Consider the following 64,419-nt stretch of genomic DNA (forward strand, 5'->3'; position numbering starts at 1 on the left):
TCTAGATGCGTAATACGGTGACATGAAGAAAAAGAAGCGTTCAGCAGTTAATGGCTGAGTACATTAGACCCATTTGTTCCTATCATACCATACCATACCATACCCATGCTTTTTTGGCGTTCACGAGTCTCTGTTTCTTTGTTCAATAAAATGCTCTAACCTAATCCTCGTATTCAATTGAGATTCTTCGAATCTTCGATCAGTTAGTCAAAGCAACATGAGGTCTTTCTGCAGAGACCAAATATATCTGTCTACAGGGTAGAAGAATAACAAAACCAATCCACCTCAGCTAAAGACCACTTGTACAACTGTAGAGATTTCATCATCTGAGTCCTGCACCATGAACGCAAGGTTACCTCCCTACCATACCAAGTACTAACAAAGCGACAAGAAGCAACCCACAGATAGGTAGTACTGAAGTACTGCAAGTTACTTCAATTCTCTTTCCTTTCCTTGCTTCAAACTTTCTCCTCACCTACTTTCTAGCTAGTACAAGATATTCTTATCTTCACCGCAGTCTCCAGCCCCCCTAGAGTACATTTAAGATTCATGTGAATAGGGTACTATTGTTGTTAGTACTCGTATCGTCCAGAGAGATATAAGCTGTCTCTAACTATGCTAGTTAGCTAGTCAGAACTATTATCATGATTTCATGAATAGAGACGACACTGGAAATTTCAATGCAGCTCTCTTATGTTACTACATTTCATGGTGGTGAATAGTGTAATACCTTATTACTACTAGTAAGTAGTTGTAGACTTCAATGAAGCGAGGGAGGTTGTGATCATGATGCTGAAGTTACACTGCAGAAAGGGAATGAATAAAAACATAACTTGAAAGCGGGAATTAATATCATTCGAATATACTCCGAACAAGACCCCGTTGGTATGGAGACTACTACTACTACTACTACTACTACTACTACTACTACTACTACTACTACTACTACTACTACTACTAACCCTCAACAAAAAGAAAGAAAAAAAAATGTCTACTTGTTTTGATTTTACCCTGTTGGGGTGGGGGTTGCTTTTGGCCTTGCGTTGATTCTCCTACTAATGTACGTACTTCGTACACTGTTAGGGATGCATGCAGTTGCCATGGTAGTTCTGGTTCTTTAAGATTGCCCTTGCGTTTGATGCGGTGAGGAATGTGGAGGGGTAGGTAAATACTAAATACTCCGTAGATAGACAGAGAAAGATGGGAAGGTGAAATCGAAGTATGTGCATATTTTGGTATTATATTTGTTTGGTTGTTTCTATATCATAACCTAAGTACTTGGAAAAGGTGAGAGGTAGCGGGGATATGGTAGATGAGGATGTTGTCATGAAACACGTTGCAAACCCAATCGTAAAATCATTCGACGGATAGAAATAAAAGAAAAAGTAGTATAACTTCGAGGCTCTTTCAGTTGCTTTAGTGGACCATCAACTCGGGCTGTTGTTGATGAGCCGCGGGGTTGTTGTTGCTGGCGCCCCCGGCCGATTCATCCTTCTGTTCGGAATCGTCACCCATCTCGACGTCCTCATCACCATCGTCACCCTCTTCCTCATCGAGCTCCTCTTCATCTTCGTCACTCTCATCTTCAATGTCCTCAGACTCGGCATCCGAGATGTCTTCCTCCTCTTCCTCCTTGGCGGCAGGGCCCTCGGTTCCCTCCATCTCTTGATCTTCGGTCTTGGGCTCCAGATCTCGGAGCTCCTTGAAGAGAGCTGCTTCCAGCTCTGCTTCCTCTGCACCGTAGGCAGCACTGTCATCTCCCTCCTGGTCGGCTTCGGGCTGGTCTGGTGGGTATTCAGCGGGGGCAGATTCCTCCGAATCCCTAAGCGGTATCCATTAGTATCGTATGATAAGGAACGTAAATAGGGGCTACCCACCATTTGATGGCGAAGCGGGTTACTCTGGGCTTTTCAGCGAGAATGTTCCGACGAATGCGTTCGATGATCGGCCGAGCCGGCGGCTGCTCCATGAGCTCCTCGGAATCGTATTCGTTGTTCACATAGTATCCCACACGGACGAACTCTCTGCCGTCGTAGCTGCAAGTGAGGAGAATCACGGTAACTCCCAGGATTTCGGAAGTAGGGATGCGCTTGAGGTCTGGGGGGTCGGCCTCGAAGATGAACTTGTTGACTCCGACGGGGATCGGTCCCACCAACAGGGAGTCGAGTTCCTGGTCATACTCGGAGCTAGAGAAGCAGATCATTAACAGATAGGTCGGAGTGTTGTCTAGCTTCAGGTACAACTTACGATGTTGCCGAACCGACGTACGTGAGCTTCCACTCCAGATCTGAATCTCGTTAGCGGCAGCCATTTCATGGGAGCGGGGTTCCCAGCGGACCTTTCTGCAGCTGTTCAAGACATTCGAAAGTGATCTCAAACTGATAGGGATCGAGGAAAGAGGCAGGGTTATTGACGATTTTTACCCCGAGGAGAGACACGACCGACATAATGGAGGAGGGGTGGTAGTGGAGCGAGCTACTTGATTGAGTAATATGGAGAGGGGGGTGTTCGAAAAGGTGGTGTGGTGGACCAAAAGTATTGGACGAGAAGAAGTATGATGAAGAGAAGAGTGAAAGGAAGAGGTTGTGGAGATATATAAGAGGTATGAAAAGGGAGGAGGGAGGAGCGCAGAGAGAAGAGAAGAGCAGACGATCTCTTTGGCGACTGAATGGGGATGCAGCAGCCAGCAGTAATTAAACATGCGGCAGGAAGATCGACGACGCGCCGCGTGTTTCTGCGCCCAAGTTCGCGCCCACCGCCTAGGTCACGTGGGGAACACCGGTCGGGCAACGCAAAGAAAGAAAGAAGCTCTCGAACGGATGAACTCCATCTTGTCGTCAGTGTCGCTGATCCACCAGCGACCTCTCGTGTCTATCGCCCGCTCCTATCTCGAACGCAGATTCTGTCTCTCCCCTGAACCTTCCCCTCCCTCCTCCTTCAACTCCGGCACCTTACCGCCCGCTTCTTCTCCCATTGTCGTGGGTCCTTCCCCCTCCCAGGAGTGAATGAATGATTCATCGCTCATTCTGGTGTCTCCCCATTGAAGACCTCAAATCAGCTAATCAAACTCAATCAGGTTCCTCCGTTGCTCACCCCCCCCTCAACTACTACCAACACCCCTTCCCCTCTTCACATATAACCCATAATATCTCTGTCGCATCAATCACACCCCGTCGGTCATGGCTGAAGAGGATGCTGAACAGGCCTTTTTCCAGGCTCAGGCTATGAATGCGGACTCTGGAGACTATAAGACCGTGGAAGAGCAGGGTGCAGATAGTTCAGATTCAGATGACTATGATCCTTCCAAATCACTGCCAGATCAGTATTCTGTTTCCTTGACAGACTCCAAACAACCGGACAATGTTCCTGATCATGATGTTACTCCTTCCAATTCCAACCCCCACGAGCAAACTACTATTACTACTACCACATCTACTCCCCTGCCTGCCCCCCCTGAATCAGACCCTAGTCAGCCAGCTGGCAATGCCTACCCTTCTGAGACACCTTCACGAGCTGAGTCCCAGACATCAGCATCGGGCCTCGCTACTGGGGCTCCGGTTCCGCCCAAGACCAGGACAATTGGGGGCTTTGTGGTCGAGGATGAGGATGAGGATGATGCGGGTGAGGCAGATTATGAGCCACCAGCTGTACTAGGTGTCGAAGACATGAATACTATACCTTCGCAACCCATTTCAGGAAATGCAAATGAAGCTACTTCTACCCCTGATGTATCATTGGATGAAGCTGCGCAGGTGTCTGCCAGCACGAAGAATGTCCCTAATAGTTCTTTCCCTGCTGCTTCTAAAAATGATGTGTCGGTGGTTTCGGGCCAGGAGTTGTACAGCGCAAGTGTTGCCCCGTCGGAACAGGCGCAGGATGGGACCTCTGTGACCCCCGAGTCGCCCTCGACCGCCAGGGGCCGCTTGCCTCACGACCGGGTTGGCATCCTGGAAGATCGCATCCAAGAAGACCCCCGTGGTGACATTCCCGCCTGGCTGGAATTGATTAACGAACACAGGAGTCGCAATAGAATTGATAACGCACGCGACGTGTATGAGCGCTTTCTGAAGGTCTTCCCTTTTTCTGTAAGTGGTATCTTTAGAAAACCTTGGGAGGCGACCAAATCGACTTACGGTTTTAGGCTGAGCAATGGGTGGCTTACGCGACAATGGAGTCCGAACTGAATGAACTCTTCCGCCTGGAGCAAATATTCAACCGGACTCTCTTGACGATTGCGGACGTGCAACTCTGGACGGTATATCTAGACTACGTTCGCCGCCGAAACCCCCTCACCACCGACACAAATGGACAAGCGAGACGGATCATTTCATCGGCCTATGAATTGGCGCTCCAGCACATCGGTATCGACAAGGATTCAGGGTCTATCTGGTCCGACTACGTCCAGTTCATCCGTTCCGGCCCAGGAAATGTGGGAGGCTCTGGTTGGCAGGACCAACAAAAGATGGACCTGCTCCGGAAAGCCTATCAACGCGCCATTGCGGTACCCACCCAGGCTGTCAATACTCTCTGGAAAGAGTATGATCAGTTCGAGATGGGCCTGAACAAGCTGACAGTAAGAATCTAACAATGCGCCTCCTGAAGTTGCTACTCTAACCATATTCTTTACTTCAAATAGGGCCGTAAGTTCCTACAGGAGCAGTCTCCGGCTTACATGACTGCGCGCAGCTCCTTCACTGAATTGCAGAACATCACCAGGGACCTCAATCGGACAACGCTGCCAAGACTACCTCCCGTTCCGGGTTCGGATGGTGATATCGAGTTCCTGCAACAGGTCGAGATCTGGAAGCGCTGGATCAGTTGGGAGAAGGGTGACCCGCTTGTCTTGAAGGAGGAAGACATGAGCGTTTTCCGGACGCGTGTGGTTTATGTCTATAAGCAAGCACTTATGGCGCTTAGGTTCCTGCCTGAGCTGTGGTTTGAAGCTGCTGAGTTCTGTTTCCACAACGACATGGAGACCGAGGGCAATGAGTTCTTGAAGCACGGAATCGACGGCAACCCTGAAAGCTGCTTGCTTGCGTTTAAGCGTGCAGACTGGCTGGAAATTAACTCTGATTCCGAGCAGGATCCCGTCAAGCGCGGCGCTAAAGTCAGGGAACCCTACGACCGACTCCTGGATTCACTCTACGAGCTGATCGCCAAAGCCCGGACTCGGGAGCAGCAAGATGTTGCTCATCTCGAAGAGACTTTCGCAAAGATGAATCCCGAGAAGCAACCAATGAAGAATGAGGACGATGATGACGACCAGAGTGAGGCGAAGGCGAGGGAGTCCGTCAAGAATGCACAGATTGATGCGGTCCGACAAGCACACGCAATTCAGATTGGCATCCTTTCCAAGACGATATCCTTTGCCTGGATTGCTCTTATGCGTGCCATGCGCCGCATCCAGGGTAAGGGCAAGCCTGGGGAGATGCCTGGCTCGAGACAGATCTTTGCGGATGCGCGCAAGCGGGGTCGCATTACTAGTGATGTCTATATTGCCAGTGCTCTCATTGAGTATCATTGCTACAAGGACCCTGCCGCGACGAAGATCTTCGAGCGTGGAGCTAAGCTGTTCCCTGAAGATGAAAACTTTGCGCTTGAATACTTGAAGCATCTCATCGACATCAACGATGTTATCAGTAGGTTTATGTTGATGGCTAGGATTTTACAGACTACCATACTGACAGACTCCAGATGCACGAGCTGTGTTCGAGATGACGGTCAGAAAGCTCGCTTCCAATCCCGAGAGCGTGCAGAAGACGAAGCCGATCTTTGCCTTCCTCCACGAGTACGAGTCGCGGTATGGTGACCTTGTGCAAGTGATCAATCTCGAAAACCGCATGCGCGAGCTGTTCCCAGAGGACCCTACTCTAGAGCAATTCGCACACCGATACTCGACCCCTGGCTTCGATCCTACCGCTGTGCGACCCATCATCTCTCCCTCTCAGACACGGCCCAAGATGGCATACCCAGCCGAGCAAGCCGCCGTGTCCCGTCATGCCACGCCTACTTCGCGGTACCAGGACGCGTCTGCGACTGACTCGCCTAAACGCCAGCTGGATGACTTCGATGACGACATGGCTCGGCCGCGCAAGTTTGTGCGTGCCGAGTCGCCCCTCAAGACGACGCAGCGACGCCAGCTGGACCAGAAGCGCACGCAGCAAACCATGGGTGGGCCATCCGGAGGCCAGTTCCGGTCGCAAGGATCACCGGCACCTCTGCCGCGCGACATTGTCTACCTTCTCAGCATTATCCCTTCCGCTTCAGCATACAACGCGGGGAAGTTCTCTCCGGAAAGGATGGTCGATCTGATTCGGAGGATCGATATGCCCAGCTCAATCTCCCAGATCCCGCTTCCCCGGGGACTGGGAGCTGGGCAGACGCCACAGTCATTTCCAGGTAGGTACACCAAAGCTACATGGTAGTTGGGTAGTGTGACTGATCATAGAGCAGGCATTTACCGTTCATGATCTGTCAATGATATAGACCCTCCGTCATGCAGCTCTCTTAAGCGCAAATAGTCATGTTTCACCTGGCGCTGTATCTGTTATTATTTGTTTTTTCTTCGCCGGTTTCGACCGCCGGTACCACCGCGGCGTGGTACTGCAGTGTATAGTTGTTGGATGTCGCTTGCATTTGATGAATCGGCGTTTTACCTTGGGTTATAGTCACGGATGAGTTTGGGCAGCTGGGCCTTGAGTGAACCATCATTATTCGAGTTTGGGAGGAATTTGTACAGGTTTAATGCCGTTCTCGCATGGCATAAGAGTTGCAGTCGACAGTTGCTTTGACGTATAATTCCCGCAGGATGAATGCATCATTATATCAACCATCAGCCTTAGTCCTCCTACAACCAAGTGAACATGAAGTAAATAACGTTGTAGTTGAAACATCCTGATTGGTCCGATCTCAGTCCCAGTCTATTCCCCATAAAGTTAGCGTAAGTCCCTCACCGCTCGGCGCGGACTTCTTTTTCTGCCGCGAAATTTAGAAGAAAATCGAAGCGCATCAGAACTTCACCAAATTTCCACCCCAATCATGGCGCCCTCCAGCTCCCCAGAACCCATCATGGACAAATCCCACGAGTCCTCCGACTCGGAGGTCGAGCAGACCGAGCTGCAATCCCGCACCCCCAAGGGAAGACGTCTCTCGGAGTCTTCCACCGACTCCTACGTTGCTCCGGCGCCGCTCCCCACTCTCTCCCGTATCAAGAAGAAGGGCGCAGATGAAGAGAAGAAGCCCGCCACATCGGAGAAAGACGAGCCTGTTCTGATCAAGGATGCTCTGGAGATTGGTCTGAATGATGCGCAGAACTCATTCGCCTCTCTCAATGTGGCGCCGTGGTTGATCGGCTCCCTCACCACCATGGCTGTTCGCAAACCAACCGCTATTCAAAAAGCATGTATTCCTGAGATTCTGAGCGGCCGGGACTGCATTGGTGGAAGCCGGACTGGTTCCGGTAAGACCATTGCCTTTTCAGTGCCTATGCTGCAGAAATGGGCGGAGGATCCCTTTGGTATCTTCGGCCTCGTCCTCACTCCAACTCGGTAAGCTACCTACCTCCAAACCCCCCAATTGCAATGCCCATCATTCAGTGTCTAACGCACTGGTTTCTAGTGAACTCGCCCTCCAAATCTACGAACAAATCAAAGCCATCTCCGCCCCTCAATGCATGAAACCCCTCCTCATCACCGGCGGCACCGACATGCGCCCACAAGCCCTGGCCCTCGCGCAACGCCCACACGTCGTGATCGCCACCCCCGGCCGTCTCGCCGACCACATCAACACCTCCGGCTCCGACACCATCCGCGGCCTGAAGCGCGTCCGCATGGTCGTTCTCGATGAAGCAGACCGTCTCCTCTCCCCGGGACACGGCAGCATGCTTCCCGACGTCGAAACCTGCCTCTCGGCCCTTCCCCCCTCCAGCGAGCGCCAAACCCTTCTCTTCACAGCAACTCTCACACCAGAAGTGCGCGCCCTGAAATCCATGCCCCGCCCATCCACAAAACCCCCAATCTTCGTCACCGAAATCTCCACCGAAAACAACGCCTCCATCCCCCCGACCCTCAAACAAACCTACCTCAAAGTCCCCATGACCCACCGCGAAGCCTTCCTCCACGTTCTCCTCTCCACGGAAGCAAACTCCTCCAAACCAGCCATCATCTTCTGCAACCACACCAAGACCGCCGACCTGCTGGAGCGCATGCTCCGCAGGCTGTCTCACCGCGTCACGTCTCTGCATAGTCTGCTGCCGCAGTCGGAGCGAAATGCCAATCTGGCGCGGTTTAGAGCGTCCGCGGCGCGGTTGCTCGTCGCGACGGATGTGGCGTCCCGTGGTTTGGATATCCCGTCGGTGAGTTTGGTTGTCAACTTCGATGTGCCGAGGAATCCGGATGATTATGTGCATCGGGTTGGTCGAACGGCGCGTGCGGGGAGACAGGGTGAGTCGGTGACGCTGGTGGGGCAGAGGGATGTGAGTCTTGTGTTGGCGATTGAGGAACGGGTGGGGAGGCAGATGGAGGAGTGGAGTGAGGAGGGCGTGAGTGTTGAGGGTAGGGTTGTTAGGACGGGTGTGTTGAAGGAGGTTGGTGAGGCCAAGAGAGAGGCTGCTGGGGAGATTGAGGAGGGGAGAGATGTGTTGGGGAGGAAGAGGAATAAGTTGAAGAAGGTGCGGTAGTTATCTGCATACTACTAGTTATACTACCTTTTTCTACCATGTATATAGTGTCGTTTGTTTACTAGCAATGGCATGTAGATTTTGACTTCGATTTTGATGTTCATATCATCTCATTGACTTTCACTTGAACCATTGACATCAGCTATGGATGAATGGTATCCAAATAGTCACGTATGTCTATCTGTCTGTATGTATGTTTTCCACCATCCACCCATCTACAACATACATGCAATGCACCCCACAATCCCATACTAATACACGCTTCTGCAAACCAAAGACACGAAGGCCACCAAGCAAGCACAAACTCCACACCGAATCCAATTTTGACGAGCGAACCCAACTCCAACTCCAAGAACCATCTAGAACCAAATGTCCAACCATAAATAAACAAACAAACAAACAGCACCACTCACGCGACCCCGGTTCCAGTCCCACTAACAACGCCCTCCCCGGTCCCCATCAGCTTCAGTAACCCATCCACCGCATCCCCCTTTTGCGATAACCGGCGCTGTCTTTCTTGCGGCCCTCCTTCTTCATCAGCTTCAGCGATTCCCATATCCTTGCCGGTCTCTGTACTTCTACGCCGCGATACCGTCGCCGGAGGACTACTCAATTGCATAGGGGAGCCGAGAGTATTTGTTCTGCGATGAGTGTGGCTGTGGTGTGTTGTTGACTTCTGGGTGGGTGTTTTCATGGGGTCGTTGTCGTCATCATATTCATCTCTGTCTCTTTGTGTAGATGTTTGTGTTTCTTGTCCCTGTTCCTTCTGTGTTGCGATGGTTCCGGTCGATAGGGGCGGGGAGGAGAGGCCAGACGCGTTTTGGGTCTCGGTTTCGTGGAGGGGGAGTTGTGTGGTGGGTTGGTAAGGGCGCGGGGTGGTCTGGTTTTGGTTTTGGAGGGAAGAGGATGTAGAGGAAGTCGGCGTAGTCATGATTCGCTGTTCTTGGGGGAGAGATAGACGAGGGTATTTGCGACTGTGGGCTTCTAGGTCGGAGAGGCGGCGATCGAGTTGGGGGTCGTGAATATGACGCATGGCGGTTTGGAGGCGCGTGCGGAGGAGGGTTGCTTTCTGGGGGGTTGTTAGTTTCTTGGGCAGTGGGGATAGAGGCATCAGGTGCGTACCTCTTGGATAAAGCGTTTACGAGTTGCTGGGTCTTCGGGGATGAGGGGTGTTGACGTTGTTGTTGATGTTTGGTCGGGGCGGGTATCTTGTTGTGGTTGGTGGTGTTGTTGTTGTTTGTTTGATTCTAGAAGCTGTGTTGGAGTCTCTGGCGTCGCGTGTGGCTGAATTGGCTTTTGTTAGTGTCAATGGACGGATTGACGCATTTTGTCGGCATAGGGTGTGTCTGGAATTATGGTGGTACATAGGTACATACCTGAGGGTCCTGCTGAACGTCATGCTGCACGTTCGGAGATGCTTCTGGCCGCGACTGGGGCTGCGCGCTGACATGGCTGATCTGGGGTTCGCTGGTGCTGTCCACCTGGTCGATAGAACGCTTCTGACCAGCAAAGAGAGGCGAAGGAAGGAGCTTCTTAGGAGAGGAGGAGGTCTCGAGGAGAGGGCGTTGTTTGAGGGGGGAGACCGAAGCGTGCCGATGGTGGGCGGGTGACAGGCACGCGTTGGCGTGCTTTTCGCCGAGGACTCGCCTACCGTCTTTGACGGGGCTGGGGTGTGATACGGACATGGTAGAGTGCATTTGAGGGTATAATATGCTCCGTAGAATAGGAGCTTTAGAGAAGTGTGGTGTCGTGGTGTAGGTAAAGTAAGAGAGAGTGTTTTGGGGGGGGAAGTTTAAGGTGAGGGTCCAGTAGAAATGGTGGTAAAGTACTAGTAGTACCAAGTCACGATGCCCACACACGCGCGCACACGTCTTCCGGGGTGGAGATCACGAGCTGGTGCAATTGGGTCCGAAAGGTTAAGAGGAAGAAAGCAAGGGAGAGAGCCAAAGTCACGGTCTGGGTCAGAAGACTCAATGGCAACAAGTTGGGGAGAAAGATGGGGGAGGACGAGGCGCGTGGTCATCCGCGTCGAGGGTTCGGTGGTTCCCCTTGCGGTGAAACTAAGTAACGTCCAGCCTCATAGCGTGTCTTCCCTTCCACGCGTCGGCCGCTTTCAACATCCACTTTTACGGCGTGGTAGTTTCTCCGGGAAAGAAGAAATGGGAACACATCTTGCATTGATTGCTATTGAGAGGTTTTTGACAATTCGGGATATTGGTGTTGCTAAAAGCTATTTCTCTACACGTGCAATCCAGGTGTTTCTGTCACTCTCGGGTTGGTTCCACTTCATCGCGATCTAGAAGAGATACAAGCAGACAGCACCCACATTCCTGAAGCCGTGCAAATGACTGGCTGCTGCACTGGGCTCCATTACTTGTTCTCCAGCAATAGCAGCTGGCTCTAATATGACCTATCGGTAGGACGATTGTTTGCCTCAGGTTTCACTGACATGCTGCGGGGATGGTTGCTGCCATTTTAGCATTGTACCACGATGGTCTTCGTCTCAGAAGACTCACTAGTCGACCATAAGCGATATTAGCAGAGCTACACTAAACGGTCAGGGAGTCATAAATTCAAAGCTTATGATCCGTGCGCCTCGTGGTCAGGGACAATGCTAGAATTGATCTAAAAGCTGTGACGCGTGCGCGATGAAGGCGAATGTCTGTGCCCCTTATAGTTAGGCTCCTGGACACTAGTTAGAAGAAGAAGACTAGACAAAGACAGTTTTAAATGATCAAAGTATTGGTGATTCTAGAAAGAAAATGTCACGCATGTTCTGTGTAGAAGCCATGCATCCATCATGCCTCATCGGAGACATATTTGGCGACGGTGCTGCTCGCGAGTGAGTATGATCACGGCTCAACGAAACTCTACCCGACCCCGATGTAAAAGTAGCTACTAGGGAAGCTGCAGTAAGACCACTAACTATGTAGACTTGTGCAATATCTTTGTATTTGTAAAATTATTAGAGCATCGTGCTCATCTCTGAGCACAACGTTTCCAGAATGTATCGATTACCGTGTTTGGTTAATGGCATGCATTTGCGGGGTAGCTGATCCGCATAAGGCTAGACCTTTACCGTATTTGGGCAGTTCTAACCAAAGTGGGACAGAAATGCAGTACACGACAGTCGTTGATTGGCTGGTAATATGCATCCTCGATTCAGCACAGGCACATTTGGGCTGGCTTTGTGATACAATGGAGAAATGTGGTTGTGCAACGCTAGCTTTCTATTATCTATCTTATCTCATTGCAGATGGGCTCTAGTACACAGCCCAACCTAAGATAACCCGTCATCGCAATCCGGTGAGTGAAGGAGAGCGGACTGTAATTGTAAACTCCGGTTCCAGTTTCCTACACATCACGTTCGAGTCAACACCATAGTCAAAGAGTCTACAAAAGCCATTGACAGAGTTCACCTAGTACTAGTAGCAGGTATACTTTGCCGGCACTCAGCTAGTTACTTAAACAGCTCATGGATACTGTCGGCATGTCCACCGAGCCAGGGCGTCAGCGCGTCTACATGTGTATCGGAAGTCTATCTGTGACATGAGTATTCGGTACCATGCCTCTTCAATGATACGAAAGAGGACTTGGTACATTTGTACATAGCTCTAGGCGTCAAGCAAATCGGAAGACAGACCCGGCTTGTAATGAAGTCATGTTGGCCAGCTGATAGTATACTAGTAACACTATCAGTTGGAAAACTGCCTTTAGTATATGAGAGAGCATACCTAATACCACTATCAATACAGCCATGTTGGACACCCTCGTCTGTGTGTTTGATATTTCAACTCTTCTACTAACCTTCCAGTATTATTTATGGTAATTTTGATAATGTGGTAGTTGTATTGTAGGATAGCAAAATTCTAAGTTAACATTCCATAAGGATGTTGAGACGTCTATTATCCCAGAATAACACTTGATATCTTTGCCTGAAAGATTTGAAATACCAGTAACAGCCTGACTTTTGTATATGCGGATCATCAATAAAGGTAAAGGGATCACAGTGTATCGAGTTGTGCTCATGGTCTTTATCTGCAACGTGGTGATCCCAAGACAAAAGATACCGCGGCTACCATTATGAAGAACCTCTGTAAGCCAACATTTGAGCCACTGAGACTACAATAACAGCAGACCATGCAACTATTAATATCTTCTACTGATGTGGTGCCTGGCAGATTAGCTTATCGTGCCGATGCGGGAATCCCCAGCTTTCCCCGCATTTTGGCTCTCGGAGACTCTGCCTTTGCTATTGAGTCCCTATGCGTTGTACAAACAACTTTAGTTCATTACTATTCTCTTGAGCCATTCTCTAAAAAGCCTGATAGTGGTCTGGGCAGTGCAATTTCACTCGCTGCCCCGACCGTGTCGATCGTTGCCCTGTCATGGAGTGATTGCATCATCAGATGCTTACTGTTCAGCTCCCCGACCTCCACCTCCGCTCCCTTTCCACTCCATCCATCACTGCTGCTTGATGGACAGCTTCCCCCATCCTATCCATCATACCCTATCCTTTGTCTGATATTCTTATCCATTACCTGTCGGTTGACTGCTCTGAACCAACCGCAATGCGCCCATCCCTTGCGGTGCTGACAGCCGCCCTTCAGGCGACCGTCGGCATTGCTTCCACCTTGACGCCGCCAGTTCTGCCTCTGATCGTGCGGAATCCCTATCTGAGCACCTGGCTCGGAAATGCCAGAGATGAACCTTGGACCAAATGGCCCATGTTCTACACTGGCGAGGAGGTGGGCCTCTCTCTGATGGCTCATGTTCCGAGCACAGGCATCGTGTACCCATTGTTGGGGAAGCCTCAGGAATCCCTGTCTGGGTAGGCATACTTGCGCAGCATCATCCCCATCCACCGTCATCCCAACTGACAGACACTGTTAGGTCGTCACAGGTAGATTTTCCGACCTACCTTGGTGCTCACTACGACGCATCTACCACCAATTTGACCTACCGCATTGATCCATCCACCTCTGCTTCCCACCCCCTGGAGATCACCGTCTCTTTCTTGTCTCCCATCACCCCTACATCGACTCTGCGGCAGTCGATCCCTGCATCATATGTCACAATCCATGTCCACGGTGAAGTAAGCGTGAATGTCTATATGGACATCAATGGAGGCTGGGTGAGCGGTGACACACGGAGTCATATCTCTTGGCAGTATGACGCGTTCGATGCGGAAGACAGTAAACCAGCTTTGCGGAGATGGCAATTCCAGAGACAGTCGGAGCTGCTTTTCTCGGAAATCCGCGATCGCGCCGAATGGGGCACCCTTCACTTCACCGCGCCCGCCGTATGTAAACCTGTCGGTAGTGTCACTCTGCTCGTTCGCTGACCCGAGCATCTAGGATGTCCAATTTCAATCTGGCGAGGCGTCGACTGTGAGGCAAACGTTCTTGACTCAAGGAGTCCTGGACAATGTCAACGATGAGGTCTTCCGTGCTATTGGAGACCGAGAGCCGGTCTTTGCATTCTCCAAGTCCTTCGTCCTCAACCGGAAAGCTGGGCCGACCAGCGCCAGCGTAACCTTTAGCATTGCCTTGATTCAAGATCCTGTCGTACAATATGCCTCTGCGCGTGGGTTGACTCTGATGCGACCTCTGTGGGAGTCGTGGTTCCCTAGCGTTGACTCGCTCCTGAACTTCCATTACCACGATTTCTCCCAAGCGAGTGCGTTGGCCTCCAACTACTCGGAGCAGTTAGCCAAGGATGCCTATCAGTCGGGAGCGCACGACTATGTTGACATTGTCGCGCTCTCTGCCCGACAGGTCATGGGAGCAACTACCTTCTCTGGAACACCTGAAGATCCTATCTTGTTTCTGAAAGAGATCTCATCCAATGGAAACTTCCAGACGATTGATGTCATCTTCCCTGCATTCCCGTTTTTCTTGTATACTAATCCGCGGTGGTTGGCCTACCTTCTGGAGCCGTTGATCGAGCACATGCTGAGTGGGCAATATCCAAACACTTACGCCATGCATGACTTGGGAACCCACTTCCCGAATGCCACTGGACACCCGGATGGGAACGATGAGTACATGCCGGTGGAGGAATGTGGTAACATCCTCATCATGGGTTTGGCTATCGTGAACTCGCTGCGTTATTCAGAAGATACGGCCGCATCATCCATCTGGTCGACACAAGGCGAGACTCCCGTACTCTCCGACGATCATCCAGGGTACTTTCCTCTGGTAAACCTTCAGGCACATGGAGGTATCGATAAGCAGGACGGAAGATGGGGTGGTGGCATACAAGGCCAACGTGAGGCAGAGAGATGGCTCCAACGCAGCTACCGTCTCTGGAAACAGTGGACTGGCTACTTGGTGGAGTTCTCTCTGGAGCCTGAGAATCAACGTAAGGTGTCACCTGAGATGATCTCGTGGCAATAGCTAACTGTCAGATAGTTTCGACGGACGATTTCGCCGGTTGGCTTGCGCTTCAAACGAACTTGGCGCTCAAAGGTATCGTCGGCATCAATGCCATGAGCAAGCTAGCTGAGGCACTTGGCAATGATGAAGACGCCTCATACTACAAGGTTAGTTGTGCAGTCAGACACACACAGAGCATTTCTCACCATCCATAATAGGACATCGCAGATACCTACATCGCCAAGTGGGAGGAGTTGGGCATGTCACGAGACCAAACACACGCGAAGCTCGCCTACGACTGGTACGGATCGTGGACCACCATCTATAACCTGTACGCCGATGCACTGCTGTGCTTCCATTTAGAGGGCACCGATACCTCTCCACACGCCTCTTTCGGCAAACAGAGACCGCTCCATCCCCACCCTCCTCACACGCACAAGACTGGCTTCGTGCCCCGGCATATCTACCAGAGACAGTCTATTTGGTACCACAATGTGCGTCAGAAGTACGGTCTTCCGCTTGACAGCCGGCACTTGTATACCAAGACCGATTGGGAGTTCTTCTCCATGGCCGTCGCCAGTGAGAACGTTCGCAGTGAGGTTCTGGAATCAGTCGCCAAATGGGTCAATGAGACGGTCACCGACCTTCCGTTCACCGATCTCCACAATACGGAGGGCCAGGGCGAGTTCCCCGGCCCGAACTTCTACGCTCGACCGGTGATCGGCGGCCACTTCGCCTTCCTGGCCCTTCAGCGCGCGTGTGGGGGCCGAGCGATGGAGGGGCTAGCCTATCTAGACGAGGGGAACAACGTGTTCTCGACCAGCACGCTGACGGACTGGAAGAAGGCCGCAGCTAAAGCTGTTGAAGAATTCCAGTCTTCGTCGGAGCCAGAGGAATCGACTGGTAAAGAGTTTGGCTATGGATCTGAGAGTCTGGAACTCTGAACGTGAACTATATATAACAATCTTCTCTCCTGAGCAGCACGTACCTCAAGGAATGGCAAGCTAGTGATTCAACTATCTAGTCTTTTGGCTAAAGACATGATACTATTCGGTGTGACAACTGACATTGGAAATATTCTCTCTCCCAAATTACCTCGTATCATCAATTGTGGATAGTAAGACCTTGTCAATCTGCAGTAATGCTAGTAACCTAGTACTACAATAGTAATCAATTAGTAGGTAAGAATCCTATTAAACTAAGCAAAACAGAGGCTTAATACCGGTTACCAAGAAATTTCTCGAGTGTGCACCTACTCCGCAGTCCACTGGAGTAGTCTAATCAATCACTGAACCCATGACTACTGCTTACTACTAGAAGTACTAGTATACCGTGTTGCTCCACCGTCCTACTACATAGTACTTCAGTTGTATCGTGTCATCCACTCCAATCTTCTCACTGGCAATAAATCAATCAAGACTTTCAGCTGATTTCATGAAATAAACCCTTACGATTGGCATCATATTAAGATACTAGTACTCTGTAACTCGGTCTGTAGTAGATTAGTCCCAGGGTTCAAGCAGCATCATTTACCTACTAGTACTAACTACGTACTTAGTATATACCAGCTAGATTATTTACTGCTTACTATATACTACTAGTGCTACACAAAAGGTGGTGTGTTTGTGTCACGGCAGAGCAGAGCCGAGCAGGATGAAGCTTCGAGTCAACTAGCTAGCTAGCTAGCTCACTCTCCTAGTATATCCTTGAACATAGTAGATAAAAGCAGAAAAAAAATACATTGGGGGTGTGTTGTGTGTTCTGCCATCCATATATTCTCGAGAGTAGTTTAGACAATGGGGAAACAGAATAGGATAAAGGGGAGAAAGGGAAGTGGAAAAATAGAATTATTATTTCATCATTCCATACAAAAAGACAGACAACTGTACGAGGGAGAAAAAAAAAGAAAACTGGAATGCTTGGAAAGAAAAAAGGGGCCCATAGTAGCCTAGCCATAGATAAGAGGCATATTGCACAGAACCTTTGGATTTTTTTGGTGTCTTTTCTCTTTCTCTTCTTCTCTGTTCCCTTTGCTTTGCTTATGTTCTTTTTTAACTTCTCTCGGTTTTCAACCCTTTCCCTTTTGTCTTGTCTGTCCCCTTTTTTGGTTTCACATTCAAGTTCAATTCATACACACATGCAGGCACACACACACACAGACATACACACACAGACGCACTCTTCTCTCTTTCTCTCTCTCTCATGCACACACAAAACTTTCATTTTCGTTCTCATCTCATTTGGATCCCTGGATTTCGACTACCTAATTTGCTAGCGAGAAAGGAAAAAAGGGGTGTGGGAGGGAAGGGTTTATGGTAGTGAGGATCGTGCGTAGAAAGAAAAGAAAAAAAAAGGTGTGATTTCATGCATGCATGTATGCATGGGTGCTAGCTATAAATGCATGTTCCTAAGGAAACTGCATTTATTTGCCACCAAGGCTGGGGAAGTTCTTCTCGTCAACAGAGACAGTAGGACCAGCAGCAGCGGCAGGGCGCTCGGAACGGGGACCGTTGCCACGGCCGCCACGGGCACCGCGACCACCACGGCCACCACGGCCACCACGGGGACCAGGGCCACCAGTGCGGGGAGCCTCAACGAAGCGCATGTCGACCTCGAGGATGTTCTTCTCCTTGCGCTGCTTCTCGCGCTTGGCCTTGTCCTCCTTGCCCTTGATGTAGGCGTCCTCCTCCTCGGAACGCTTGAGCTCCTTAGCGGCGGCCCACTTCTTGTCGAGCTTGGTGCCCTCGTTGGCAGCACGGACAGGCTTGGCGCTCAGGTCACCCTGGGCGGCCTTCTCGGCAAGGTAGTCGGCGTAGGACTTGGACTTGTCGGCGGGCTCCTCGGCCTTCTCCTCGCCGGGGGTCTGGGGCTCGTTCTCATCGGTCTGAGCAATGTTCTCACCGGCCTTCTCGTCGTCCCAGGTCTTCTCGCCGCTCTGGTTACCCCAGCCCTGGTTCACCTGCTTGCGGGTGTCGCTATCAAGTGAATCATGTCAGTTTCGATTGGGTTCAATGACTTGTTGTTCCCATCTCGAAAGATGGACAAGACGGAAAAGAAAAGGCTTACGTCTGGCCGGTGCGGGACTGGCGGTCGTGGCGGACACGCTCACCACGGTCCTCACGGGCGCGGAATCCGCGCCGTTGGGCGTCCTTCTCATCGGTGGGCTTCTCACGGTTGTTGTTTCTGCCGGCGTTGCGGTCACGGAAAGCTGAACATCGAAATCAGTCGGGAATGGACTTTGCCAAGAGTCGGAACCCAATGTAGGCGAAGATACATACCGGCCTCGTTGCCAGTGGCACGGCCACCACGGCGAGAGTTGTTGTTCTCACGGGGCTGGCTGGGGGCCTCCTTGGGAGCGTCCCGCTTGCCAACACGAGGAGCCGGCCTGTCTACGGCTTTCGTAGGGGGCTCGGGGGCTCTGTTGGGGTCGAGTTCAGGGTCATTGCCTGTAGTTGCGCAGCGCGTGCAAAAGCACGCTCGAGGTTAGAAAATGGTGTAATCCTTCTCACGAATTCGAAGTATAGATGGATTGACGGAATGCGAAACAGAGAGACCAAGGCAAGGTGAAAACACGATAGGTATTGCAAAGTGCAGGGTAGAACTCAGGTATAGGTAGGTAGGTAGGCAAGGGAAGGGCGAGAATTACCAAGAAGCTCGTAGAGGTTCTATTATTGGAAATAATATGTTAGCATTCGCATGTCTTGATATTGAAGCTGTCGCTTTCTCTCCCGTCTCGTCTGTGGTGGTGATGGTGCGAGTGGTGAGAGCAGGATAGATTTGTGCACTATTCCTGGCTTCCCAAAAACCCCGCTCGTTGCAATGCAAGTGCGCTCCCCAACCCAATCCCACCAACATCCTCATGTCAATCCAGTGGTTGAATCTTCCTTCCCCCAAATCGCGGCTTCTTCATCACCGCTCACGCAGCACAGACGGACAGGTAGGAGAGAACGACAGCCATTCTTTTTTTCTTCTAGCAACGCACCTTGGACCGGACGTCCGCCATGACGCCTGGTTTTATGCGGGGCCTTCCGGGGAAGGCTCTTTCTTATCGCAACAATTCGGTCCGACGGAGCGGGCGGGGAGAGTCGACACAGGCAGAAACCTCGACGACGAACGGTATCTGACCTCTCCTTTGTTTAGGGGGGGATAGGATAGGATGGTGGTTGGAGTGAAGGGGCTTGACTGGACGGTGGATGGAGGCGACGTTTGTGGTTGCACTCGCCCGATCCGGTAAGGTGCGAATTGCTGCTAAGCGAATCCGGGAATGCGGCCTATGATTGGTCCACAGCAGCTAGGGCTTAGGGTAAAACACCAGCGGATGACGCTGAGATGATGCTCTGCATCGCTGCCTTCAGTTTGGCTTACGCTCTACAGTATGTAAGTTAGTGATGGGATGTTGCTTTTTTCTTCCCTTCTCTCTCCCCTACAGCAGTCTGGGGGTGATCTGTAGATCACTTGCCATCCCAATTAAATTCCCCTCTTTTGCCATACGTCACTACTCAGCTCTTCTCCTCACTTTTCCTTCCCCCCAATTGCCGAGCTCCGTAGCTGGTCACCTGCCACTCCAGGTACTTCCCAAATCGAGTAGATACCTCCTCCGAGAGCTCTCCGAGCTGTCCCAAGAGGGATTCCATCCACACTTTCTCTCAAAACAGAATCAGTAGCGAAAGGAGCCATGGGAGTAATAAATGGAAGAAGCCGAGAAAAGATGATAAATAATTTATAAGAAATGAATATGACTGAATGCAATGCCGCAGGGATGCAACATAACCCAGACCAGCAAGAAATACAAATGCAAGCCACCGTTTCACTGCAGTCCAAATCATCAACATCACCATCACCATAACTAGGAGAAAAAATCATCATATAGTTATGTCCGCAAGAGCTGAGAGTAAAGAGTGCGAACCCGGTCCAAACTGCACCGCAGTCTCCCTCGGGCCCATTATACCAGTCATGCATGTACACAAAGAACCATGTCCCAACTTTTATCGCGGCCTGTCTTTTTCTTTCCCTTTTCTTTTCATCTCCTTTCCTCCGCTCATCCCGCGCCCATTGGAACAAAGAGCCGACCGCTTTTTTTTAAAACCAGTTTTAAAGGCGTCAATCAATCAATAGCGCCACAGCAACAGCAGAACAGCAAGCGAACCAATATAAACAAATGGTATCAACCGCAAACGCCAGGCAATGCTTCAGAGTTTCAACTTTTGTCTTCCAGTCATAGAAGAAAGCTATGAAGGAAATCCGTCAAGCGTGTCCCCCTCTTCCGACCGTGATGTTCCCTCGAACAGAAAGGGCTGATCAGTGCCGGAGATGAGAGTACAAAAACACAAGAAACAAACGGGTTAGTGGCGGGTATTATTCTGCTCGTAACTGAAAGGAGTCTGGAAATGCATGCTAGCACTCAATCCAAATGGATCGGCATCCAACATAGGCTCGTAGTTCCCCATGAGGTGGTTGGCATTGCTATAGGCGCCATTGGCTCCCTCTCCCGCATGTTGGGTGTATTGGTTGAGATTGGGAGCCCCCATGGGGTGAGAGCCCGCCGGCACAGACGCGGGATTGTTGTAGCCGGAGACGTAGGGCGAGGCACCCACTGTAGAGTCATGCTCCTCGTCGATCATGTCGGCCTGGGCATCGTACTCCTGTTCTATGCGGACATTAACCAAGGGGTTCAATACCACCACGGACCTGGAAAAGAACAGCAAAACGACGATGGAGTCAGCTTACCCAGTTGGTCATAGTGCTTCTGGAATGGCGATGGGTAGTACGCGGAGGGGACGCGGGGAGCTCGGGGATTCGTACCACCCGGCATGGCGGCCTTTGGGTCGGTCGACTCCGGCTGGCCGATGCTCATCGGCGGCGAGGTTTGGCTGATATTCCGCGAGTGGGACAGCATCTGCGAGCGCTGCTGGGCCTGAGGATCTACCCCAACCGGCGACATCGCTCCCTGGAAGGGGAAACCCGGGGACTTGGCGTGGGACGGGGAGGAGACATGGGACGGAGGCGTGGCCTGGAACTGTGGCGACGGAATACCATACGCACCATCACGATGTTGAGCCATGCCGAATGGCTCCTTGGGAGCGATGCCAGGATGCCGTTGAGCCGAGGTTCGGTTGACGGCAGCGCGCTCCAGGGTGGAGGGAGGCTTCGCCGCCATTGGGGTGGGCTTACCGGCGCCCGCGCCAGGGGCCCCAGCCTTCAGTCGCAGCTCTGCTTGCACATCGATTCCTACGGTCGGTCAGTATCTCAGATATGGGACATTGGATCGCCCCGAGGGCGCTTATCAGGAAGGGGAATTCCAAGCGTGCAGTTGGGTATGCGAACGGGGAGAACCAACCTTTTTCGAGCAAGATCCGTTCGAGCAAGGAGTTCTTATAGCGCAGCATCAAGCATTCATCAGCCGCGCTACGATGATTCTGCTGAAGGGTCTGCAGGGAGTCTTCATTGCGCTTAATGGTGGACTCGAGCTGGCGGATGTACTCTGTGCGACGTTCACGGAAGGCAGCCTGGGCCTGGCGGTTGCGTTGCTTCCGCTCCTCCGAGGTAGCATAGATCTGACGGCGGCGGTTAGCTTCAGGTTGGGGAAGGGATGGAACAACAAGGGTTTTCCAGAAGATAGATAACACAAGAGATAAAGGCTGAAGGAGGGATGGGGTAAGGTGCAGATGAGATAAAGGGGACCGCAAGAATGGAGGGATGTGACAGGACGATAAGGATGAACAATCGCAATGATAAATGATAATAATAAACGCAGTGCGGGGCCCCGGACTGGCACGCAGGGACAAATCACTGGGGCAGGAAAGGGGGACTGAACAGCGATAGGCACCAACAGGACAGCCAGTGATGATGCTGGATGAACACCAAAAGACGTGATGGCTGATGATAGATAGATAAAGGTAATGGAAATGAGAGATAAGGGAAAAACAAGCAACGCCCACCACGAGGTATAAAAAGCCAAAAGGGTCGATCTGGATCCGGGGAAAAAAAGAACATTGAGGACAGCCACCTCGAAAGATTTCTTACGTACTGGTTTTCTTCCCCCTTTGCGCTTCTGAGTTTGGGTCACATCTTGCATCAGAATCTCCCCTTCGGCCTCAGGTGTGGATACGGCCGAGCTGATCGAGCCTTCAGGCAACGGCTCGGTCTTGGGGACAACCGGCTCAGTGGCCGGGTTGTCATTTTGTGTGGAATTGCTCGTCTCAACCATGGAGACCATTGGATTTGGCTATGTATGAAGAAGGGGGGATGTGATTTTAGCCTTGGTTTCTTTTTTGTTTGCTGGCCGTCTGCTGCCTGTCCGGGGTGGCCCAAAGACAGGTCGGTTATGGGATCCCCCCCTTGCGTGCTCGATGGATAGAGAATGACGCACCCAACAAGAAATCCGGGGGCGTGGGATATTATAAAATTAGCAAGGAAAGGAAAAAGAAAAAGGGAACAAAAAAAACAGCAGAAGAAAAGGGCAGATGACGACGGCTGGAATCGAATATCAAAAGCCTCTTCTCTGCTCTTTCGTCTCCTTCTCCGAAAGGCCGGTCTAACAGAACAGCGGACTTAATTTCCCCCTCACACGAAATAGGCGCGGTGAACAACCAAAAGACCAAATGGTAATAGAATACACGACAGGTAAAGAAGTTAGCCGGCGGGGTATGGAATCTGATAATTCAGACGCAGGAAACGCGCGGCTGGGCGGCAGAAAGGGACGTGCGAGGGCTGGCAGAGGGTCGCAAGGAGGCCAGCGGAAGAGGTGACATAAAGGAAATTGATGATGGAATACCCAGATAGCCAGCAGGTTCGGAGGGGAAGCAGGAAGGAAGCGCAAAAGACAGTGAGAGGGGAAGGGTGGAAAGGTGAGAGTGGGAAAGATGTGAGGTAAAATTATTTACTAAAAAGAACGGGGATGTTATTAAAGGGAAAAGAAAAAGGTCGAATAAGGGCCTTCTCTTGGTCCAAGCCTGGTGGGTTGGAAAACTCGAGCACAGAGTGGGCAAAATAATATTTAATGGGGACAGCAGAAGGAAGGGGAAAAGAAAAATTAAAAAATTATTCTTTTTTCATTTTTCTTTTGGCTTCTCTTCGAACTTTCCTTTTGGGGTCAAGGCAGAGACTTTCCCCTGGGAAAAATCCAGCTCATCCCCATCCACTCACAAGAGACGGTGCAAGAGAGTGAGAGGGGAAAATGGACCGAACGGAACGAGCTTCGGTTTCGCCGCCGCTAGAACCTCTTTTTGACTTTTGACTACTTTTTGACGCCTCGTCTGATCTTTACTTTTTCTCTCTTTTAAACAACTGATGCGCTCTCTCTCGCCCGTCTGGTTTCCTGTTTCTTCTATGGAGTAGTAGTTCTACGCATTCTTCCTTGCCCCTGCTTTAGTTTGTCCTTCCAGCATCAAGAACCACTTTCCCCCCTCATTGCCCAGTAATCATTCCCCTCCCCCCCCCCTCTCCTCTCACTCCCATTGCTTCTCTGTCCACTCAGGTCCTCGATGCGATTCTTTTCCTCCTTGCTAGGCGGTTGTCCTCGGCCGCGGGACCAACTTGAGCGAGATCCACTGCAAGGTCAGACCCAGCCGAAGATCCGCCCAGGGTGAGTCGTCAAACTCGTCACTGCCTCCGTGGTCCAAGTTACTTATGCCCTATTCGAACGGGCTTACTCCTCTGGTGCTGCTGCTGCTGCTGCTGCTGCTGCTGGTGGTCCGTCCGCCAGGCCATGCAGGCTCCGAAACGGAGTGGAGAGGCAGGAGAACGTGTTGTTGTCCTTTTTCGTCCATTCCGCTTTTCTCGGAAGTGGCTACTGGGGTGGATGCGAGCAGCCTTTGGAGCAATGCCATTGTTGAGTCGGTACCAGCTAACTAGCTCGGTCTGGTCCAGAACTGTGTCAGTACTCAGTACGTAGTATCTACCTAGGCGATAAAGTAGATGCCTGTCTTTATTTCCCTATCTATCGACAAGTCATGAGGAGGTTTCTCTTCCCCCTTTCTGGTGGACACGTCGTTAATATCTTCATCATGCCGCGGAGATGTTCCGGCAGGTCAAGACAAAGTTTTCCGTGGTTCAGCTGGGGCGGATTCCTTGTCCTGCTGTCGTACGAACTCGGGGGTCTTGCGTGGACACAACACAAGGTTCCCCTTCTATCCTTACTCCTCCTTTCTCTTGAAGGCGGTGGATTTATGATTGATCGATTGATTGAACCTCGGTCCAAGTACCGTGGCAGGAAGTAATCCCACAGTAGATGCTCTGGCCAGAGGTCGTACGGAAAGCCTGGGACTCTTGGAGACAGTAGAGACGAGGAAAATCACGCAGATCCAGCTGGACCAAACCCAAACGGGACAAGGTGAATACGGCAAAGTTTCGTCCCTGACCCCGTGACCAGTGGCCCTTTGGGGGCATAATACGGCATGATGACCATACGGTACCACGAATCCCATCTCGACTAAATTGCCTTTCTCATCCACCTAGAATTCTCTCAGGGTCTGGGATGAATCCTACAGAGAGATACCAGTACTTAGTAGTAGTCTGGTCTGGTCGGATCCCAAGGATATCGAGTTGGATGACTATCCTTGGCATGTCTGCTTTTAGAGACACTAGCCAGCTTCTTCCAATATTGTATACAATGAGCACCTGATCGGACAGCCGAACTTCCGGTTTCTTTACTCCCTCAACTGAAACCAGTCAAACCACCTCCGTTCGACCAACTAACCCAGGATGTACCTGCAGGACAACCAGACTAGACAGCAGACACTATGACTGTCTCGGTATATACAAAGTACACTGTAGGAGACTGCCGATGAAGGAGGTCTCCGCTAGCCAACCACCTCGAGGGCCTCGCCTATGTCCCGTCATCGTACGTCGCCCCGAGACTCCGCCTCAGGCTGCCAGCAGCTCTTTTGGCCAACCCAAAAGGCAAACAGCAACTCGGCGAAGACGGTGACTGTGACTTGACATCACGAGGATCCGCCACGGGATCATCTGAGGATGATGGGCTGATCGGATGGAATTCAATTCCTGTGCCTTGCTGGGAGGACTTGCGGCGACTACCGATGAGCAGCAGCAACTATTGACCAGATCTTTCTTGGCAGCGTTGGATTTGTTTTCTGCTGCTGCTGCTGCTGTGTTGGAGGATGAATATCAAATTATAGAGAGCGTACCTCTGTACTCCGTAGACTAGAATGTATCTCCATCGGAGTATCTGGTTCTAGACTGAGTGTTCGAAGTTCGAACATGTTAATCCCCATCAGGTTTGCCAGTGACAGCGCCTGGACCCTGATGTCATTTCCTGCTCTTCTCTAACCACACTCACTCCCTACTACTGGACCCTATACTCTTTCTTTCACTCTACTCCGGTACATCTTCACATACAATCATTGCTATTCCAAATGTCAGAACAATTGTCACCAAGAATCAGCATCACTTGCATTCCCCATCCACCAGTCCCCTGAGCGCAACTCCGAAGAAAACTAAAGAATAACCGCGGCGATCGGCTTTCCATCGGCTCTTCCCCCACCACCAAAAAGATGGACTGAACTGATTATTCATTCCTGTTCTTTCTTTTTTCACATGAAGACCAAAGAAAAACTTCCCCAACATTATCCTCAGCTCTCATCGTCACAACCTCCAACTCATTCCACCTGTCAGACTTCCTTTCCCCCCTGCATCATCCTCCACCTTGAAAAAAAAGGAACAACACAGGGGCTTCAATCATTTGCGCCGATGCAATCCGTCTCCGCCCGCCGCCATCCATCAACTTGATCCCGCCGCATCATTTCCCCTCTTCCTCCCCCTCGGCTATTGGGATCATCAGTCATGGCCTCCTCATCGGCCCCCTCCGCCAACATTGGCGCAACCCCCCAACCAGAGACTCCGGTTTCCACACAGACATCCGAAAAGGTTTCTGTGGATGACCAGAAGAAACCCGACACGACAACCCCGAACAATGCCCCCTCAGCAGAGAACCCCGCGCAGCAACAGCGCACGAACGACAACAACGATGATGACGATGACGATGATGACGAATCAGAATTTGATGAATTAGACGGTACTTCTACATACTCTATTCAATATAATCTATATCCTCAACTAATAATAATGTAACAGAGGTCCTCGACAACTTCAAACCCAAACCATCCCCCGCCCCCGCTAAACCCGATGTCGCGCAACCGTCAGCCTCCGATGACTTCGACGAGGAGGCTTTCCTCCGCCAACTCGAACAAGATATGGCGAACATGATGGGCGGCGGTGGTGGTGGCAGCGACGCCGCCGCCGCCGCCGCCGCTGCTGCTGGCGCGACCGATAACAACGACGGTACCCTCGACAAAGACGCCGAGGCATTCGCCAAGATCCTCGAGGAAAGCGGAGTTTCGCCGTCGGACTTTTTGAAACAGCTCGTCGGAGACGTCATGATGAAAGGCGACGACGACAACAGCACCACGGCCGCCACCGCGGGGTCTTCTTCCTCTGCAGCTGCACCAGCACCATCTACAGGTGCTGGAAACACTGCCGCGCCCGAAACCTTCAACGATACCATCCAGCGCACGATCGAACGGATGAAAGAATCCGGCGACAAAGCCACGGCGGCAGCCTCGGAGGACGACATGTCGGATGATCTGGTAGCGCAGCTCATCAAGGCGATTGAGGCGGGGGCGTCATCAGGCGAAGGTGGGGACGAGGGCGATCTCACAAAGATGTTCATGGGCATGATGGAGCAGTTGTCGAATAAGGAGATCTTGTATGAGCCGATTAAGGAGCTTGATACGAAGTTCGGGCCTTGGATTAAGGAGAATAAGGGCAAGGGGACAGTGTCGGATGAGGATATGGCCAGGTATGAGAGGCAGGCTGGGGTGGTGAGGCAGATCGTGAGTAAGTTTGAGGAGAAGGGGTATTCGGATGAGGATCCGAAGTGTAGAGAGTATGTGTGGGAGAAGATGCAGGAGGTGAGTTACCCCCCTTCTTATTGTTATTGCCAGTGATTCTTCGTTGGGAATATTTCAGTACTAATTGGAATGATCATAGATGCAAGCTGCGGGTAACCCGCCTGATGAGCTGATTTCTGCTCCTTGGATGGAGGATCTCAAGGGCCCGGGTAGTGGTGCTGGCGGTGCCGGCGCTGGTGGTGTACCTGATTGTCCACAGCAATGATGAGCAGTACTAGCAGTAGACTAATAATATATATACATTTGGCTGTGAGCTAATGTTTCTGTTGAGACAGACTCGATGTTTGTGACATCGTTCATAAGAGCTACTCTAGCATGATAATTATACCACCCTACTACCTAGTATTAGTAGTAGTCAACGCCTCTACTGCATGCTATGCAGCATAACAAATGACATCAAACCAACAAATCAACGAGTAAGATCACTAGAGACAGAGACTCTGAGATCTGGCTATTTATTATATCGTGCTATATCGATCTTTATTCTTGATCACTAGTAATTATCTTGATAGATAGTTGTAGCTTCCAACCAGATTACCCAACCCCACTCTATACTATACAGATTCGGTCCATGCACGCCATTGAACGCCAGTTCATATCCTGTCCTGTCATGCCATGATTTTGCCCTGTCCGTGAGAACCAATTTGATAGTAGTGACGACGATAGTCCCATTGACCCGCAACAAGACAAGTCTAATATCCATATCCAATACACAGGCACATAGAATAGAGGCGATGATCACGACATATCCATATCCTGACTATGAGCAAACTCGCCACTTGACCCAGGGATATTATTTTGACCATCATGCCCTGCTAGATCCATAAATAGATCGTCGTATTCTTCCTCGTCGCTGAATGAGGTATTCATTCCACCATTGCTTCTACCACCTGAATCGAACCCTCTTTGGTGATGCTGCTGCTGCTGATGGTGATCCAAATACTCCAGCCGTTCCATCTCAGCCGCTTGTTCTTGCAAGTACTCTTCCAGAGCATGTGCATCGACATCGTCTAAGCGAGCATTTGTTAGTATTGATCATCACATATCACCACTAGATGATATCTTGCGTAAAAGGAAACATACCAAATCCATTCAAGTACTCCCCCTCCTGTTCCTCCTCCTCAACGACACCCATCTCCTCCGCCCTTCTCCTCATCATCTCCCCCCACCTCTTCTCCTCCGCCACATGCTCCATAAGCACCAACTGCTCGCCGCGATTCTCGAACCGCCCGTCATCCCGATCCCGCTTCACGCGATTCAGAAACAGATTCCGTCGTGCCGAGGGAGACGCAGATGATTTCATGTGCTTAGACATCGGGTTGGAGATGGTATTGGCGTAGCGGTGGGCATAACTGGGGGAGGACTGGATGTTTCTTTGCCTTCTGCTGCTGCTACTGGCGGAGAACTGTTGGTGTGGTTGTTGTTGTGGCGGTGTTGGAGACGGTGGCGCTGATGCTGATATAGAGGGGAGTTTTGTGGGCGTTGGAATCGTGAAGGGACTGGATGGGAGGTTAAATTGGGTGTTGTTGGAGGTGGAGGCGAAGATGTTGGGTGTGGGTGTGTTTGGGAGGCGGCGCGGTGAGAGGGGGGATGGTCGGGTGGGTGTATATTGGTGCTGTTGAGGGGGTGGTGGTGGTGATGATCCTGGTTGCTGCTGCATGGGGAGGGTGGCGAACATCATTGTGGATGTCTGTCTGTCTGTCTCTAGGTGATTGATTGATTGAATGATTGATGTATGTAATGCGATTCAAGCGGGATGGATGGAGGGTATGTCAAGTTTGTAACACGTGGAAGTAATGAGGATGTCGGTACAAGTAGAAATTGGAATCCTTGTTGTTAGTCACTCATGCGACACAGATAGAGACAAAATAGTTGTTCAATACTCGCAATATCAATCCAATCGTAACTATCCAGTTGATGATAGTAGAGATGGTTGTCGGCGGCGGAACACCGTGAAAGGCGGCAGGGATTCGCGAGCGCGTCCGACACGACCCCACGTGCCCACTAGCCCGCTTCGGGATATATACCATTCCTCAGGCTGCCAGGCACCACAGCATCATTGACACCTCCGCTGTGCGACGCATCATATGTAGACGGACCATATGATTATGCGGTCCTTTACATCGTACATAATCATGATTGATCTATTCCGAGGGTGTTGATGGTTGATCAGCTCTGTGATACCACTGCAGTGTCGTTGTAGAAGGGGAAATTGGCGTTGGGGGCCTGATCTCCCATACTCCTTATTTTGAGTAGCTATAAGATGGAGACAGGCACGCTGCTATATGGTGCTGCTGATTGAGATAGACCTAGATCTACTTGGATTATGCATGTGGACGATAAACTCGCATTGCAGGATCGGATTTTCCTGGTGCAGTGTTCACTACCGGCGTATGGGTGGACCAAGACATGTCACTGATACTGCTAATTCCTACCAAAGTTGTCTGATCGAATAAGATGAAAGACATGGGATGATCAGACGCAACGACGTATAACCTGCAACAACCGGAAGATTACACTGTAGAGCATATCTTATCTAGCAAGACTACTACATGAGTCACACTACAAATGCACTACTCAAATCCTTCTCAAGTCATTTTTCTGATTAAATACATACAATCGAAAGCTTTTGAAGGCTGAGATCGGGGATCTGCAATCCACAGCAGAGACAGAGACGGGACACAGTGCCGCTTACCGCTCCGCTAGAAAAGAAATCAAATGCTCGAGGGGGGAATCAAACTAAATCGACCAACCATAAATGCTAGGACAAAATCGCTGTGCTAAGTAAAAGGAGCGTGATATCGGAGAGAAGACCCGACGTATGGTCTATCAGAGCAAGAAAGGAGCGGTAGCTTCTTGAACGTCAATCAAGCAACCCAAGATAGCAGTGAAGAAAACGACAAATCAGAGGATTTCCTCTCCACAAGCGCCAACAATAACTGCGTCATAATCGTACAAATTTACAGTCTCAAGAACGGTATCAAACCAAACCATATGCCTTCCCTGTTCGTTACCGCAGGATAAACATAGGAAACGGGTGTTATGTTCGTATCATAGACAGGATGCCCAGTCGGCTTAGAAGTTTGATGCAGCATTGACAGGCCCAGGGTTGTGATACTGGTCAAGTGTGGCCTTGAAAGGCGTGCCACCAGCACCCGGGCTGGGTGCCTTCTCCCGAGCACCTGCACCGACTGCTGTGCCGCTCATGAGATCAGCAGCCTCGTCGTTGTCTTGCGCAGCCTTGCGAGCGTGAATCCTCCAGCCAACAACAGCAAGGGCACCGACGATGATTGCACCACCCACACCCACGACGACACCGATGATAATCTTCTTCTGAGAGGACGAAAGACCAGAGCTGCTGTTGGAGTTGTCAGACGACGTGCCGCTCAGGCCAGGGCTACCCGTGGAGTCTGCGCTGGCGGGAGTCGACGTAGTGGTGAGAGTGGTTTGAACGGGGGTTCCGCTGATGGTCTCGATGGTCGTGACAGTCTGCACGACGGGGGTTGCGGTGGTTTGCTGGGTAGTGCTTTCGACGGTGGTCTTGCCGTTCTTGTCTGTTGTAGTAATTGCAGTCGTCTGCGGAGTGTTGTTGTTGGTCGTCGACGTTGTTTGTTGCTGCTGGGTAGTCTGGGCTGGCTTGTTGGTCGTGGAAGTGGTCTCTTCCGAGCTGGACGACGACGTAGTTGTGGGCTCAGTGGTGGATGAAGTACTCTCCGAAGTCGAAGAAGAGGACTCAGACGTCGAAGAGGATGATTCACTTGATGTGGTGGATGGGGCCTCTGTGGTAGCGGCGGCAGGGGCAGAGGTGACAGCGTTGCCTACACTCGTGACTGCAGCACTTTGTCCAGCGACGACAGCCACGAGGGACAGGGAGTAGAGGAGGAACGAAAGACGAGCGGCTCGCATGATGGGCACGTCGGATGGGATCGATCAGTCGGACTCGGGATATTCAAGGCGTTCTTTCGAGGCTGCCAGAGCCAACACGGATGAGGCAAGCGGACAGTATGGAAATCGGACACCAGGGAGGCGAGATGAAGATTCCGACGCGACACGGGGGACACGGGGGCCAGACGGTAGGAAACGATCGTTTAGAGTGTGAAAATACCAGAGGACAGCAGGAGGGAGGACAGGAAAGAGGCTGTCGGGAGATATGGTTCACAAGGAGGGGTTAACGAGTGACTGCAGATATAGAGTTGGGGGGTGGTGTGTGGTGGTAAGAAGACAGGAAAGAGCGTAAGGAGGCGGGATGGAGATGAAAAGGGACTGGAGATGAAAGAGAGAGAGAGGGAGAAGGGAACGGATGGAAGGGCACTGGCCGGCTCAATTGGGGGGCCACCAACGGGACTTTGGCTGCGCAACACCAATCCCAGCGTCGTGCCCAGGAGTCGGCGCTCTCTAGCGTCGGCGCTAAAGAACATGCCAGCCAGTCAGCGGCTGCCAGTTGAGACAGTTCTGTACAGGGGCGCCCCTCGTTTTGTGTTTTTTTGTGTTTTTAGTGTTTGTTTAGTGTTTTGTTCTGCATTTTTGGGGCGCCTGACTTTCCGCCCAGTAATTGGTATTATGGGTATTATGGGTACTACTATGGGTATTGTTTTTCTGCCCGTTGGCTGTCACCGTCTTTGTCTCGGACTACTATGCCCAATACGGTGCTTTCTGGGTCGTCCCAAATCCACTCTAACCTCCTAGTGAGGTACGTACCTGGAGTCCTGAACAGTAGTGCTCCCGGGATTGTCGGCTAGAGTGAGGAGCAAGCAAGTCCATAGTATGGTAGATCACAAAGCGATCTTACAAAATTAATGGAGTTCCATCAGAGTAATCCTGGTACACACGTTGCTATTTTAAGGCATGTACCATGGGTCCTTAGGTACCGGTTAATGACCGTACCATAAAAACAACTTTGTTCCTTGGGTGGAATTACCTAAGATTCGGCACCAACCAACAAACAACAACACCGAATAATCCACTTTTTACTATGATGATTGTGTGTGTGAGACTGTGTGTATAGATTTTGTTAAACTTTTTATGCTTCTTGAGCTTGGTTTGTTCCTTTCAATGTATCCGCATGGCTCCGGCTCAGGGAGATGAAGAATTAGAAGGAGGAAAGAAAATTCTTCTAGTTTCCGAGCACCCACTTTCCTCGGTGTTTTCTTGGGAATACATACCTTCTCTCTCACGTGCTTCTGAAATCAATCTTTCCTTTCTTGCCAAATATGGCCATCGACGTGTGCCGGCTCACCCGACTGCAGCACTCGTCCTACTTGCACGCCTCCCGAAACTCCGTGCGCTGCAGGGCAGCTGCCCGCTTAATGGACGCCAGGGCGGCAATTGGGCCGGTGACTCCGTTCCAACAGCGTCTTTGCTGAGCTGTCTTTCCCTGATGGCATATTACCAAAGGGGCTTAGTAGTACGTATGTAGTCTACTTCCCGTAGCGTTATCACTAAGCCCCCAAAGACCCTGCATCTTAAGGGTCAAACTGGTCTTATTCGTAATGATTCATCCTTCATAAACCTTAGGATGGGAGCCACACGCGACACTTTCATAATAACAGCTTGATCACTTGTTCATCAGACTAATCATCATTTTCTCTCACCATGAGAGGGAGGGCAGCAAGCTAGCTAGCCACTTTCGAGTTCGAGTCGGGTGATCGGCAGCATCTGACGGTTCTAGATTCCTCTCTGCAATTTACAAAGTTCCCAGCTGGCCATCCATGCTCATCACTAGTAGACATGACACGGCGCTCTGGAACGTTGTTGTCCTTACTAGACCATGTTTCCCTTTAATTCGTTAATTAGCATACCGTGGGGTTGACAACTACTTGATGTGGTCTCGAAGGGTTCCAGGAGTGTACGTATTCATCGACTTACGTATACCTCCTTTTGTGGTGCGTTTGCCTAGACCGTTCCCCATAACCCTCACAGTAGGGGTTACGATTACGGACCGATTCGGGTCTCTGCAGCCACTCCGTCCGCCAGTCGGTCGCGTGGCAAAGGCTGTGTGATCGTGGTTGCTTTTCTGCTAGTTACTTGCTTCTTAGTGGTTGGGGTTAGTCAGGGCGTTCGTTACCATTCCCTTTGCTTCGCTTGCATTATCTAATTATCTACTTGGTATGTAAGCAGTTATGGAAATGTGAAGTGATTCAGATGGGATATTTCGACGAGGTTAGGTTACGTATGTGTATACGTCCGTAGTATGTTAAGTATTTCCATTTCTCTGTATTCTATGGTCGCACAAGTGATACCTTGCCTGCATATACGCAAGTTACGCAAAAAAAATAGAATAGCCCTGGCAGCGATGGCACACTCGTGCCGGGAAGTTCCTGGGAATTGGCCATGAAACATACATGTCCTGCCATCTGGATTTTCCGATATTGTACACATCACATGGGGGATAATCAATAAGGTTTCAGTCGTGCCCAGCCATGGTCTGCTTCTGATCAAGGTGTTCGGTTCTGCCTAGTAGTCAAGAGATTCGGATGATAGTATAAAAAGTGGATTTGCAACTTGGTTGATGCTCGATTACGTTCGACTTAGATCTCAGACTATATATATGTACGCTTCGACATTTCAAAGCCCAACCCAACTGTCCGAAGATACGTGGTCAGGCAAAGCGGATGAAGCAACAGCAATCGTTCTCCGGATGGAATGAGGGATATAGCTCATGGTGCGGAAGAGCTACAGCCCAATCTGTATCCGGTATACCAGACATTCACGGTATATAGACAGATGAGGATGGACAGCACGAACAACAGAAAAGAAAGTTATATGAATATTGATGGGTATCACAAATCATAGAAAAGCAGGGCAGTCACAGAAGCCCGGCGGCAAGGAACTCCACCTTCTCATCAGTATTTATTGCGGGGGTTCCCTTTCATCTGGTCCTTCAGCTCTTCCTTGAAGTATTCGAAGAATTGGTTCAACCTCGAAGCTAGAGTGAGGGACAGATTAGTACCAAATGATACTACACAGCTACCACGACCGGTTCACGGTATGGGCGAAGTTCATACCAGACTTCCCAGAGTCAGGGCCATGCACCTCTTCCAGGGGAATACCAGTCTTCAGGTGATGAACTCTGCGGTGAATCCCCCCAACCATCTTATGAAACGACCGGCTGGCCAGCAGCTATACGTGACAACATGAGCATCAAGCTCAAGGACTAGACATTATCAGATACCTACCCTAGCGGTAAGCCATTCCTGTATGAAGGAGACTGTTAGTATGAAGGAGTTGTGTGCGATAGTCCAGACACCTCTGCCTGATACGCACCTCGAGGGGCCGTAGCAGCAATGTGTTTCTGAGAAAACCCCGAAACATTTTCAGTATGGACTACGTAAGTCGAGTGGGATCCGTGGCAACACAAGCTAGACAAAAGCTTGAGTGCAAAAGGGATGAAGCCAGCGCACCGTGTGGGGGGCTGGTGAAAAGCGAAAGGGAGAAGGAAGAACGCGTTGTTGCACACTTGAGGCGAGAAAAAAAGGCTACTGTGAGGTCCAGCCACCGACTCTGTTAAGCCTGAGGCTGGTGACACAATAGGTCGTTCAGCCAATCAGGGCCAAAGGACTCGATACTCCGCCCGCGGCAAGTTGTCTCGGAGCAACATTGTTCCTGGAGCAACAAAGGGATGAAAAGTGGATAGATCGACCGCCTCAGGCCGACCATCATGGCTGGCGATGGCCGGTTGGATGGAGATCTCAAGGCACCGCTGGGGATCTGAATCATGCTTGGGACGGAGCATGGCTCTGAATGGTGAATGCAAGTGCTTTTGTAGTATCCGTTCCTGAGTGATCTCTCCTGATTACATCACTATTTTGCGATTCAATCCTGAACTAAAGCATGGAAGCCGTCGTAATGTGCAGTAATAACAATAATCTCCTGAAGGGATCCATACCGTCTGAATCCCGAATAATTCAGAAGAAAAAGAAAATTACATTGAAATCGAAGGATCTTTTTTCGTTCCATACATACCTACAAACTCTGCAGAATAACGTGCTACGGACACGTTTATATAAGTTCGAGTCTTATATACGTCTAACAATTAAAATAGAGTCCCCCCTGCAACCTGCTAGAAAAATCTCCTTTTTCTATGAGTTGACTGCCCAATTCTGCTTCTCTTCCCTTCCTGTATATCCATACTTTTTCTATCAATCCATTCTCACTCTCCTTAACAACCCCATTATTCTAATCTATTTAATGACTCGACTTATTGGACTGCTGGCCACGTCCTGAGGTTAAAGCCAAACCGAAGAGTGCGGGGAGAACAGCATTGCCAAACGGTGTCGCGAGGGGGTCTTGCATCAAATACTATTCTTCTTTTCCTGCTGCTGGCCGGACCCTCTCGCCTGCTGTTTCTCGGGTCGCATTTCGTTGACAAGATCATTACTTCATACACACAGACCCGGTGGTTCTCCCTGTTCCTCTATTCTTTTCCCTAGAAGAATCCCCGGTCTTTTTTTTCCTACACGTTGCAAAGATCGTGGGCTGCACGAAGCTGGCTGTCGGGTTTTGTCTGCCGGGCGAGTCATCTTCAGTATTATCGACTGCCAGGCAGTCTTCCTATTCGGCCGCGCGTTGTTCCCGTGAGATCCAGAAATCTGGCCAAGCATAATATTACGTCGAGGGGCAGCTTCCACAGCTGTCCCGATCTGTCCACGCTACAGATATCATCCCTGCCGCATCCCCCCAACGGCGCGCACGAGGATCCGCCCGACGGCATCGAGGGGGAAGTTATCACTGCCCCAACCTCCCGCTCACCCTCCCCCGATACCTTCAGTCTACGCAGCGGTCCCCGAAAACTCGCAGCGACTAAGAAGCGGGTCTCCAAAAAGGCGCGCGGCGTCCTGGGCAAGGTTCGGGCCTTCCAGAGGATCGCTGCGGCCAAGATGGCTCATCCCACCATCAAGATCGATACCAGCGTACAAGCGACCAAGCGGTCGCTTCCCGAGGATAACGACGATGGGTTCGAGATTATAGATGGTCCGGAGAACGATGATCCTGGTTTGGAAGCGCGCGATAACGAATCCGTTCCTCCATTTCTCTGCCAGTCGGTTCTAGGTCAGTATGCGCCCGCTTAGCCCTTCACCCCGCTTGCTGCTGCTGGGTCTCCCAGTTTTTTCTGGCACGGTTGCACGGTGCATCTCTTTCAATATGGTCTACAGCCTTGCTAATACAACTGTCTTGCGATAGAAATCCATCAAAAATTTGAGGAACTCGAATGGATGCAGCGGACTCGGATACACGAGGGGATGCTAGCCAACGACCCCTCACACCGTTGGGCGCTAGAGGGGGACCCCGAGGTCAGGGCAAGGAATCGATATGTGAACGTGCAGGCATGGGCCAACTCCCGCATCCATTTGCGGGTGCCAGAAGGCGAATGCGATTTTATTAACGCATCGCCGATCGTCCTCGAGGACTCAGTCACGCAGGAGGAGAGACGGTACATCGCGACACAGGTTGGTGCATATATTCTGCCGAGTATTTAGGGTTGGTTGCTGATTTGCTGCTATGTAGGGACCGAAGCCTGATCATCTCTCCCACTTTTGGCACATGGTGTTCCATGAAAGTGAGGATGTAGGCGTCATTGTCATGCTCACGCAGACATTCGAGGCGGGCAGAGAGAAATGTGCCCAGTACTTCCCACTAGACCGCGAAAACGCCACGATGCCCCTGCGACCTGTCGAGCAAGACCCGTTCGTGAACGACAACCACCAGCAAGCCGATGAGGACCTTCTAGGCTATGTTACACTGCTCGATACTCAATGGGATCCCACGTCTCGCTCGGAAATCCGCAAACTTCGGCTCACCTTCGGCAGCGAGTCAAAGATTGTCTGGCATTTTCTCTTCGCTGGTTGGGCGGATTATTCGAAGCCCGAGGGCGAAGACCGCGATGCGCTCCTTCAGTTGATCAAACTTTCCGGTTCGAAATGTACCCCAGCCAACCCCCGCATTGTGCACTGCAGTGCTGGTGTCGGCCGCACAGGCACCTTTATCGCGCTTGACCATCTTCTGCAGGAGTTGGAGTCGGGCCAGCTACTCGAGGCGACTGATCCCGACATCGACCCGGTCTTTGAGACAGTCAACCAGATGCGCGAGCAGCGAATGATGATGGTTTATAATGAGATGCAGCTCCAATTTATATACGAGGTCCTACGGGAGCAGACCGATCTAAAGCTCGGAAAGACTGCTGTGCCCAGCGGGCGCAAGTCGGATGAGAGGTCAACGAAGATGGCCAAGTTGTCGACCGACGACAGCTATCGACCATCCTCTAAACCCGAGCTGGAACCTGCTGAAGATCACCGATCCACTCCTACCCGGAGCTGGTCGGGCACCCCCGAGGTTTCCGATAACGAATGAGGGTGGGGACGACCTGTTCCCGTCTCCGACAACATTATTATATTACCTTCGCTCGTACATATATAACGTTCTAATCGCCTATTGATGTCTTCCTTTTGCCATGTTTGCCTTCTTTTTTTTATGCCATGACTAGTTACGAGTTCTGACCTGCATCTTCAACATGCATCTTTGCCCTTTGCGCCACCCTGCATACTATGTTTCAGTATACGACCTGATGCTTTTATTCCTACAATGCCCAGGATGGTTACAGATTCTCAAGCAAACCGTCCTGGGCATTGTCATTCGAAGCTGATGTGCTTATCCCCGCGCGATTTTCTCCCTTCAGCTTTCTTTCTGTTTCCCCTAGCATTAGAACTGGTGTACCATACTGGACTTGTGGATCTGCCTGGAAATGAATTACGATGCATCTGTTCGTCACATGTGCTGCATCTCATTTTATCCTAACTACCTGAAGGTCTTCACATACATACACTACCAGCATACTCTTATCCGAGCAATCACTCAATATAAATCAAGCGTTCTTATACTATTAAGCAGAAACCCCCACCTCTGTTATTCCTATGTACATCATAATTCCCTCGGGGGTTTATAGTAAAACCAGAACCAGAACCAGGAGTAAGAATAGAGATAGAGAAGGTCGAAGGTAGAGGAGGAGAGACGCATCGCATAGAAAAACACGAACAGAATGTATAACGATCAACTCAAAAACGCCGGTAGATACGAGTCGGGGTCATGACACGGTCGTAGCGAGAGTAGTAGGTATGAATAGATAGGTATGTTACTTTTTCCTTTCCTTTCTTTCTTTCTTTCTGCGTAGCGTAGCAATCGTCGAATCGGGGCGGTGTTAGAATAGCATGAGTGGGTGATGTGATGATTCCCCATCAGGTGGGCCTGAATTGTGTAGTGTATGGGTTGAGATTATATCGGGTTGTCGCAGTGGGGCGCCTGGCAGATAGAGAGAGTGTGTGTGATAGAGAGCGACAGGTGGTGGTGGTGAGGGCATGAACGCCAAGCAAGCGTATACAACGCAGTTTCATGCTCGGCAACTATGCCATTTGGAGCCCATGGCCCAAGAGATGCGAAAAGCATGATATATGATGGGTAGCTAGCGAGGAGGCGTGACAGCCAGAGAGCTAGCTAGATTGCGAATTTAATCACTCCGCTTCTTCCCATCTTCAGCCGGCGACGTCCTCTTCGAAGTATCCACGGCCAAATCTCCGGCCTCGTCCTCCTCATCCCAGTTGTCAACAGCGTTCTCATCCCAGTTATCTACTTCCTGCTCTAAACTCATTACACCTGTCTCCTGGGGTCCAAGGCCCTCCTCCTCGTCGCTGTGGTGGCCCGTCACGCCGAGCTCGACATCGTTCTCTGTGCCATCGCCGCCCAGGGAGCCGAAGCGCGCCTTGCGTCGCCGGTCGAGCATGCGCCGGTGGTACCAGCCACAAAGGCCGACGGCGCCGAGACTGCCGACGATGTTGGCGAGAAGGTCGAACGCATCGAAGGACCTGCCGTTGGGGAGGAGGCCCTGGATGATTTCGGAGCCGATGCCGAGGACGAGGGTGCAGACAAGGAGGGTTAGGTGGAGAGTACGACGACGGGTGGTGTCGAAGATCCAGTAGAAGACGAGGGAGAGGAGGAAGAAAGTGACGACATGGAGGAACTTGTCATTGGGTTGAAGTTGGGACGGAAGAGTGGATGATGTGCTGTGCGGGAGAAGGCCGATGTAGGCCGCTAGGATCAGAAGGAAAAGAAAAGCGCCTGACGAGAGTGAAGTTAGTGGTGCACATTGTGGTAATATTTTGGTAATGGTTGGTGGTATGGGAAGCTGGTGAAGCTCTTTGAGGTAATCGAACAATTAGAGCTTCACTTTGACTTCGGGAAGAGGTGGAAGTGGGTGGGAAGAGCTCAATGGATGGGGTGGATCGGGGAAATGACATACCCGCGAAAGGGTATCGGATTCGCATGATGGGCGATCTGGAAGTAGACGTCAGGGAGGAGATGTGTAGAGGGAGGAGGGCGTGAAGGAGGAAAACAGGCCGGAAGAGGAAGACTGGATGATGAAGCGATGAAGATGACGGTATGTCATGTGTTTGACGATTACAGACAGACAGAGGCAGCCTCAGGCTGAAACTGGGTTTATTGTGGTTGAAACATCCTCGGGAGACACCCTGCCATTCTTCTTGTTCGAGGCTGGGTGTTGCTTGTCGTTTAATTCATTGACGGGTTATTGCCTTCCTTGTTTGATTCTGTTCTATTATTTTAATATTAATACGGATTCACTTTTCGGCTCATTCCTTTTTCCTTGGAGTTGTCTGTCTAGCTACCACTACTATATCTTATTCCCCAACTCCTTTGCTAGTTGCTGCTGCTGGCGTCAACGAATTGCGCGGTTGGTCTGAAGCTGCGGTCGCCGTTCCGCCTTCACGCTCCAACTTCATCTCATCCGTTCGCGCAGAGAACCTTATAAAGAAGCCCTCCAGTCCCCCATCAAATCCCCCACTATTTCATCACTTGGGGTCTCCAAAACATCGTCCCTCATTTCCTGACCCCTGTCCCCTAATGTATATGTCTTTTTCAGCGCCCCAAAAGACCCCCTTGTACCCTAGCTGGACCTGATCCGAACCGTGGAGAAACGAGCCCCCCTCGCCCGCCCCAGAACCGGGGTCTTGGAGCGAGCATGTCGCTCGGACACCACCACGCCTGGCTCCCCCCAGGTCATCTGCGCCCGCCGGATGATTTCCATGATGCGCGGTCTGTCAATGGCTATCCCAAATCTTTTTCCGGTTCGCGAACCCCCCAGATGCGCGCTTCGGCCGACGCCGACGGGTCTCACGCGGGCGGTCTGATATCAGATGCCGATATTGCAGGCGACGAGGACCCGCGCATCGCCATGTTCCGGGATCTGTACAAACGCAGTGAGGCGCAAATAAATTCTCTTTTTGCCAACCAGAAAGCTGCCGAAGATGCCCGCCCTGCTTTCGATTCCGACGAGCCTCAAGCCGAGAGCCAACGCGCCGACGAACCCGCTCCGCCCCCGGCGCCCCCCAAGAAGCCCGCTAGGAAGTTAGATGACGATGACTACGATGAGTATGACGACGAAGATGACGCTGAGGATACCGAAGCCCCATCTCCTCCCAAACCCAAGTCTCTTGCTGCCTCACAACTACCTAGTAGTATCCCATCGCCCAGCCGACCGCCCAGTGGCTCCGTGTCGGTAGGCCCCGATGCGCAGAAGGAGACCAAGAAGGAGACATTGGAGGACATCCGCAAGAAGCTAGAGGAAGATAAGAAGGCGACCGAGGAAGCTGCCAGAAGAAGCTTCCACACACTCTTTTATACTTTAGAGAACGATAGAGATGCCATGTTGGACCAGCAACGGCTAGAAGAATCGGAGCGACAGGTGGAAGCGGAAATGTCGGGCCAGGCGAGCGCGGGCAACAATGCGAATCCAACCTCCAATGGATATGGGTCGCTGAGTAGCGCGAACCTGGGCGCCTCGAGCCTGACCCTCAAGAACCTGATCGCGAGAATTGACATGAAGCGGAGTTTGGTCCAAGCATCCGATGCGGAACTCCGCAGCCTAATGAGCGAGGTTCGCAAGAACCGAAGTAAGTGGGCTAGTGAGGACAAGATTGGCCAAGAAGAGCTGTATGAAGCCGCGGAGAAGGTGCTTAGTGAACTCAAGGCGATGACTGAGCATTCAAGCGCATTCTTGACTCGAGTGAACAAGCGCGATGCGCCTGACTATTATACAAGTAAGATACCCCGTCCGACAAAGAGCCACGCCTTGTGTTTCGTTGCTGACCCCCTGCGCTAGTCATCAAACATCCGATGGATCTAGGAACCATGACCAAGAAGCTGAAAGCGCTGCAGTACAAGTCAAAGCAGGAATTTGTCGACGATATCAATCTAATATGGTCGAACTGCTTTAAGTATAACACTAATCCAGAACACTTCCTGCGCAAGCATGCTCTATACATGAAGAAGGAGACAGAGAAGCTCGTTCCTCTGATTCCAGACATCGTCATTCGAGACCGCGCTGAAGTTGAGGCAGAAGAGCGCCGACTGCAGATGGCCGAAATGGACGGCGCCGAAGAGAGCGACGACGAACCAATCATGTCGTCCCGCGGTCGCAAGGCCCCCGGCAAGTCATCATCGAAGAAAGGCACTGCGCCTGTACGCAACACCCCCAGCGGGTCGGAGCCTCCTGGTCAGAGCTCCCAGCCACCGGGGCCGGTCCGTTCGGACTCTGATGTTGCGATGGAGGGGACTCAGAATGGGCTTGTAACGCCGCCGCCCGGCACACAAACGCCATCTGACCCTGCGGGCGTCAGTTCTGGTGTACCCGGAAGCCAGGGTGATGCTATGGACATTGATGGGTTAGTTCCGACAAGTACCGTGTTGAGTGCATTGCCAGCATCCGGCGTGGATTCCGAAGACCCCGAATACAAAGTATGGAAACAAGTGACGAAGAAGGATCGTGCTCTCATTGCCGCAGAGAGGCATCGTCTCTTCAAAGGTGACAAGCTCAACTCCGATGAGCCAGCATTGCTCCGGACTAAAGCGGGCATGCGGCGGTGGATCCGAAACCAGAAGCACAACCTTGCAGAGAACGACAAAGCGCGGGAGTCAACAGCACAAGGGATGGAGCCTGGCGCCGCGGGTGAGACGCTCGCAGAAGGTATCGAAGTGGATGAGGATCGAGTGATCCCCGACTACTACGATGTCATGTCAGGAGTTCCCGACCTGCCCTCTCAACTACTCTGGAAGGAAGACTCTGATGGCAACATTGTGGATGCGTCTGAAGAGTTTCTACGAGTCCTTCCGCAAGGCTCATTCACTCAACCAGATAGTAAGCTGGCCCGCAAAATGGATGCAAACATGCGCCAAATGCAAGAAACGCGTAAGGTCTGCTCGAAGATTGGCATCGTCAAGCAGATGCAACTGCAATCACAGGTATGTGATTCCTCGAATCATGTTGATTCATCTGTCTAACCCTTCGAAGATGTACCAGAATCAGTTCCAGAAATACCAGCCGGAACCCTTCGTCGAGCAGGATGTGGCACCTCATGTGATGAATGACGGGGGACCTGTCATTGCTCCTTGGGTTTGCAAGGCGGCCTTACAGCGTTCCGTGGCGAAGATCTTCTACCACACAGGGTTCGAGGAGTATCAACCTTCGGCCCTGGATGCAGTGACTGATATTGCCTCCGACTTCTTCCAGAAGATCGGCGAAACCTTGAAGTCGTACATGGAATCGCCCAAAGTTCCGACTACCGACGCGACCGAGGCCACCGGTACAGCTCAGTGGAAGCGAGCATATACGGAGCCGGAGATTGTACTACATACTCTCTCGTCTGTTGGCATCGATGTAGAGTCCTTGGAGTCATACATCAAAGACGACGTGGAGCGACTCGGATCGAAGCTTTCCACAGTTCATGACCGGCTGCGCTCGCTGCTGTCTGAGCTCCTGCGGCCTGCTCTTGCCGATGGCGGAGAGGATGGCTCCAACGCATTTAATGATGGCAGTGAACAGTTTATCGGCGGTGACTTTGCGGAAGACATCGACGAAGACTTTTTCGGGTTCAAGGAATTGGGACTGGACAAGGAGTTCGGTCTGGCTACCCTCAGCGTGCCACTCCATCTCTTGCAAAACAGGATGTACAACGCCGCGCAGGCACAGAACACCAGGTATGTTTCTCTTATTGTATCGCTATAGCTTGCTTGCTTGCTTGGTACTGATTGGTTTTGCTTCGCAGTGCTGCCCAAGCCGTCACTCTCTTCCCTCCGCCCGCTCCTTACCCTCGCATTACCAGCGACTCGCTCTCTTTACAGATTGGGTTGGTAAAAGAATTCTTCAGCTCCAAGCTTCAAGCAAACAACAACGAGCCTTTGGTCGAAGATCTTGAACTACCACCGAAACAACGACCCATGGCTGCGCGACCTCGTCTGCCCGCGTCCGGCAAGATCCCGCCGCCGTCCGCTCCCTCAGGCTTGACCACCAGTCCCCAGAAGCGACCGCTCCCACCCTCGGCACCGGGGCAACCGGGAGCTGCTAAGTCTGGGACCGGGGAACCGAGCAAGAAGAAACTCAAGAAGAATGGGCCTAGCCTGGGCGCTCCCGACTCGACAGCCGACGGAGACGAAGCCGCTGCCGTTGGAGTAGATGGCACCAAGCCGTCGAACGGATCGTTGTTTACTGCTGCGTCAGCGGACGAGCCCTCTGCCCCGGATGCAACTGGCAAGGGCGAGTTGGACAACTCGACTGCGCCAGAAGGGGCTGGTGTTGAGCATCACGCCCCAGCTGCGACCTCAAACGATGACCAGAATCCCAACCACGACAGCGCCGCTGCTCTACCAAACGGAACGGCAGATGAAATATCATGATATGATCTGTCCTACTTATTCCCCCGCACTGTACTACCTCACTATACCATGATTGTTACCCCCTATCACTTCTACCTTTTTCTATTCCCTTTCGTCTATGTCTTCTTTGCAGTATATTTTATCTCGTCCACCACTTATGTCTTATTTACTTCTTTACCCACTTTTGCTTCTTCCTTTCTTCCTTCCTCACTTGCTTTCCCATTTTCTCTCATCGTCTGTTTTCACTCTTGGATGATATATAGTGTGCGATATGTGGCGTCGCGCTGCTTCTCTTTTTTCTTCTTAGCTAGCTGCCTTTACCCGAAGCCACGTTTGAATTCGAGTTTGACTTCGAGTTCGAGTTCGAGCCCCTCTTGTCCTGTCTAATCCCACCCAGCATTGACAGTGGTGCAACAAGAGAACGGAGTACAGGGGAGAACCACAAAAAAAAATATCAGATATATGAGATACACAAATACAAACGATGCATCCTTGTTCAGTTTACTTGCCTTGTATACCGTGACACGAGACGAGATCATGCGTAGCTGTCCAACTTCTACGTAGATAGGGCATTAAGATAGATAGAGTAAGGACAAGGATTGGTGTTATTCCATTGCGATCTGGCCTGCGGCTGCATCAGCCTTTTCCTCTTGGCTTGGCTTGTGCATTTTCTTTTTGTTCTAGACCGGGGTAATCCATCAACCCTATCCGCTCAGGATCGATATCTCACAAACAAACGCTCATCTAGTACTACCGTGTAACGGTATCCCGCTCGAGCACTTTACTAGATAAACGGTTCAACAACTTCCTCACCAGCGGGGTGGTAACACAAATACAGCCAGACAGGCACCAACCATCTACCTCGACCCAGTCTCGTAGCATCAGCATGCATACATGGCATGATCGCATCCAAACACTCAATCCCAATTCATTCTGTTCCTAAATCCCTGCTCTGGCAGTCAGAACTATCAACCACAAACACACAACCTAAACAACGTGACACAGAATAACCACCTCGATACCATCTCAACTATATGCACATCTTGTGCAACATCCCACGTCCCATCGCATTAGGCAGAAATACAACCAGGCAGAAATGTAGATAGACAAATAGATAGGACCCCAGATAACCGGGTTCCAAAAGTAGAACCTAAACTAAGCTACCTAATCCACCCTACAGTATTTTTTTTTTCTTTTCTTTTCTCTACTCTCCTTACAGAGATAGAGATAAAGATAAAGCTTTCATACATCTAGCAATTGTTAAGACACTAAAAGACCATGATAATATTGTAGGTCCATGACTAATAACCACATTAGTTACTTATCCGACATGGATACGTAGATAGTATGGAGATAATTATCCTATCCTGCGGCTTTTCTGAGTCCTCGAATAATAGCCCTACTCTGCTAAATTCTGCTCGAATCAACTTTCCTCCTGGATGGCCGATCTCGTATGATGTTTTCAATTTGCATTTTATTCCTTCGTTAGTTACATGGTTATCAATTTCTTCTATTTGGTTTGATGCACGTTGTGATGGTGGATGGTTTCTGTGGCGCGTTCCTCCTTGGACGTTGTACGATTCCTTCCTCTTGGCTTCTCGGTTGCCAGGTTCGGCGCATCCGCTCCTTGGCTTGGCCTGGCCTAAACCGTTTGGCTCTTCCATGACGGATCTGCCACTGATAAATCCGTCTGTTGCTTGGGCGTAGTCTACTATGATCTACTGGCGCTACGAGTTTCTCTGGATGAATTGGTAAAGCAGTAAGTTCAATTAAAACTCAAGGACTATGGTACGGTACGCCAATGTTCTGGCCTGCAAATCCTCCATCGACCTAAACCATCCTACCATCAAGGCTGGTTAGTTAGAGTCAGGAGGTTATGCTACCTGAACTTCAGCGCTAAGCCGACACAATCCGAGTACGATAATAGCAAGCAGATCAGTCGATGTACCGGACATCGCTATGTAAAATACCAAAGGAAAAAAAGCAACCAATTCAATCCCCCACCATGCCGAGGTCTTGCATACTAGCTTCTGTCTAGATGAACCACATCTGCCAGGGCAGTCTGTTCCTCCGGTTGACCATTGGCAGCAGCTTAGGGTCGATCGGCCGATTCTTTGGCTTGGGATTCGTGAGTTTGATCGTGTTGCCGCTCTGTGGGCCAGAGCTGGCCGGAACATCCTCGTGGCTGCGAGCACGACTGGCGATAAGGTGCGCATAGTAAATAGCCGGGTCTGAATGTTAGACATGTTAGTGCTATAGACTTCATTGAATGGAAGCAAAGGTAACTTACAAAGGGACACCGAAGTGGTAGACCGGATGTACTGATAACAATGATCATAGATCATGTTCTCAAGCTCGTGCGGTTTATGTTTGATCTGGTCGAGAATGACATGATAATGAACGGGCCGCGAAGTTCCCTGCAGGGCAATGTGCGAATAGAGCAGGAAATCCCAATCATGAGGGGAAGTCACATCTTTCTCAATGAGAACACCCGGTAGAGGGTTACCGTTCCTGTCGGCAGCATTGCGATCGGAGGGCCTTGGGAATGCTCGCAAATGGTGACGCTTGTTAGCCACCACCACAGTGATCTTACCATCCCAATTATTCATGTTGTGCTGCGTGATGACACTCTTGATGTTCAGAACTTCTTGGTTGAGTACGTGCTCGAACTGACCAGAAGACACACCATCACGGAAATAATAGACGTATTTGGGCGCGCGTCCCTGTCCGACAGTAGACATCCATTCCCGGACCAGAGGGGCGAGCATGAACTCCATACTGGTCCGCGAGATGATCTCCACACGATCCATGTTGGCTTCGCAAGCGCCGTAGTAGCTGCTGCCATAGGGATCCTTGGACACGGAAACTGCCGCCATTGAGGGTGACCAAACACCCATGGGAGGATGAGTCACGTCAGCGCCGATAATGATTGAGCCTGGCCGCAAGGTTGCTCCTTGAACCTTTGGCACGGCACGACTTGTAACACCTCCAAGCTTAGCATTTACCTTCATTAGGACGTTTGACACGTATTGAGCGTTGCCCTTAATGACATGAGCTGACTGCAAGACCTGCGAGGGCACACCCCAGCGGCAGTCACAAGACTTCTTGATGCGGGTGTACGTGAAGGAGTTCCTGTCGGGAACGATGACAAGAAGCAACTGGGGATCCTCTTGATTTGCCTTGCCGGCACCCTCATACAACTTTTTAATGGCTTCACCGATGTCTTCCTTAAGCTCAATGATCACAGGACGGCGGGTAATACTGCCCCCATGTCCAGCATAGGTCTTCATAAAGTTATCGGCGAACTTGGTGACCTGGTCTCGATTGATAGCGTTGCGTCTTCCGGGGAAATAACCAATACCCCATGCTTGTAGAGAATGTACATTTGGGGTGTAGAATTTCTTTCCACGGAGGTCCCAGCGGCCACTAGTCCCAGGCTCGATGCGCTGGTTGTTGCCGAACATTACGGCGGGGCTGGGGAGAAGCCGAGCTTTGGTCTTCATCATGTTGTTACTAATCTTGAGACCGAAGTTGTTAAGGACAGGGTCTTGGTCATGGGCAAGTGTCTTCTTAGAAGTCTGAATCGTCTCGAGCCTCTCTGCCGGACGAGACGCAGCATACTTGATCATCGCAGACGTCTGGAATTCGTTCAGCTTGAAAGGAAAACGCTGAAGTCCCTGGATCGTCAAGATCTCCATGGGGTAGACCACATCTTTCTTCGTCATTTCCACCATGGGAAGTGCCCAGTCGTTGAGGACCAAGTCGTACTTGCGCTTGAAGTAATCTTCAACGCTCATCCTTTCGATCTTACCCGTGGCTTTATCCTTGATGTCAACCTGGTACTGGCGCGCATTACCGTTAATCAGCCCCTTGACAGTAAACAGTTTACCCAGGACTGGGCATCCTCGGTAGAATGGAGCCACGACGAGCTTTCGCAGCCGCCTGCTAACTTCTTGGAAGAGTTCGGACTCGGTTATTCCTCCGAAACCATCTGGTTTCTGCTTGAGAAGGAAAGACAAATGCTGATGGTCCCTGGCATCGCAGAGTTCCATCGCTGCGCCAGTCAGGCTAATACGGGCCCAAAAGCATGTATTAGAGACGTCGACATTGACCACAAGATTACCGCCCTGACAAATCACAGTTAGATCAGAGACAAGAGCCAAGGTAAGACAAGGGTAAACTCACAAAGGCAGGCCGGATGGATTGATACATTCCCTTAAGGGCGATAACCCCGCCTCCGAGCTCCTCCTTATCTCCATTTTCATCGAAAAAGGAACGTTTGAGGGCCACAAGCCGCGAGCTGGGATGTTCTCTGAGAACGTGGTCAAGGAAATCTAGAGGATCATCAGTTTATCTCTAGCAACGTCAAGAGACGGATTGAGTACTTACTCAACGCCTCCAGCACTCCCTGGTCGAAGGACGCCTGACCCTGGAGCCAAGCATTCAAGATGGCCAGATTGACTGTCCTGGTGTACCGGACAAGCAGACGGAAGGTATTCTTGTCCTTATCTTTGCCGGTCCTCGGGGGACGACCCTGTTCAACGTCAAGATTGATTTCTTCATTGAACTCGTTCTTGTAATGGTTCATCGACCTGTTTATATCGTAAGCGGTGCCCTGGGGAAATGCTTGCTGGGTTACCTACCATGCAAGCTTTGAGCCATCGAAGACGATGCTCTTCAGGTTTTCCCTTCGAGCCTTTGAAGCCCAGACTTTCTTGTTGACAATGAACTTCTCCAGTCCGCCACCAATTTGCACCTACAGAGGTTAGCCATAGGGAAGAGGTTTCATCTGGAGCGGTAACCTACGTCATACTGGTAAACATTTCGGTTGGGAAACTTGATGATTGGATAAGCGTTGAGCTGGAGCTCAACCTCCTTGCCTGTAGTGTTGAAACCTGGACGGGGGACTCTTTCCACTGGCACAGAGTACTTCGCGATCTGGTCAGCGTCACGAAACCGCAAGTGGCGGAGACCGCCTTCGAGTTTATTAATGGCCTCAATGTTCTCCATGATGAGGGAACGTTTGATAGAGAATTGTCAAGAAAAAAAGGGGAAGAAACTAGAAGAAACTAGCAAGAGAAGAGGGTGTTCTGCGTAAAGGAAGCACAAGACTTGGAAGAAAAGTAGAAGAGGGTGATGGAGGAGGAAGAAAGAGAAAGTCTGTTGGAAAGAGATCAAGGGGGTATTTATAACCCTGTCGAGAGATGGACATTCCCGCATACTGTGAAGCAAAAGAGCCAGTGAAATAGGAAGATGAATATCAACTTCCTACATGGAAGGAATGGTGAAAAGGTGAATCCCGGCATGATAGTGGCAGCCGGCACCTTTGCCCAATGAAATGGGGTGAATAGGCCACTTCCTGCAGGTAAAGCCGTTCAAAATAGGTTGTACAGAGTTAAGAGACCGGGAAGTTCCTTCAAGTCGAGGAGCAGGGGAGCAGGTAATGGATTGGAGGAAGGGAATATCCCGGAGATTCCCAGCACGCAAAAAGAAGGACGGTGAAAAGAACGAGGGAATACGCCGTACGACGCGGCCCAACAGTTGGTGACAGGAAAGCCAGTGCATTACACCACATAGTGCATGTTGGACAAGTCGAGGGAATTCAAACAGAGGTCTGAACTTACCAAGTGGTTCAGCGCAAACGCAGACATTGGCAAGTCCACGTTCTTACACATGTCTGTTACCAATCTAGGCCGGTCCAACGCTGGGTCCGAAAGCGGCGGACCACCTCTGCTCGCCTGCATGATTGCGACGGTGCCGAGAGATTGGCTTGATTGTTTATTGGTTGTTTATGATTTGAGGCTATTATGGTGATGGTTAACGATGAGAAGAAGTAAACAGAGGGGAGGAGCGCTCAAGAGGATAGGAGTAGGGTGGGGAGGAAGAAGGAAGAAGAGGAAGAGGGCGAGAGAAGAGGCCTTTTATACCTTGACGCCCACGAAAAGGACTAAGTCAGATCAGAGAAGACGAAGCCAAGTGTGAGGATACAGAGAGAGGTAAGAGGATGGGGAGATGAGAGAGAAACAGGAAGCGAGAGCCAAAACACGTCGAGGGCTAGTCGGAGGGGCAACAACGCGTGTTGAGATCCAAATGAGGAAGGAGCGAGGCAGAAGAGCAGCCTGTATGTATCGCGCCTTTCTTGTTTGTCGTTTGTACAAACTGGGGCCTGAATTGATGGAGAACCGATGGTGAGGTCAATCGGGATAGCTTCAAATTGCTCAGACGATCTACGCTGAATCTACAATACGGAGATTGCGCGGAATTGCATGCGATGTCAATTCAGATGTGATAGGGAAGAGAGCGCTACAACGGTTTGAATGCCATCAGTTGGAACGGAGAATGAGCAGAAGTGATAATTTACTTATGATTTATCTTCAGCGCCTGATGGGTTTTGTTATTTTGATTGAAATTGTGCCATTGAACCGCAAGCTAACAAATTCAGACTTCAGATGATATCCCACTATTCTTGATCCTCGAAACGGATAGCTGCGATTTACGCAACCAGAAGAACCTCATCACGGAAATACCACGAGCAGGGAGAGAAGACCTGGGAGATCACATAGGCGATACCAGATGGATGAAGCGAATATGCGCTATTAGTATAGATGGGGAAGCAGGCAGATATAAAAGGCCGGAATGTACTCAGAAGGAAAGCAAGCAAGAAGATAGTTCGAATACAAAGCACTTCTCCCTACGCAGACGATTTCCACCGACTTTCCGAGCTATACAGTTTCCTCCCGGCCGTCCTATAAGTTCACCTCGTATATTGGTTCCCTGTCGCGTGGCATACCCTTTTCCCTCGAACCCAAGCAATCCAGCCGGATCTAAACGCCTCAAACGATAGCAGAAAGTCCTACTCGGCAAAGAATACACACGAGAAGAGTTCTCCCTGAACGTGTACCGTCCACCCACTTAAGACGCCGAGAGCATTCGACGAGACCCGTCTATCAAACTAGAAAAAGAGCCCTCAAACCGCTAAATAAAGCCAAATGCGCTACTCCATGAGCACCACTCTATACTAGGCAGTCAAAACTAATACACAAAACCCCTCATAATATCCATAGAGCACAACAACCGAACACAAGCCAAAAACGACCAACCGAACAACCCCTTTCAGATCATCAGACCACCCTACTACTACACATGACATGCATGACATGCTCCTAAACCCCCGAGGATCCCAAGAGAAAGATAACCAACCCAAGTAGGCAAAAATATCCCTCTATCAGAGTGACTCTCCACCCTACGCCTACTAGGCATCGACAGGATACCTAGAGATGTACAGTACGTAAGTAGGTAGTACACGCACGCGAGTAAAGACTACCCATGAAAGGGAATCTACATGGGGCTGGTGTCAAGGTCGAGTCGATATCATGTGTACTCCAAGGTTACAATCAGTTAGAGATACTAGTAGGTAGCTACGTAGTAGGTGGGTAGGTCTACGGCTATTGGATGGTGGGGATTGTCGATTATAGGAAATGCATTTGATAGTAAACCATCTCCATATATGTACTGAACCATCTATTATATCGACATTATATACCTCTGAAATAAATCACAATTATATACTTTTACCCCATCAACTGCACCGTAGCAGCTTTCCAACTAGAGAACGAACTACTCCACCCCACCCGTCGTACTCCTCCGCCGCATACCCAACCTCTGCATCTCATACGCCTCGCCTCTCTCCAAATCATCCTCAACAGCCGACTCGGACGAGCTCTCATCCCGACGCATCATAACCCCATTACCTCCTCCCCCTCCAGTCTTCGAATCACGATGATCTTCATCCCGAACACTTGAAGCAGCAGCAGCAGCAGCAGCAGCGTCACTCACTCCGTGCGTCCCGCCCACACTCTCCATAGTGAATGGACTGGCAGTCGGGGCATCCAGAACGGACAGCTCCTCCTGAGTAAACCACCAGGGAAATAAGAATGAGCGGACGGGGATAAGCAGCAGGATAATAACCGGGAAGCCAATGGCGGCGATAGTCTGAGTGATGGCAAAGGTGGCGCCGAAGCCGACCAGCTCTAGGATGACAAAAACCCAGATGGAGAGACGGCGTTTGATGCGCTTCAGCGGGTTGGAAGCTGGTGTGAGGCCGCTGTCTTGAGCGAGGAAGATGAGCTTCTGGGTGATGCCATTGCCTTGGAGGGCTTGGACGCCCATGATAAAGAAGAGGCCGGCCAGGACGGCTTGGGGGATCAAGTGCAGGACAATTAGCAGAGGGCCGGTCATGGTGCCTAAGGTCATGAGGCCTTGAGCGAAGTTGCTGACGCGTTGCTCGACGACATGGTCTGTAACGCGGATGGCTTTGCCTTTGTTGGTGTCGTCTTCGTCGGCAACGTCGCGGGTGACGCAGAGGGCGGCTGTGTGGAAGGGTGCTTGAGGGATGAGGCCGTTGGGGAAGGGGATGCCGAGGAGACCGGCCACGAAAGTGGTGATTCCGAGCAACCAGAGATCCCAGTGGAAGCCGGCTGGCTTGCGGAGAGGGAACTCGGTTCCTTGGGCGATGAGAGACGATACTAACTGGTCAGTACTCATAGAGAATAACTGTCTTGTATGCTAACTTACCGTTATGGTCAAAATAGAACAGAATCGTCAACAGCACCGCAAACGGGATGGCAAGGAACACGTCGCCGACATTGATATCCCAGAAATGGACCAGCCATGGGCGCTCCTCCGTCGGGAAAAACGCTTTGCTCGTGGGCAATCTCGCCACCTCGACATCCCTCATATGGCCGATATGGACAAACCCGGTAAAGAAAACGATGGTCAGTGGTGTGCCATAATCCTCCAGAAACTTGCGAATCCACCGCTTGAAGAGACTGCTATTACCAAGCTCGCCACAAATCCAGCCACTCATAAGCACCAGCAAGGCGACCATGATACTGAGATAGGCAGAAGTCTCGCCAGCAGTTCCCCACTGCCTAGTGAGGACTTGAATACCCTTCTGAAGATAAATGAAGGCGACGTAGAAGCCAAAGATGTCGCAGGAGAAGCGAGTGACATAGGTGAGACCATTACAAGCGTTGGTAATAGCAAGCACCCAATGCATGATCAGCGACCATCTACGATCATCAGTACGGGAGCTGCCAAGAGAGAAGTGGAAGGAGACTCACATCCCAATCCAGCACATAAACGCCAAATAATTCGTTCCCCGTGGTGAGATAATATCATAAACCGTGTAATTAAACACGGTAATAGGACCTATCCATCACCAAATCAACAAAAAACACTTATCACTAACACCCTTCGCAAACCAAACCAGATATATACGAGAAAGAGGGAAAGAGACAAACATACCAGTAACCCCAACAATAACCAACGGCTGCGCCGCAAAGACCGAAAACACCACAGCAGCCAGAACACTCGCGAGCAGGACCTCATTTACACCATAACTCTGGTTCGTCTTTTCAAACATATCCAACGAGAAAGCCAGCGCAGGCAGGATACTACAAACAACTCAAATCAGCACCATCCTCCAAGCATCACAACCAAACCACAACCAACAACAACAAAAACATAAATAAAGAAAAAAAAAAAGGAAAGAAGAAGAACCCACTTAGCAAAATACATATACACCGTAGCGGGCACAACCCGATAATCCCAAGCATCAGTCCAATCACTCCAATAAAAGGGAGCGCGGCGCTTAACATCCTGAATCATACCGCGGAAGAGATGGATTTTGTACCATTTCTCTTCTTTCTCATTACCGGAGGTAGCATTGCCAGGACTGCTACCAGTGGATGCTTGATACCTGTGGTGATACTGTGTACTGTGCTGAGAGCGAATACTATTTGCCGTTGTGGTGCTTTGCGGGCGGAGATGTTGCGATTGCGACTGCGACTGTGTCTGCCATGGCCGGCGCGAATGTGAAGACGACGGTGGGAGGATGTCTCCTCCTACTCCTCCTCCTCCGCCGCTGTGGGAGCCTGAGGTGGAGGCAGCTGATCCCTGCATGTTTAATCTCTTTGCCTTTGCAGTACAATGCTGTTCTCGATACTACAACAGGAGAATTAAGAAGTAAGTATACGTAAGGAGCCTAGCTCTAGCTCTCAGCTCCAGCGGGAGGAAAAGTCTCTCTCAGCCGAAATCTTAAACTAGCTTATCCGGGGAAAGGAAGGGAAGAAAAAGTGTGGAGAAACGGTCGGAAGTCCGAGTTTCCCTTCCACGTACGGCGACGGTTGCGGAAACCTCACAAAGCTGGGTGAGATTCTAGAAAAGTGAGCAGAGCGAAATGGATGAAGAGAAAATAACTACTCTCTACTAAGAATCAGGAACTTCGAGAGATAAAAGTATGATGGCGGGTCTTTTAACTATCTACTCCGTACTAGTCATGATTCTACCGGTAGCGACCATACTAATTTAGTGCCTAACGTTATTGGCTTCTCCGTAGCGAGCGACGCTTTTTTTTGCCGACGGGCAGCTATGCGTACATTTTGCAGATGGGCGGACTGATGTATCCTCTGCAAAGTGTCGTGTTTATCGGGGAGTCAAAGCAAGAAATTTAAGCAGAACGCTTGGTGCTGGACTACCTAGCTATTACACACAGAGTTGCTAAAACTAAAATTGCCAGTGTCCTACGTGCACTATCAATTTACCCGGCCGGATTTCACTACCGGTGTCCCTAGCTGTCGTTTGCATCAACATTAACCACTTTTTCTGATCGCTTCTCCTCTAAGCGGGAGGGGGAGGCGGGGGAGGCTGGTCACTAGGCGGCTGTATCATCTGTCAGTAAGCGTTGAATCGAATCAATCAGATAGATAGCACGTACCGGAGGCGGGGGACCCTCGCCAGGAGGCGGAGGGGGAGGGCTGCCAGAGCCGTAGTACATCGGCGGCATGCCCGGCGGCGGAGGTGGAACACTCAGACCCGGAGGAGCGCCAGGAGCACCCATACCAGGGTAAGTAGGGTAGGCTCCGTATCCGTACGACGCCTGTCCGCCAGGGGGCGGGGGCGGAGCTTGTTGCTGCCAAGGAGCAGCAGCGGTCGCGGCAGCCGCTCCAGGCGCACCATAACCACCGTGGGAGCCATAGCCATAGTCGCCGCCGCCGCCACCACCACCGCCGCCGCGGCCCTGTGCAGCCCATGGGGGCGCACTGCCGTGGTCGCGGGAGCCGTAGTCGTCACGGCGATCGCGGCCTCGCTGCTGCCAGGGAGCAACGTCACTGGGAGGAGGTCCGCGCTGCCACGGCTTGACGTCGCGGTCATCATAACCTTGATCGGGGCCAGCCTCGATCCGACGAGGGACATGGCCGTCTTCACCGGTGGCGCCACCAGACAATTCTTGCATGAGTTGCTGAGTGATGTTAGCACTGTGTACTGTATACTTGAAAAATGTACGGGAGACATACCTCCATCTCACGGTCGACAGCGTCACCGCCGCCGATAGCCCTGCGGCCGCCGAAGCCACCGTTGTTGCGCCAGTCGGAGCCGCGTTGACGGTCGGGACAATCACGGGCCATGTGACCAGCGTTACCACAGACGCGACAGATGATGTTGGCGGTGAAGTTGCGCTGCTCAGGGCAGTCGTACTTGCGGTGTCCAATTTGACCACCTGCGGTTGTTAGCCATAATCCAAGCGACATAAGCAAAGGTTACGTACAGTTCTGGCAAGCCTGGTTCTCGTCGTCACGGAGAGTACCGTTGAGCGCGGCCAGCTCTCGAAGCTGATTCCTCTTGAGCTCGTTCTGACCCTCAGGGATCGAAGCGGCCTGTTATCCGTTAGCACTCGGTATTCCTGGTAACATCTCACGGACACATACCGTCTCGATAACATTGTGCACCAACTTCTTCGCCTTGTTAACCTTCTCCTCAGTATCTGCCATGATCAAACAGTGAAGATCTTCTTCCTGGTTACTGGCATGAGCGGCATCAGAGCGACCCTTTCCTTCCTTGACGGAGCCTTTACCACGAATGGCAATCTTGGCACCAGACTCCGACTCCATCTTCTTCAAGGTATTACCACGAGGTCCTATGAGTAAGCCAACTTTAAAAGATAGCAAAAAGCTAAGTGTTAGTGCAAGCTGTTTTCATTACTTTCAATCGGGTGAGTGTGAGCAAAAAAAGGGTGCAAAAGAAGAGAGAGCAAAAGAACAGGTAGAGCAAAGGGTTCGCAAGAAGCGAGCTGGAGATAAACAACGCCCGGCGGCGAAGTCTTCATCAGAAGCCCGACTCGAGCACAGCAGAGTCAAGGAGTGCAGGAGAGTACAAGTACAGCAATGGTTAGGAGTTAGAGGGTTAGTTATCATACTGAAGTTAATCTCTGGATAGTCATTCACAGGCACATAGACCTTCTCCTGAGTCTTAGTAGGACGTCTGTAGTCAGAAGGCGGGTGGTAGTTAGGAATAGTCTTCATCGCCTTTTCGACGAGTTTGTGGCGCTCATCCTCGAGACGCTTCCGGTAGCGGTATTCCCTAGTGTTTACACGTCTGCCAAAGTTATCGTATTGAGGAGGGGGGGAGGGAGATCTGGAAGCAGATTAGCCATGTCCACAGCACATAATATCGTCAGGAAATAAGCGAACCTATCCCCATCAGCCGGCACAACATCGTTGATCCTCAACTTCTGGCTAATCTCCTCAATCCGCAAATGCAGGGTATACGCTTCCAGCTGTTCATTGGTGAAATTAGCCATAATCATGGTCGGCAGACCCATGAGACCGGCAGCCTTGTTTTCCTGCGCATCGCCCCAACGGTTACGCTTCTTGCGCTTCTTGACGCCGTCAACGGGGGGTTCAGCTATACCAAGCATCAGCGGCCGTACAATACTAAAAAAAGCAGAAATGATGAATTTATGCACTCACCTCGGACAGGACTTCTGCCACGCTTGTAGGCCGAATCACCAGCACTAGGCATAGAAGCAGGCGTCGCGGTGCGACTCTCCTCCTCCTCCGGGCCATCATCACCTCCAAACCGTCTCCGGCCCAGAGGGATGTTATTGGACCCGGTGATTCCCTGGTTGCGCCAGGCCATGATGGACGACTATTAATCCCCTGTTGCTTGTTGTTAATCTGAGTGATACGCGAGCAAAAAAGAGAGATTCTTTTTTTTTTCTTTCTTGACGAAAAGGACGGCAATGCGATGCGACGAGAGAAGCTCTGGGGGAGGGAGATGTGGCAAGGCTTTTAGGCCGGCACGTGTTGATGACTAAGCGGGGCCGAGGGAAGCAGATGAAGAAGAAAAAGCAGTTGACTGTATGCAGCTTTCAGTAACTAACCTAACTAGCTGGTTACCTAACTGGTTACTTTCACATCAACACTACCTCACAAACCCATCACTGCATAACAGGAAAATCATATATATCATCACTAACTAAATTATACTAACTCCAAACTAATGCTTAGCATCCGCCTTCATCCCCTGCTGAATCCACCCCTTCGACTCCTGCGCAATCTTCTCCGCCTTGGCCTTATCCTTCAAAACCTCCTTAATAGTATGCGGACTCGGCACATGTCTGCCCTTCTCAACGCCCTCCCTGGCAGCCATGCGCTCCTCCCACGCCTTGAGATGGGGGAACTCCTCAATATCCACGCCCGCCCAGCCCGCAGCCGCCACCCACCCCCAGTGCGAAATATCTGCAATACTGACATGGTCACCAACAAGATACCCGGACTTGGAGGTAGCGAGATGCGCATCCAGCACGCTGTACAGACGTCTCGTCTCGTTGATGTAGCGGTTCACGCCGTATTCGATGCGCTCGGGCGCGTACCGGTAGAAGTGGTTCGCTTGGCCTTGCATGGGCCCGACGCCGGCGTTCTGGAAGTATAGCCAGCTGTTCATTTCGTAGTATTCGCGGGTGCCGCGCGGGTAGGAGATCTTGTGGTCTTTGTCGTATTGTTCCGCCAGGTAGGTGAGGATGCTGCCGGATTCGAAGAGTCGGATCTTGGATCCGTCGGTGAAGGTGTCGGTTAGGGCGGGGATGCGGCCGTTGGGGTTGATTTCGAGGAACCATCTATAACGGTGTTAGTTCTCATGGATCGGGAAGATTTGGGGGAAGGGAGGTAGATAGGTAGCGTACGGCTCTTTCTGGGTGTTCTTCGTGATATCGATCTTTTCGACTTTGTAGGGCAGACTGGGTTACCAGTTAGTTAGTCCATTGCTGATTATCACAAGGAAAGGGAGATGTTGTCGACATACCCTAGCTCCTCCAGCGCAATGGAAATCTTGATTCCATTGGGAGTCTGCGCAGTGTAAAGGGTAATGTCTGGACGGCTCATGGTGGCAGCTGTAGCTGTAGCTGTACTATATAGAGAAGAAGAAGATAACCGAAATGGACTCTGGACAGGAAGACTCCGTGAGCAGAAGACTGAACTCAAGTAAAGGGATGATAATAGTGATGATGATGATGATAATACAAAAGAAGACGCAATGCGACGACGACCGGCATTAAATAGTAGGCCTCGGGGTACTACACGAACCCCGCTCATGACCGACCAGATAAACTAACTTAATACACGATGATGAATAATGCAATTGGAACAACAACTACTAACTACGTATGTTGCCGTTGGGGGTTTAAACGGAACATGATGCCATTTCTGGCTGATTCATCAGTAAGCCCCACTTGAGCTTGAGGGTTTGATTTCTAAGCTGCTTGCAGAAAAATAAGCATCGGAATGTTTCTATCAGTATCGGGGACTTTTCTCGCGGCTATAGCTAGGATAATGCCCGCTTATTGTACTCCGTAAGTAGTCTATTTGGATTGCGTGATTAGTAGTATGTGGTGTTAAGTACAGGGGTAAGGATAGATGCTTATTACTCCGTCGTTAGATGCTGGGATGCATACATCGTTATGAATGCATGATGATGTCTATTTAAATCCGAGTAACTTGAGTTGGAAGAAGCTGGCCGGAAACAGAAAAGCATCGCGGAAACAAACATACAATGCAAACTAACCAATACGGAGTAACCTTTTTGTTTGGCTTACAAAGAATCACCACAATAACTAAAGTTAATCAAAACTTGATTGTTATGTGCAATCGCAAGCTTCAGAGCCACGCCTTTGAAAAACGAACTACTATATATATACTACCCTAGCTACAAAAGTATAAACCAATAGCAACCGAAAACACCGAGAGGATCCAACACACAGGTAGCCCGTAGGCTGTGGATAATCGAGGAGAGCGGAGGATATGGCCGCCAAGTGTGGATATGGTGAGACATAAATGGGGGCCAAGTGAGCAGCTCTCCATTGACCATTCACTCAAAAGACGGCTGTCCCCCCAGGCAAATTTACCAGGTAAAACTCTCCTCGATGAAATCCACCTGAGTTTGGTCCTGTCGCTTGCGGCATACCCGTCGAACATCGTCGCTCAGGCTTCCGTTGCCACAGACCAGCACTCCCATCGCTCCAACCTGGTTCTCGACCTCCATGTTGATCAGGGTGTCTACATTGGGGCGACCCGGGAACATTTGCACGGTGGCGCTGGGGCTTTGAATCTCCTTGGTGTTGCGCGGCCGGGTGATGAACAGCATGATCCGGAGGACCTCGCGACGGCGGTCCATCGCCAGAATGCTGGTCATCCAGGGCCGGATCCACTCGAGGTGTTCGGGGGACTGGATGATCCAGACCAAGGTAACGCGACGGGCCGCCACGGTCCCTTCGGCAAAGCCCTGGACGAGGTGCCGGACAAATGGTACTTGATGTGTGATGCCGACACCGCCTGCAAAGAGCATGACTGTGCCATAGGAGTCCATGGTGTGAATGCTGCCGTACGGGCCTTCCGCGAACGCCCGCAAGGATACCCGTCCACCGGCGGAGCTCTGCGCACGCTGGAACAGTTTGTCGGTGAATCCAGTTCGGCGACGGATGAGCAAGGAAATGGTCGTCTTCTGGAGGCCCACGAGGTCTTGTTGGGTCATAGGGATGCCCTTTTCGCTTGCGGGGAATTCCTCGGCTTCGCTCCACCCGACGGAGAAGGGATGGCTCATCCAGAAACCAATGGATGGAATATATAGGTAGATGTGCTGGCCGGGCTTGAAGGTCCAAGGCCGTGCCATCTTCAGTGTGATTCGCAGGGCATCGCCCGGAAGGGCCTCGACATGCGCTGTCGTGGACTCCCTTCCGCAGTTACGGTACACGATGATGAAGATCCGAGCGGCTCGCTATGTCCATGGTTAACTTCGACCTTTGAGTCATATAGGGGAAGTGTGGCTTACCTCAAGAGCCCAGAGGATGATGGCGGTGAGAAGGTATTTCTGGGACACCAGGCCATCCAAGTGAATCCACAGGAAGGCGAACGAAAGCACGACGAACACGATGTGGAGGTGGAGGAAGGTCTCGTAGAATGCATGGCGGATCGGGGAGGGGGAATGCACAAGGAGGGCAGTGAAGGCGCAGGCAGCCTTACAGTCAAGTTAGTGAGGGTCAAGGTTGGTTGTGTCTTCCATGTATGCTTACGATCAATCCACTCAGCATGAAGCTGCTCTCTCCGAAAACCATTCCAACGACACCCCAGCCAGCTGTGCGACTGTTAGTCTCTGATCCACGATTTTACTTGAGCTGCAAATACATACCTTTCTGAGCCTTAGGAATCGCCCAAGCAAACACATGGGCGATTGCCTCTAGGACGACAATGCGAGCGAGCCAGCGGTGAATCAAATTGAAGGTATCAAACGGCACTTGAAGCAGGGTGATCAGGGGATTGTTTCTGCCGGCCATGAGCACCACCGGGATAAGGTTCACTGTCGCCATGGTTCCGGTGCGGTTGCGGATCAGGCCCGCAACCGTGGACTCCTCGGACCCATAGGGTACCGTGACAACGCAAAGGACAATGTTCATGACGATGATGCCCACCAAGAGGAAGGAGTGGAAACGACTGGGCAGCGTGCCCATGTTGACAGCTCGGGACAGCTGAAACTCGCGGTTGTGTCGGGTTCGGAACAACGGGGCATAGATGATATGGTTGTTGATCTTTGCGAGCATGCTGTCGGGGTGAACGAAGTACCGCTGGCGATCATTATTGAAACTCGCCAATCGCCTCATATGACTAGCAAGACGATGCCACATCTTCCAGACATAGATGAAGGCAGCCATCAGGCCAAGGACCAGCAGAGTGAGACGAGCGAGATCATCGTTGAGCATCTCGTAGAACGACCAGCCTCCACCTCCATGACGCTTCTCGAGCTCTGTTGCAGAAGCAAGTCCGACCAGGGACGAGCAAAGAAGAAGAAGAGAATGCATGTTTTGTGTGTGAATTGAATGATGTGAAAAAAAGAAAAGAATGGAAAGATGTCTCGACAATCGACGTCGAGATGTTCTGATAGGGGATATTTCTTGCACGAGAGACCAGCTCTACCCAGAGGGGTTTTTCTTTTTTCGTCTTCAGGAACTAAATGCAAAAGAAGAGAACGAAAAATAAAAGGAAAGAATATCCCGAAATTATCCTCGTCAATGAACCATGCAAGAGACCCAATGAGGAGTATTTGAAGCCTCTAAGTGTTGGACTGGCGTGGGGAGAGCAAGAATATCCCACGTCCAGCTGAGCCAGGGTTCACCAACAAGGGTATTGTTATGGCGCTTTGTCGAGTAGCGGGAAGATCACAACTTGAACAAAGACCAAGCGACAAAACTGGCCACGGATCGAAGGGAAATACGGCAAAAGCTTGGTGTGTCTTGGTTTACAGAGAATGGACGGTCGCCTGGGAACTGGGATACTTCCGTGTTGGAATCTCTCGACAGTGGCGGGCAACGGAACGGAATGTTTAAGATGGAATATGAACCAGTCACACACTTCGCTCTTCTGCTTCAAGAAAATAAAAATAAAAAAGGTTCCGATAAAGAATGAATGAAAAACCGGTACCAACAGCCAACAATCGACCAACAGCGACGCAGAAGCGAGTCAGATCGATTGGGGGGAGTGGGATAGGTACCCAAATAAACAGCAGCAGGGATAGAAGGAAAAGAAGGGACTGACTATCCTGTAGCCGATATGTGAAAGGGAAAGCGCTTAACAAAAGGGAAACAAGGGAAGCAGGAAAAGAGAAAAGAAAAATAAAAGTCTACGAAGAAGAAGAAGAAGAACGAGACGAATTGAGCAAGATCCCCAGAGGGTCGGTGCAGACCCTTCTCAACTTCCACACGCCCTTGGCTGGATTGGAGCATTACGGGTTAGCCAGCGACTCATCAGGGCCCAGCATCCGGGTCTATCGAGTCAAGTCAGTGCATCGCGATAAGTGGAGCGAGCAAGAATGAGGTGGAACACTGGACAGGTCGAGCCATGTCACCAAGGGACACTGGGCCCGTCCGGGTGACTCCTGTCAAATTTGCCTTCCACGCCAAGCGAAGCGGATATATGAGGCCATCGATCGAGTTGAGGGGGGGGAACCTGAAAGAGGGAGAGGGAGAGGGAGAGTGGGTTCCTAGATGAAACGACCCAGCGGAGGCCGGATGAGATCTCGCGGCTTGGCTGGAGGGGAGAGATGACCATCGCCCTTGCGTTGTAGAAGTTTAAGAGCCAGTTAGCGAGCCAATCTTGGCGGCGAGGGCGGATGCGAGCGGGCCCCAAGTGGATTTGGCGCGGTTTGAGGTTTGAGGATGAGCACCAGAGAAGAGTCAGAGAGAGTCAAGATAGGCAAAGACTTTTTCCTGAATGGCGAATCAGAAGAGATAATAATAGTAGTCTAGACAGGAGTTCCTTTCTTGCGAGTGTGGCCATGATTGCCGGTCATTGCCTATTTGGCCGGTGATATCAGAGAAGAAATGCTTGATTGATGGGAGAAGAAGCAGCAGAGATAATAATGGAAGACAAGAGGACTATTCTTGGCACTGGGAGACCCGTGATCTGACTGATTGATTAGGGAGAGTTCCAACTGCCAATAAAGCACATCATTTCGATGCTTACTGTGAACAAAGCCTCCATTAATCAACTTTCTACACAATCTCCTCTTTGTGTGACTACTACACAATACTACCATCAAGCCATGCCACAGTACTAGTTATTTCCTGGATGATGATAAGTCACGCACACGGCACACAAATGACCCAACCCGCCAGCCAAGGATAGAAGGATTGTTAATGTTTTACTTTTGGAGAATAATAACTACTGATAGACTTAACACCAAGTTCCTAATCGTCACACTTTCCCCAAAGCAGCAGGTGGAGAAGACAAGTCCCTCATTATTCACCGATTCAAGAAAAAGTGGGATTTAATATGGGATGATAAACAAACCATCATTTAATCATCGATTATCCATCACAACTGGGTACGTAGTTAATAAAATATTCCCGGGGTCATGAGCTTGTTGGGGGAGGGAAACGGGTCACAATTCCTACTCCATGATCTATGCTTCACTTCTGCTGTCAGTGCATCATGATGGATGTATGTATGTCATCTGTCAAATGTTATTTATTGTTAGTTAAGCTACAGTCGTGCGACAGTCTTGTCACTGTGGCTGCTTCAACTCTTCCCGTTCAGGAGGTGACTGACTTGACCGACTGACATGACAGGCCGTGTGGGATTTCGGTCTTCCACTTTTAACTACTAACTAGCATTCGATAGTACTATTTAGGGAGTTTCAAAGTGAAGTCATAACTACATTCGTTCACCTGCTAGGGATTTTAGTAATGCATTAGAAATATCTACGATGGAACACAGCTAAATCCTGTGCTCATCCCATACTACCATAATTCCAGTCCAACAACCGGGAACCAAGAATGAAATGAATGAAATGGCCTTCTTTTTGCCCGCGGGTATCATCATCAATCAATCCAGAACTCAAGAAAACCCTCAAAATGAACCAACCTAACCAATCAATCCACTCCAGCCAAGAATTAATCAGTCGCTCCATCTCCAGTTCGCCGAGGAAAAAACAAAATAATCGCAATAAAATACTCTAATGAAAATTGATAATAACCTAATGATGGGGGTCGTCTGAAAATTGAGACCTCGCCAACCATCATTTCCAATTTCCCAACGCCCGCACATCCTGAACGAGCAAAAGTAACTAAAAATTCCATGATCCCCGCTCTTTCACAACAAGAAACTCAGCTCGTCCTCGCTGTCATCATCCGAGTCGGGAATTACCCGCTGGACTGGGGGAGGTCGCGTACGAGTGGAGCGTCGAGGGCCCTGCATCTCCGCTGGAGTAGTGGGAATTAGTGTTGGGTGTGATGGTAGTTGTGGTTGTGGTTGTTGTGGTTGTGGTTGTTGTGGTTGCTGCCGTCCCTTACTGGCGGTGCGGATCGGCGGCTGCTTCACCGAGACGGGCTGATTGATAATAACCACCTCGATCTGAGGAGTCAATTTGATAGGATCCGCCCGGGAGACGCTGGGGGTGATAGGACCCGGTTGACGATTCTTGTGCTGCTTCAAGGCGCTGTTCTTGGCCTGGGGTAAATCGTGAAGGGCCGTCCGTGTCCGGGCGGCTATCGGTGCAGATGCGGCGACGCGCCCGCGCATCGCTGGCGAAGCGCTGGCCGTGACTGGAGCTGCCGCCATCAGCCTCGAGCTCGACCGAAGTCTCTTGGGAGACGATGGCCTCCAATCATTCGTCCCGCGCCCTCGTTTCCCGCTGATGGATGGCGCAGATGATGTCACGCTGGAGGCAGCCTTCTCCGAAGGTTCAGGGCTGGGCGACCTGCTACTGGTTGAACATCTCGCAGTAGTAGCTGGACTTGAAGCGCCGTCCACTTTTCGGGGAGCCAGGCGTTTGGCGACCGGCGTGCTAGCCACCCATTCCCCAATGCTTTCTTCCCATCGGTACAGGTGAGATGGCACAT

General features: G+C 50.9%; 22 protein-coding genes across 22 annotated transcripts in view; 7 read left to right on the top strand and 15 right to left on the bottom strand.

Moving 5' to 3' along the window:
- Positions 1 to 5, top strand: part of ASPBRDRAFT_192307 (putative SNARE-dependent exocytosis protein (Sro7)) — a gene marked incomplete at both ends in the record, with an annotated part of 3,344 nt that extends 3,339 nt beyond the window's left edge. Inside the window, one exon of the mRNA XM_067620466.1 lies at positions 1 to 5. This exon is cut by the window's left edge and continues 21 nt beyond it. Coding sequence (XP_067483385.1) covers positions 1 to 5 — 5 coding nt within the window.
- A 1,411-nt stretch (positions 6 to 1,416) lies between these two features.
- On the bottom strand, positions 1,417 to 2,447 carry asf1 (nucleosome assembly factor ASF1; the record flags this gene model as incomplete). The annotated part of the gene is made up of 4 exons (XM_067620467.1): positions 1,417 to 1,822; positions 1,878 to 2,186; positions 2,248 to 2,287; positions 2,339 to 2,447. 4 exons carry the CDS (start codon positions 2,445 to 2,447, stop codon positions 1,417 to 1,419), a joined length of 864 nt encoding a protein of 287 aa, XP_067483386.1.
- Positions 2,448 to 2,835: 388 nt separating this feature from the next.
- Positions 2,836 to 6,838, top strand: rna14 (cleavage polyadenylation factor subunit RNA14). The gene is made up of 6 exons (XM_067623955.1): positions 2,836 to 2,978; positions 3,077 to 4,085; positions 4,142 to 4,573; positions 4,637 to 5,639; positions 5,695 to 6,399; positions 6,454 to 6,838. The coding sequence occupies exons 2-6, from the start codon at positions 3,180 to 3,182 to the stop codon at positions 6,468 to 6,470; spliced, it is 3,063 nt and encodes a 1,020-aa protein (XP_067483387.1). The 5' UTR covers positions 2,836 to 2,978; positions 3,077 to 3,179; the 3' UTR covers positions 6,471 to 6,838.
- A 200-nt stretch (positions 6,839 to 7,038) lies between these two features.
- On the top strand, positions 7,039 to 8,677 carry dbp8 (ATP-dependent RNA helicase DBP8; the record flags this gene model as incomplete). Its single annotated transcript, XM_067617063.1, has 2 exons — positions 7,039 to 7,547; positions 7,618 to 8,677. 2 exons carry the CDS (start codon positions 7,039 to 7,041, stop codon positions 8,675 to 8,677), a joined length of 1,569 nt encoding a protein of 522 aa, XP_067483388.1.
- Positions 8,678 to 8,743: 66 nt separating this feature from the next.
- Positions 8,744 to 10,700, bottom strand: ASPBRDRAFT_72165 (uncharacterized protein; the record flags this gene model as incomplete). The annotated part of the gene is made up of 4 exons (XM_067629154.1): positions 8,744 to 9,746; positions 9,800 to 9,961; positions 10,054 to 10,505; positions 10,535 to 10,700. 4 exons carry the CDS (start codon positions 10,698 to 10,700, stop codon positions 9,087 to 9,089), a joined length of 1,440 nt encoding a protein of 479 aa, XP_067483389.1. The 3' UTR covers positions 8,744 to 9,086.
- Positions 10,701 to 12,935: 2,235 nt separating this feature from the next.
- Positions 12,936 to 16,226, top strand: ASPBRDRAFT_144716 (putative glutaminase). The gene is made up of 5 exons (XM_067619231.1): positions 12,936 to 13,508; positions 13,571 to 13,979; positions 14,035 to 15,040; positions 15,091 to 15,221; positions 15,273 to 16,226. Exons 1-5 carry the CDS (start codon positions 13,249 to 13,251, stop codon positions 15,996 to 15,998), a joined length of 2,532 nt encoding a protein of 843 aa, XP_067483390.1. The 5' UTR covers positions 12,936 to 13,248; the 3' UTR covers positions 15,999 to 16,226.
- A 1,250-nt stretch (positions 16,227 to 17,476) lies between these two features.
- Positions 17,477 to 19,057, bottom strand: stm1 (putative telomere and ribosome associated protein Stm1; the record flags this gene model as incomplete). Its single annotated transcript, XM_067626801.1, has 5 exons — positions 17,477 to 18,029; positions 18,121 to 18,262; positions 18,333 to 18,500; positions 18,701 to 18,719; positions 19,037 to 19,057. The coding sequence occupies 5 exons, from the start codon at positions 19,055 to 19,057 to the stop codon at positions 17,477 to 17,479; spliced, it is 903 nt and encodes a 300-aa protein (XP_067483391.1).
- A 1,339-nt stretch (positions 19,058 to 20,396) lies between these two features.
- ASPBRDRAFT_116541 (uncharacterized protein) lies at positions 20,397 to 22,270 on the bottom strand (the record flags this gene model as incomplete). The annotated part of the gene is made up of 4 exons (XM_067616990.1): positions 20,397 to 20,701; positions 20,782 to 21,282; positions 21,392 to 21,608; positions 22,082 to 22,270. 4 exons carry the CDS (start codon positions 22,268 to 22,270, stop codon positions 20,397 to 20,399), a joined length of 1,212 nt encoding a protein of 403 aa, XP_067483392.1.
- Positions 22,271 to 25,762: 3,492 nt separating this feature from the next.
- pex19 (putative peroxisomal membrane protein receptor Pex19) lies at positions 25,763 to 27,246 on the top strand. The gene is made up of 2 exons (XM_067624184.1): positions 25,763 to 26,086; positions 26,146 to 27,246. Exons 1-2 carry the CDS (start codon positions 25,855 to 25,857, stop codon positions 27,015 to 27,017), a joined length of 1,104 nt encoding a protein of 367 aa, XP_067483393.1. The 5' UTR covers positions 25,763 to 25,854; the 3' UTR covers positions 27,018 to 27,246.
- Positions 27,247 to 27,719: 473 nt separating this feature from the next.
- ASPBRDRAFT_51807 (uncharacterized protein) lies at positions 27,720 to 28,662 on the bottom strand (the record flags this gene model as incomplete). Its single annotated transcript, XM_067626802.1, has 2 exons — positions 27,720 to 27,991; positions 28,065 to 28,662. The coding sequence occupies 2 exons, from the start codon at positions 28,660 to 28,662 to the stop codon at positions 27,720 to 27,722; spliced, it is 870 nt and encodes a 289-aa protein (XP_067483394.1).
- Positions 28,663 to 29,746: 1,084 nt separating this feature from the next.
- Positions 29,747 to 31,136, bottom strand: midA (putative cell wall protein). The gene is made up of 4 exons (XM_067624185.1): positions 31,027 to 31,136; positions 30,745 to 30,891; positions 30,358 to 30,675; positions 29,747 to 30,285 (listed from the first exon to the last, which is right to left on the bottom strand). The coding sequence occupies exons 2-4, from the start codon at positions 30,885 to 30,887 to the stop codon at positions 30,057 to 30,059; spliced, it is 690 nt and encodes a 229-aa protein (XP_067483395.1). The 5' UTR covers positions 30,888 to 30,891; positions 31,027 to 31,136; the 3' UTR covers positions 29,747 to 30,056.
- Positions 31,137 to 33,823: 2,687 nt separating this feature from the next.
- Positions 33,824 to 34,292, bottom strand: ASPBRDRAFT_192318 (uncharacterized protein; the record flags this gene model as incomplete). The annotated part of the gene is made up of 4 exons (XM_067620468.1): positions 33,824 to 33,906; positions 33,986 to 34,100; positions 34,157 to 34,174; positions 34,245 to 34,292. The coding sequence occupies 4 exons, from the start codon at positions 34,290 to 34,292 to the stop codon at positions 33,824 to 33,826; spliced, it is 264 nt and encodes an 87-aa protein (XP_067483396.1).
- Positions 34,293 to 34,648: 356 nt separating this feature from the next.
- ptpB (tyrosine protein phosphatase PTP1) lies at positions 34,649 to 37,444 on the top strand (the record flags this gene model as incomplete). The annotated part of the gene is made up of 5 exons (XM_067628717.1): positions 34,649 to 34,724; positions 35,449 to 35,554; positions 35,602 to 36,029; positions 36,162 to 36,427; positions 36,486 to 37,444. 5 exons carry the CDS (start codon positions 34,649 to 34,651, stop codon positions 37,326 to 37,328), a joined length of 1,719 nt encoding a protein of 572 aa, XP_067483397.1. The 3' UTR covers positions 37,329 to 37,444.
- A 1,034-nt stretch (positions 37,445 to 38,478) lies between these two features.
- ASPBRDRAFT_116354 (VanZ family protein) lies at positions 38,479 to 39,292 on the bottom strand (the record flags this gene model as incomplete). The annotated part of the gene is made up of 2 exons (XM_067616970.1): positions 38,479 to 39,086; positions 39,268 to 39,292. 2 exons carry the CDS (start codon positions 39,290 to 39,292, stop codon positions 38,479 to 38,481), a joined length of 633 nt encoding a protein of 210 aa, XP_067483398.1.
- Positions 39,293 to 40,005: 713 nt separating this feature from the next.
- ASPBRDRAFT_116659 (SAGA histone acetyltransferase complex subunit SPT7) lies at positions 40,006 to 43,715 on the top strand (the record flags this gene model as incomplete). Its single annotated transcript, XM_067617005.1, has 4 exons — positions 40,006 to 41,083; positions 41,146 to 42,284; positions 42,334 to 43,019; positions 43,088 to 43,715. 4 exons carry the CDS (start codon positions 40,006 to 40,008, stop codon positions 43,713 to 43,715), a joined length of 3,531 nt encoding a protein of 1,176 aa, XP_067483399.1.
- A 1,862-nt stretch (positions 43,716 to 45,577) lies between these two features.
- ASPBRDRAFT_72175 (putative eukaryotic translation initiation factor eIF-2C4) lies at positions 45,578 to 49,438 on the bottom strand (the record flags this gene model as incomplete). The annotated part of the gene is made up of 7 exons (XM_067629155.1): positions 45,578 to 45,925; positions 45,985 to 47,821; positions 47,880 to 48,028; positions 48,084 to 48,286; positions 48,338 to 48,450; positions 48,501 to 48,698; positions 49,319 to 49,438. 7 exons carry the CDS (start codon positions 49,436 to 49,438, stop codon positions 45,729 to 45,731), a joined length of 2,817 nt encoding a protein of 938 aa, XP_067483400.1. The 3' UTR covers positions 45,578 to 45,728.
- Positions 49,439 to 51,311: 1,873 nt separating this feature from the next.
- ASPBRDRAFT_117186 (anion exchange family protein) lies at positions 51,312 to 53,657 on the bottom strand (the record flags this gene model as incomplete). The annotated part of the gene is made up of 5 exons (XM_067617060.1): positions 51,312 to 52,219; positions 52,269 to 52,765; positions 52,817 to 52,904; positions 53,001 to 53,149; positions 53,260 to 53,657. The coding sequence occupies 5 exons, from the start codon at positions 53,655 to 53,657 to the stop codon at positions 51,312 to 51,314; spliced, it is 2,040 nt and encodes a 679-aa protein (XP_067483401.1).
- Positions 53,658 to 54,281: 624 nt separating this feature from the next.
- Positions 54,282 to 55,537, bottom strand: ASPBRDRAFT_396839 (uncharacterized protein). The gene is made up of 3 exons (XM_067624192.1): positions 55,463 to 55,537; positions 55,052 to 55,411; positions 54,282 to 54,996 (listed from the first exon to the last, which is right to left on the bottom strand). Exons 2-3 carry the CDS (start codon positions 55,283 to 55,285, stop codon positions 54,409 to 54,411), a joined length of 822 nt encoding a protein of 273 aa, XP_067483402.1. The 5' UTR covers positions 55,286 to 55,411; positions 55,463 to 55,537; the 3' UTR covers positions 54,282 to 54,408.
- ASPBRDRAFT_396838 (uncharacterized protein) lies at positions 55,538 to 56,821 on the bottom strand. Its single transcript, XM_067624191.1, has 3 exons — positions 56,504 to 56,821; positions 56,225 to 56,438; positions 55,538 to 56,168 (listed from the first exon to the last, which is right to left on the bottom strand). Exons 1-3 carry the CDS (start codon positions 56,670 to 56,672, stop codon positions 55,739 to 55,741), a joined length of 813 nt encoding a protein of 270 aa, XP_067483403.1. The 5' UTR covers positions 56,673 to 56,821; the 3' UTR covers positions 55,538 to 55,738.
- A 55-nt stretch (positions 56,822 to 56,876) lies between these two features.
- ASPBRDRAFT_38559 (glutathione S-transferase family protein) lies at positions 56,877 to 58,301 on the bottom strand. Its single transcript, XM_067623956.1, has 3 exons — positions 57,837 to 58,301; positions 57,718 to 57,771; positions 56,877 to 57,651 (listed from the first exon to the last, which is right to left on the bottom strand). Exons 1-3 carry the CDS (start codon positions 57,914 to 57,916, stop codon positions 57,033 to 57,035), a joined length of 753 nt encoding a protein of 250 aa, XP_067483404.1. The 5' UTR covers positions 57,917 to 58,301; the 3' UTR covers positions 56,877 to 57,032.
- Positions 58,302 to 58,931: 630 nt separating this feature from the next.
- Positions 58,932 to 60,882, bottom strand: ASPBRDRAFT_26652 (ferric reductase family protein; the record flags this gene model as incomplete). Its single annotated transcript, XM_067622289.1, has 4 exons — positions 58,932 to 59,804; positions 59,859 to 60,044; positions 60,100 to 60,161; positions 60,216 to 60,882. 4 exons carry the CDS (start codon positions 60,880 to 60,882, stop codon positions 58,932 to 58,934), a joined length of 1,788 nt encoding a protein of 595 aa, XP_067483405.1.
- A 2,362-nt stretch (positions 60,883 to 63,244) lies between these two features.
- Positions 63,245 to 64,419, bottom strand: part of ASPBRDRAFT_38561 (uncharacterized protein) — a 3,474-nt gene continuing 2,299 nt past the window's right edge. Inside the window, exon 1 of the mRNA XM_067623957.1 lies at positions 63,245 to 64,419. This exon is cut by the window's right edge and continues 2,299 nt beyond it. Within this exon, the coding sequence (XP_067483406.1) occupies positions 63,671 to 64,419 (749 nt within the window). The 3' untranslated portion in view covers positions 63,245 to 63,670.

This window comes from Aspergillus brasiliensis, assembly GCF_001889945.1.
Source record: "Aspergillus brasiliensis CBS 101740 unplaced genomic scaffold ASPBRscaffold_2, whole genome shotgun sequence".
Taxonomy (NCBI): domain Eukaryota; kingdom Fungi; phylum Ascomycota; class Eurotiomycetes; order Eurotiales; family Aspergillaceae; genus Aspergillus; species Aspergillus brasiliensis.

Coding starts and splice junctions, on each gene's coding strand:
- ASPBRDRAFT_396838 (XM_067624191.1), bottom strand. CDS start 56,672: ATGGCCTGGCGCAACCAGGGAATCACCGGGTCCAATAACATCCCTCTG. Junction 56,439..56,503: donor TGGCAGAAGTCCTGTCCGAG/GTGAGTGCATAA, acceptor TGCTTGGTATAG/CTGAACCCCCCGTTGACGGC. Junction 56,169..56,224: donor GTGCCGGCTGATGGGGATAG/GTTCGCTTATTT, acceptor ATCTGCTTCCAG/ATCTCCCTCCCCCCCTCCTC.
- midA (XM_067624185.1), bottom strand. CDS start 30,887: ATGCGAGCCGCTCGTCTTTCGTTCCTCCTCTACTCCCTGTCCCTCGTG. Junction 30,676..30,744: donor ACAGAGGCCCCATCCACCAC/ATCAAGTGAATC, acceptor TTCATCCACCAC/TGAGCCCACAACTACGTCGT. Junction 30,286..30,357: donor CCTGGCCTGAGCGGCACGTC/GTCTGACAACTC, acceptor TGTCGTCGTGGG/TGTGGGTGGTGCAATCATCG.
- pex19 (XM_067624184.1), top strand. CDS start 25,855: ATGGCCTCCTCATCGGCCCCCTCCGCCAACATTGGCGCAACCCCCCAA. Junction 26,087..26,145: donor AGAATTTGATGAATTAGACG/GTACTTCTACAT, acceptor ATAATGTAACAG/AGGTCCTCGACAACTTCAAA.
- ASPBRDRAFT_38559 (XM_067623956.1), bottom strand. CDS start 57,916: ATGAGCCGTCCAGACATTACCCTTTACACTGCGCAGACTCCCAATGGA. Junction 57,772..57,836: donor ATTGCGCTGGAGGAGCTAGG/GTATGTCGACAA, acceptor CTGGTAACCCAG/TCTGCCCTACAAAGTCGAAA. Junction 57,652..57,717: donor AAGAACACCCAGAAAGAGCC/GTACGCTACCTA, acceptor ACACCGTTATAG/ATGGTTCCTCGAAATCAACC.
- rna14 (XM_067623955.1), top strand. CDS start 3,180: ATGGCTGAAGAGGATGCTGAACAGGCCTTTTTCCAGGCTCAGGCTATG. Junction 4,574..4,636: donor TGGGCCTGAACAAGCTGACA/GTAAGAATCTAA, acceptor TACTTCAAATAG/GGCCGTAAGTTCCTACAGGA. Junction 5,640..5,694: donor CGACATCAACGATGTTATCA/GTAGGTTTATGT, acceptor GACAGACTCCAG/ATGCACGAGCTGTGTTCGAG.
- ASPBRDRAFT_396839 (XM_067624192.1), bottom strand. CDS start 55,285: ATGTCGCTTGGATTATGGCTAACAACCGCAGGTGGTCAAATTGGACAC. Junction 54,997..55,051: donor CTGTCGACCGTGAGATGGAG/GTATGTCTCCCG, acceptor AACATCACTCAG/CAACTCATGCAAGAATTGTC.
- ASPBRDRAFT_144716 (XM_067619231.1), top strand. CDS start 13,249: ATGCGCCCATCCCTTGCGGTGCTGACAGCCGCCCTTCAGGCGACCGTC. Junction 13,509..13,570: donor CCTCAGGAATCCCTGTCTGG/GTAGGCATACTT, acceptor AGACACTGTTAG/GTCGTCACAGGTAGATTTTC. Junction 13,980..14,034: donor TTCACTTCACCGCGCCCGCC/GTATGTAAACCT, acceptor CCGAGCATCTAG/GATGTCCAATTTCAATCTGG.